Source organism: Oreochromis aureus, linkage group 3 (genome assembly GCF_013358895.1).
Source record: "Oreochromis aureus strain Israel breed Guangdong linkage group 3, ZZ_aureus, whole genome shotgun sequence".
Classification (NCBI taxonomy): domain Eukaryota; kingdom Metazoa; phylum Chordata; class Actinopteri; order Cichliformes; family Cichlidae; genus Oreochromis; species Oreochromis aureus.
Window position 1 is genome coordinate 73,435,124 of NC_052944.1, and position 72,089 is coordinate 73,507,212.

The following is a 72,089-nucleotide window of genomic DNA, read 5'->3' on the forward strand; positions in this document are numbered from 1 at the left end:
TCCGCTATCTTAGTTTAATTGGTCACATGACTGCATCATATGACTAATATGCGTCATTGTTTTAGAAAGTCTCCGTTTTTACTGTCCACACTGCGAAGTGAAAGCACAGCTTTCAAATGTATGCATTTTCGAGTGCTTTTTGAAAATGCTGCGTTTTCCATCAGCGAAAACGCCGTCTCAGTGTGGACGGGAGGCCAAAACAAAGAGAAAACGATGTTTTCAAACGAAAACGCAGCAACGTAGCCTAAGTCCTCCAGGTGTCTGGAGATGTGTTACATCATAAATCTCTCTGGGTGTAGTCATAGCACAGTTTGTCTACCTCTGGCTTTAAGGACCACTTCTGAAAACTGCATTGAAACGCTGGTGTTTACAAGTCTTCTGTAAGAAAGACTGCAGCTACCTAAGAATTTGGGTAACTGTCTTTAAAAAGTCCCAGAGACACGTTAAACACTGTTTTAATCCAGTCTTAATCCAGCCATGACTGAACACATTATGTTGTAGCTTGTGAGTGTGGGTTCCTGGAAAAAATAAATATTGAATATTGAATGAAATATTATTGGATGGACAATAATATGACCTTCTGCTGGGGCATAACTGCACAAGCAATATTTCACAATCTGTCCACAAGAGGGCGCTGTAGACCATAAATTTACCTCCATTTTGTCAGGTTTGCAAGTTTTCCAATAGTAGTGCACAACTATGGCAAAACTACCAACAGCTATAGAGTAGAACAGCCATTTAACTTATTGTTTTTACAGCTTGATGCTATTAAAATAAACCACAAAAGCAATCTTACTGACATAATATCAGGAGTTCTATAAATAATCAATTAAAGAGATATTTAATCTTAACATTTGCAACCAGTTATAACCAGCATCATGATACTTAAACTGGCAAACATATAATTATTTATTAACATGCAACTCAATCACAAAAACCTTTGTTACAGCGGTGACACTGTGACCGCTCCATTAAGATACCAGCTCTGCTACAGAGTGCTGCTGACCACCGGCATAAAGTTCCTTTGGGCATGCTTGGCATTGTGTTTAGACATCACAAGGCTAAGTCAGAGCAGGGACATTTACACAGTGTGTGTCAGTGTGATGTGTTGTAGTGTCAGGAGTCAGTATACAGCTACAAAGCTTTTTGTTCAGTGTATACAAACAGCTGTAGCTCCATAAAGGCAGCATGCAGAGACTCACAGTGTCTTATAATGAGAGGCTGCTTTCTCTCACACATTATGTTCACTTATTGTCAGCACATGTGTTTCTATCGCTCTGTGATAAGTGAAACATCTGTGATTTTGATCTGGTTAGTTAGGTAACAGGGTTGGTCAATCAGTTTTAGCTGCATTGTGTTAATTTGCAGCTCTGACACTTGGCCCCTGTCAATGCACGTGAGACGGATGTGAAAGGGTCTGCAGAATCTGTAGAGAATGTTATTCATTGTTCAGCATGGCTGGTTTGGTGGTGTGTGAGTGATGGTCATGGAGATCATATCCACTGACGGATGCACAGACCTCTGCAGGTTAGTCAGCAGCACCCTGACTGGCGTTAGGTATCAAGAGGAATTCTTGGACTCACTGTCAGACCCTACACTGGTGCAGCGGGTCCTGGGATCGTCCTGGTGCACAACAATGCCCGGCCTCATGTGGTGAGAGTATGCAGGCAGCTGCTGGAGGAGGATGAAAGAATTTATACTGGCCCCACGCCTTCCTGCTTAATCCAACAGAACAGCTCTGGGACATTATCTTTCACTCCATCTGACTTTGCAGGAGCTCAGTGTTGGATATGGGAAATCGAGTGTTTCTTGTTTAGTGCCTTTCTACTCTGAGGACTCAAGCCATTTTATACAACGTGCCTCATTCACCCATTCATATTTGGCATGCACACTAGAGCAGCCAGGGATTGAACTAACAACCTTCCAATAAGATGACAAGCTTCATCCCCTGACCTATAACAACCCATATGGAAAGAATTTCACCAGGACACAATCATTAGAAGCATGCCCCGATGTTGTCAGAGATCGATACAAACATGTGGAGGTCGTACAAACTACTGAGTACCATTTTGAGTTCATACAATTAATTCTGGGGGTCTTTTTTTAACTTCAGACTTCTGCAGGTTAACAACTTCCCATCATTTTGTTTTTAACACTTTACCCAAAGCATATCAGTGTAGATGTCAGCTTTGTTTATTTCCTCACTGAGATCTGATGTGTTTTAAAAGATTTTTTAATATCTTTGAGCAGTATATTTAAAACAGCTGCTGTTATACATAATGAGCTCTTTGGTTGTTACAAACAGCACTGCTTTAACCCTCTGAGGTTTCTACTGAAAGCGATAAGTAAATCTAACTCTGTGCTATGGAAATAGGAGATTCTGGCTTTTTGAAAAATGCTCCAAACTATAAAAATGAGAGCAAAAAAAACTAAATCAGAAAATACACTTTGGTGTCAGCAGGAATAGAATTAAAGTTAGATCTGCTGAGGGTGGGTGTGCAGTGGCACTGAATGCGCTAGCAGCATTTTTCACTTTAATGATAGCTGGAACAAACAGTTTATTTTTCCTTCTCTAAGATTTCACTTACTGTTGCTCTGCAGCACCTTTATCTTCTCATCCTGTCAATGATAACAGCTCTCATTTTGTTCAGTATCACTGAACACAGCACTCTCAGTGTGAACAATGTGTAATATAACCTCTCTGCTCTGTGTTGTTTCCTTTTTCAGACCAGAAAACCATCACAGCTGAGTCTGGACAGGATGTCACTCTGACATGTCGAGCTTCAAACAACAACATCATCTTAGGTGTAGAGTGGAGCAGAGCTGACCTGAGAGATGAATATGTGCTTTCGTACAGAGACAAGCAGTTTGATCCTGATGGTCAGCATCCATCTTTTAAGAACCGGGTGGATCTGCAGGATAAACAGATGAAGGATGGAGACGTGTCTTTGATTCTGAAGAATGTGACGATTAATGACACTGGAACATACGAGTGTTGTATCTTCAGTGGAGGGACAAGGTCATGGGAGTGCATCAACACTGTCAGCCTGACTGTTACTGGTGAGTGAGTAGAGTTGAGTGTGTGTGTGATCAGAGGTGAAGCTGCTTCCTGGTTGTTGATGTTTGTTTCTAAAGATGTTGTTGATGAGACTTTGTAGAAAGCAGCTGGTCTGAGTGATGTGATCAGAGTGCAGTAGATAATGTCTGACAGCAGTTTGAAGAGGAAATGGATTCTGTTCTGTTCTTCACTCATCACCTACCTGACAGCTGACACCTCACACCTGTTTCTCACCTGCAGCTCAGACAGGAGGAAACACAGAGGATGGAGGGAAGGAGGCAGGAGGGAAGGAGGCTGGAGCTAAGGAGGATGGAGACACAGAGGATGGATCTGTTGGACTGATCATCGGTCTGATAGTTCTTGCTTTGCTTCTTGTTGCTGCTGTTGTTGGTTATATGTTCTACAGAAAAAGAAAAGAACAACAGAAGCAGGATTCATACCAGCCTCCTGATGAACTGGAGCATGGAAATGGCTCAGCTATTCACACAGAATCAGAGAAGCCTGCATTGCTAAATCAAATATAAGGATAATGTGTGACTGTAGAAACTAAAACAATAACATCCAAGTAAAAAACCAGAAGAGTCCAGTGTTTCCAAAGAGTTTTTCCAGGATGGACGACGGTTTGATAAATACTTGGGCTGAAATAACAGAGCGGTGAACATCATGTCTGCAATACTTTCACTTTGCCTGAAGTAAGACTGATAAAAACACAAGAACACAAGCTGAGGTCACCAAAACTGTCCAAGTCAGCTGATCATCTCAGTGTAACATGTTACGTTCTTTTTATTTAGATCTTGTTTGTATGTGGAACTGTTTGTTCATGTTTTCAAGAAAAGAAAAGTTACATATATATTTTAAGATTTTCTATTTATTTTTCACAGAAGGTTTTCAGTTTGACTCTGTTTCTCAAAGCTCAACTTCGACTGATGTTTAGAAAAAATAACTGTTTGCTCCCCTCTGTATTAATGAATTCAGTGTCTTGTATGTTATGGAATCAGAATCATTGAATGAGTGTCATCTTCAGGTTCAGCAGCTGTTTGTAAGATCAAACGGATCCTCATGTATTGATCAGGTGTTACAGTATACTTTACGTACTATATGATGGGGCTGGGTTTGTTGTTGATGCCCTGGAGCAGATAAACAAATGAAACAGAGGCTGTTCCCTTTAACAGGAAACAATAAATTGGTGGGTGGAAAGTTGTTTTGATGTGCTCAAACAAATTTAAGCAAATTTAATGATGTTACTCGTGAACTAAAATGGGATTTTAATGGAGAACAGAGAACAGATTTTTCAGGGGTTTTTAAATAATGGAGGTGAGATTGAAGTTGTAATTCTATTTCTAGAAACAAGTTAAAATTCAATTTTGAGAAAAAAGGATGAGATATTTCTGCCACAGCTGCTATACTCTCTACAAAACTTTATGTAGGTGACTTAGTGAAACAAATTGATCAGTCATCTTGTGATACAACATACATCCTCTTTATCGCACAAGGGTGTAACCATCGATAACCCTTTATCTGTCTACTGCCAGCCATTTCATTTTATACAAATCTCCATCTGACCACATGCATCTCTTAACACAATCTTTTCAAAGTTCTTATACCGATCACCACACTGTGTTTGTGCACTAAAAAAGAGACCAGTTCCATCCCTATGACTAAATCTGATTCTGAAATCACTAACTCAGAGGTTCTAACAATCGTGGCAGTTTGTCTGAAAACACAACTATAATCTTCACATATTGAATGTATTCTCAAAATGATTAATATTTTTTTAATGTGGTCCATAATACTTCATCATAGGTTGGACCAAGAAAGCACTGCATCTGCATACAATGGTTTTCACTTTTATGTTTGTTGTACATATTCAGAGTAGTTCCTGTTGGATGGAAACCTAAGCAAAGAGAGGATTTGTCAGTCTCTCTGACATAATCAAATCCCTGATTTTCACTGATGACGTGTTCCAGGAGGCTGTCCCCCAAAAGGGACATCCGAGCTCTTAGGACTCAGTGGAAAGATTATCTCTCTCTCCCCAAAAACTTATTCCAGATCATTGAGCATGCACCAAGACTCTGTTGGCCTGGGAGCAACTGTTCCCCCATTAACTGTCCTACTGTTATGTTGTTTAGGAGAGTAAAGGAAACAGAACAGAAATTACTTCTTACTCTTGAATCTGTTTATAAACACATGCACTCCACTCAGGAATAAATTAATTCTTTAGGTCCTTACTACAGTAATTATTCATTACTCTCAAATGCACAGTCTCAACATCAGTCACTAACAGCAACCAGAACAAATATTTAAGTCAAGGTAAGTTTATCGCTCAATGTGATCCTTCTTTTGTTCATTTTTATAAGCTATCGTCATTGAACTCCATGTTAGTACATAAAGTCCAACATCTCCCTCTAGTGGCCATATATAAACGTGTGAGGATGGTGTTAATGTAAAATGTGAATCATAGTGTTCCAGTCAGTCATCAGTGTGTCTCTGCACAGCTGTAATTAAAATGTGTTCAGAGGGCCTCAGTGTCTGAATGGTTCCAGTTCAGCTCCATAACAGCAGCGTCCCTGGTTTGATTCCTGTGTTTCAGCTCATATCTGCCTCTCTCACTGAGGGGGACGTCCACTACATGGACATGGATTTGTTCATCAACCAAACTACAGATCACTGAGAGCAGAGGAGATTTAAATTATTGATTGTGTTTCAGAGAAATCTGCTGTAGTGTGGCTCTAAGTAAAACTCTAGTCCCGACCTCTGTGTTTGAACCAATAGAAAGCTGGTGCTCAGAGGAAGAGGGCGGGCTTTACTTGGTGTCAGTGAGAGAAATGAAAAAAAGCTCAAATGAGTGAGAAGGACGATGAAGGAAACATCTGTGCTGTGTCTGCTCTGTAAGTAGAATCTCTGTGTTTGTTTGAATTCTTGTACTTTGACTGTCTGCTCTCCTGATAACTGATGATGGAGGAGAAGACATGAAAAACAAATCAGGCTGAATTCAAGTTCAAAACACCACGAGGACCAACTGCAGGTCTGAACTGACTCTTTATCTTTGCTCAGGAGTCGAGGAAACACAGCAGGCAGTGAAAAGCTCAAATCATTCACTCATTATATCAACACAGCTGCACAGTGGACACATGACTTTACTGTGTTATTTAAAAGTAGAGGATATTTTGTAAATTTTCTACACTGTCATTTCATATCAAGAAGGACTTTCATCTGACTTTTGTGGCTAGAGTTGCTGTGTGGACATTGTATAGTCTCATGTTTTACATACAACATACTCTTCTATACCCATGAACCAATTTTTATGAGGAGCACAAAGGGTTGAAAGTGTGTGCATACTATTATACCAACAGAATTAGTCCAGAAATTGTTGGATGCGGTGTTTAAGCACCTGATAGAGGCGCAGATGTTAAAGCTGTTTGTGTGGAGTTGTTCTTTATGTTCACCTCAAATCAACCTGAGTGTCATTTCTCTTTAGTTCTGATCTCACTGCTGAGCTGCACAACAAACCAAGGTCAGTAACCTTCTTCTGTCACAGTTTAAACCTGATAAACTCTGACAGGTTTTTAAACATTTGGAATAAATAAATAAAATCTAAAGGATGTGATCATCAGTTTTTCATTTTAACCCTGACAGCTCGTCTGAGTGTGAGTCCCAGCAACTCTCAGTTCTTTAAAGGAGACTTTGTGTCTCTGAGCTGTGAGGAGGACGACAGCTCTGCTGGATGGACTCTGAGGAGAAACACAAGCAAACGACAGAGGACTCAGTGTGGAGATGGGTGGGGAGAGGTAGTTGGTTCTTCCTGTAACATCAGTATAACAAAACCTCATGACAGTGGAGTTTACTGGTGTGAGTCCAGAGAGGGTCCCATCAGTAACATGGTTAACCTGACAGTCACTGGTAAGCTGAGTGTGTGGAGTTAGTGTTGATGAAGCTGTGTGTAAATGGATGAAATGCTGTAGTTTGTCTCTGTGTTGAGGTGGATCAGTGATCCTGCAGAGTCCTGTCCTCCCTGTGATGGAGGGAGATGACGTCACTCTGCTCTGTAAAACAAAGACCACTCCCTCCAACCTCCCAGCTGCTTTCTATAAAGATGGCTCCCTCATCAGGAAGCAGCCTACAGGTCACATGACCATCCAGCATGTTTCCAGGTCTGATGAAGGCCTCTACAAGTGTGACATCAGCGGTCATGGAGAGTCTCCATCCAGCTGGATCACTGTCACAGGTGACACACTCACCTGTCTGTGTTTCTGCAGCTTTCAACATTCACAATGTGACGACAACTTAATGACTGTGTTTGCTTTATTTTAGACAAACACACCACCACACCTCCACCTACATCCACACCTCCACCTACATCCACCTCTCCTCCTGTTCTCTCTGTGTTGTCATGTGTTGGATCAATCTCTGTTGTGGTTCTACTGGTGTTACTGGTTCTGCTGGTGAGACGATGTGTTCTCAGCAAAGCTGAAGGTGAGACTTTTGAATTTTATACGTGGTTATGTAAATCTGTATGTTATACTATTTATGTGTATTATTATTTGATGATTTATTTAATTGTAATTTCACATTATAAATGTAAAACCGTTTATTTTTTCTTTTTTATTTGGACTCTTCACTGTGAAAAATTGTGATTTTAAATATTTTTTAAATTTGAATAATTTCACTAGATCGAGATGAACCTGTGGAAGGTGACATGTTGTACAGTGATGTCAAAATATCAAATCATCAACAGCCAAAAAAACAAAACAAAGGTAATCTGGGGGTTTTGGGGTTTGCAAGATTTATTTGTGATTGTTCGATTCTACTTTTAAGAAATATGAAGTTCTGATTATATTCATAGAGATTTTATGTCCCATGAAAAAATTTTATGAGGTTATTATGAAGCATGTGAGGGACAATCAGAAGCGTACAACTGGGCATTGTAATAGAAAAACAAACATTCTATTAAATTGATACTAAAGTTTAACCTTGTAATAATTTCGCCAGAGTCCATCTTTGTATGTCACGGCTTTAATGTCACATTTTTTTCATTTGATTTGTTTCCTTTATTCAAATTTATTAAACTCACTGATTTTGATTACGCTTTTTTAAAGTCTGTAAAATTTCACTCTGTGCTCATTGAGTATTGTTCTTTACATGCTGCCCTCTGTGTTTGTTGTCTGTGGTTAACAGAAGCTAACACCTCTGCAGTCGTTCAGTTTCCTGTTTATGAATGTTTTTAAAGTCACCTGCAGGTGTTTCTCTATAAGGCGTTAGAAATAAATAATTCATACTCACATTAAGTAAACTTACTATAGTTTTATTCATAATTTCTTTTTATAATTAGCTTAACGTAGTTTAACATATGTAGCTTTACTCAAAGTTTAAATGACTTTACTGCTTCATATTTATGTTAGACCAACGTTTTGTGTGTTTTATTGTGCAGAGAGTGATGCAGCAGTAATCTACTCAGCAGTGAGAACAGAAGACATCAGTTATGGTCGAATCATAATCAAAGACAAGAAAACCAGATCACAGATGAGAGGTACAGCTGCTCTTCTTTGTCTCCTGTCTACGATGATATGAGTCTGTCTGTGTGACAGCATTTTAAATAACCTGCAGGTGATTCAGGAGAGATTTACTGAGTGGAGAAATTCAAGAATTACAGATGTTGGTACATGAACGAGCATCTGATGCTCCTGTTTAAAAACTTCAGACTTCAGTTTTCTGATATTTCTCAGTTTGACATAACAATGCAAATAAAAATCAAACTGGATTTAGAGAGATGTGTAACATGGTATTAAAGCAGAATGAGTGACTGAAGATTGTAAGCTTATAGGAACATTAGATACAAAGCCCCAAGTAGATACTGTAAAAAGCTGTCGCTAAAATTACCACCAAGCACCTTTTAGTCAGGATTTGGTGGTCAGCTGTGTAACATGCAGACCTGAGGTTTAGTAACGCTAACATTGATATACGTTTGACTAAGTCTATAATATACAGTCAGAGATTTTTGTCTTTGCAACATAAATACGGATCATCATCACTGAGTTTTCCTGAACAACAAAGCGTACATAAACAACCTGCATATTCAAAACTGTGAAACCTGCCCAAAGCTCCTAAACTGTTCACTGGTTAATTGTTTGTGCAGGTCTCATCACCTTGACCTTTATTTTTTGCTCCTATTGTCTTTTCTTTCTTTTTTTTTACCCAGAATCCCTGTCCTCATATTTACATTAAATAATATAGTAGTAGGTTAAGGACTTTCCTTTATGCACAGGTTACTTTAATAAGATATTTTAATGCAAGAGGCGATCGTGGCTCAAGAGTTGGGAGTTCGCGTTGTAATTGGAAAGTTGCTGGTTCACGCCCTGGCTTGGACAGTCTTGTCTCCTTGGGCAAGACACTTCACCCGTTGCCTACTGGTGGTGGTCAGAGGGCCTGGTGGCGCCATTGTCTGGCAGCCTCGCCTCTCTCAGTGCTCTCCCAGGGTGGCTGTGGCTACAATGTAGCTTTCCATCACCTGTGTGTGAATGGGTGGATGACTGAATGTGTAAAGCGTTTGGGGTCCTTAGGGACTAGTAAAGCGCGATACAAATACAGGCCATTTACCATAAAACAAATTCCACAAATATTGAGACATAACAACTTATCTCATTGTTAACACTGACTATCATGACAATTAATTAGTCTCTGAGCAAACACACACACACACACACATCTTTGAAACAGTTCAATCATTTTGACTCCACCTTTGTCACAAACCAGTCAGTGAGCTACTGAAAAACATACACACACACCTGGTACAACAGATATCTTTTTCCATGATGTTTCTATAGACTGAGACAGTCTGTGGTGAGACTACATCTCACACAGTCCACTCAGCAGATGGTCATCCCTCCCTGAGCCTGGCTCTGCTGGAGGTTTCTTCCTGTTAAAAGGGAGTTTGTCCTTCCCACTGTCACCAAGTGTTTGTCAAATCGAGTTGATTTCTGTGTTTTTTCCATGTATTATTGTAGGGTCCTTATTTTAGAAGATAAAGCTTACTGAGGCAGCATGTTGTGATTTGGCAGTATAAAAATAAAAGTCAACTGAATTGAATTCAATTACACTGCTATCTTAATGGCGCACACATCTCTTAGCAGGATGAATGTTAATATGAAGTTTAAAAAGAGACAACTGTTATACGATGAATCTTTATAACTACTTAAAAAGTTCTGCATGTAAAACCACAGCAGCTCCTTCCTGTAGTCTGAAGCTGATGACACTTCTCTGTTCTGGTTTGGCCAAGCACAGAGTTCATATCGTGAGAACTTGCTCTGTGGTTCCTTGTGTCAGTTTGCACTGAAAAAGGTGCCAGCTCTGTGGTTGTGCACCTTCAACTAGTTACAACAGCTGTTGTTTCTCAGCAGAAGTGTTGAGAAATGTAAAGACCATGAAAAGCTTCAGCTATTTACAAAAGTTACATACATGTGTTAATCTTCACACAGTCTTTTTAGCTGCGGTCTAACTGCTCTGTACTGTCTCTAAAGCTTTGTACCCCAGTTTTGATCAAACTAGGTGGGGTGTTGGGTTCGATGTAAAGTAGATGCCAAAGGATTCTAACGTTTGCAGAGATCAAATATTAACCTAAGTATTAGGCACACTTTTAAAGATTGACCCAGACAACTCAGGAACTAAACATTTCGTGAAATGTAACTCATATTAAAATATAGAAAAAAACATCCTGTTTAATGATATACACAAAAATTTAAAAAGCCTTTCCAATTAATATTACATAAATCAAAGTTATATTTTCACCAGTTGTTCATTAACTCAGACAGCCATGTCCTAAAGAGACTGATTTTACACCAGTGTACAGGCTACAAGGTTAATTAAATCAAATATCTATGTGACTTAATACTTAAATCTAGTATTTTAAATATATCACGCAAACGACAAAATAAATAAACCCACATGTGAGCCCACTTTCACCCTCACACTTGCTCAAAATGTTGTGAGCCTGTTAGTTGCTCACTGTGGCACGGCTGTGAAGCACCTCGCTTCACACAGGTGCTGCACCACTGCTCACTGTTACTGCTTCACTGTTTCATATGGGAGCTTGAGCTGTTCATGGTGAGAGGTCGTCTACACCAGTTTATCACAGGACATTTAGAAATGCGGCTAAATCTTTCAACAAAGTCACCAAGAACTACAAAGCTTGTAATCATGTTTCCTGTTGTTTGAACTGTGTGTGTTTGTGTTTAGACTTTAAACCAGAGCCAGACGCCATCTACTCTTTACTGAAGTAGTCCACCAGTCCAACCACTGCTGTCCAGCTGCAGGTCTCTAACTGGTCCCCCCAGCACCTGAGACAAGAGGACATCCACATGTTAATTTTTCACTGATTTAGATTAAAATGATTGAAAACTTCAAAAAACATATGAGGATTTTATCTAAGTAAGTTTTAAATGTATTTTCCTGCAGTGAAAAACAATATAAATATGTAGGTTTACTTTTTATATTTAAAGTATGATTCAAGCACCTTGTTCTTGTTCCCTCAGCTACTATTTAATTTCTCTGCGTGAATAATAAACCTTTGCTCTCACTTATTTTCCTCGTGTGGTTCTGTGGGTTTCACCGAGATGTCAGATGGAAAATCTGACTTGGTCGTGGCTAACCGACCCACATATATTTTCATTGCAGAAAAGAAAACAAGCATTAAACCACAGCAGCAGAAACAATTCAACGGCTTTGAATAATGCAGCAAAGCTTCATCTCAGACAGAAAGATTTTACTTTGATGTTTTACAGTAAGTCACACTGAAACCAGCAGCAGTTGACATGGCATTTTTTAAAATTAATTATTTAAACTGGTCAAATAAAAACAGATCATCTTGAAAAGTCTTTGATAATAATTAATATAAAATAATTTTATTTTGTTAACCTTACCGAGTGTTCATTTATTGTTACTCCACCTGGGAAACATTCACAGTGTAACACTCAGAGCCTTAACATGAACCCAGAGAGCTGAAGTGTTTAGAGATGAACTAATAACTGATGAACATGTGACTCAGACTGGATAAGCTCATCTGCTGAACCAGGATGAGACCCTGTTACACCTCAGTGAGTGTTACAGCAGAAATGATTGATGCCAAGGCTGTTATTGATATTAGATTGATACTAGAGTGATAGCATAGTGCTAATCCATAAGTTCAGTATATAGCACACTTAAAAGTGTTAAGTAAATATGTTTTAATGAAAAAAACATATATAACTCAAACATGCATGAGGAAAAATGTCTGAACTTGTTGTGTTTCGACCCTCGTCTGTACTGTAGACATCGCCACATTTACATTCCAGCTCTCCAAAGCATTTACTTGATATCAGAATATCTGCAGTCTGGCAAAACACTAAGCAAAGCAGCTGCTTTTCACGTGGCAACACTTTTTACAGTGTCACATATTTCAGTTGACTGCTGAATAGTGATGGTTATCGTTTAGGTTTTATCCGATACCGGTGCCAAATCGGTACTTTTGAAACGGTGCCGGTGCTTAAACGGTGCTCGAACCGGTGCTTAAAGAATGGAGAACACAAACTTCGTCCAAAAACCTCTCATGTTTTTATTTTTAGCGGTCTCTTTTTTCCTGCAAAATGATAAGAACCGTAGCAACATATAAAGATCATCTGTGCAAAGATTTATGTTTTTAAAGTGAAACAGTGAAAAACTACAGCCCTGTCAATACATGAATATCCAGACGTTGTACAAAAATGTCCAATTCTTGCACACAATTGGACACCATGCCAGTTGATTTTTTTAGGTATTTAAGAGCAGTCATTAATTAATTTTATTAACCTGCCTAAAAATGCTTTTTTTTAAAAAAAAAAAAATGCGTTTTTGAAGAATTAACCACACATTTACATGGTAATGGGCCTTTTCTGCCATGGAGCGCTTAATTGGCCTCTGGTCCTTTAAACTCTGAGGGGCTGTAACTTTGGTTTCTTTTGGTCAATTTGCATGATTGACACCTCTTTTTAATTGTTTGAGCCAATAAAGTCACAGTAACGATGCCACGTTCACGTTACGTCGACCAATCAGACGTTGTAATGCCAAAACCCACGTGGGCCCAAATTTACTGCATGTGACGTCTGTCCAGTCACGTGTCTATAGGTGGGTCTAAAATGGAGGTTGTTGACGGAAAACGACTCTGATGCGGCTAGGTAGGCGTGGTAACTGCTGATAATCACATGGCTACCGACTACCGGCGAAAATAACGGAGGAAATCTGGACGGTAAGCCAATTTCTGTCTTAGCGCATTTGCGCCGCTGTGTGTTTTTGTGGTCTTCTTTTGAGGCTCATTCAGTGAATTTTGGTCAGAGTGTGGTGAAACTTGGTGTTTGGAATTGGTGATAGCTCTGGAAGATAACCAGCCAATCTTTAGCCGGTTACATGAAGTCTGGAGAATTTCTGGTTCGCCTTGTTTGTTTAGCAGACTTGTGCGCATTTACATAACTGCTCGTTTAATCATGGCTTGTTTTCGTTGAGTTTGGTGGTTGTAGAAATGGTTTATATGACATTTTAGCTGAGATTCAGAGGTTTCTGTGGATACCACACATGTCTGGACTTATATTCCTCACCCCGTGTTATAACCGATTAAACGTGATCTCCTCCTTTTTGCTCGCGGTACCGGGGGCGTGGGGCTTAAAGCATTTGTTGCAGGCTGCTGAGTTTGCATCTTTTGCTGTGAAGTACAGCCAGACTTTTGACCGCTTTGCCTTAGGCATTTTTAATCTGTAGCTCTGCTCTAAAAGAATGTACGTACCTGGGCCCGCCTACTATCCTTGTAAAGGTAAAATGATTGGCTAGAATCCAAAGTGTATGACATCTCAAGAAAAAAAAAGCACCGAAATAAAGCACCGAAATGCGCGCTGCTTTTCGGTCTGGTTACTACCGTTTATGTCAGAACCGGTGCCATCATGGCACCGGAAACCGGTACCCATCCCTACTGCTGAAGTATTTAGTGTTTAACTTCCTCTTACCAAAATAATGGTTCCTGATGTGGCAGCAGGGGCGTCTAACAAAGTAAGGAAGGTGGTAAAGGGCTTTCTCCTAATTATAAAGCATGTCTATAGGTATGTGTAGATTATTGGAGCTACACATTCTCTCTGTGTCAGTAGAGAAGTCCGAACTTTAGTTATTGCCGGTGTAATGAAGGGAATCATCGAGCTAAAAAGACTGACAGGGAAGGAGAAGCAGTTACTTAATGGCAAATTAGAGCAGGAAATGGGGTTTATCACTACTGTGTTGGACTATTGTTGGACTGTATTACTAAAGAGAGTCTGGGCCTGAGTCCATTCAGTTTGTCATATCCCAGCTGTTGATCAGCACCATGGACAGCACTCACACACATTGATATTCAAGCTTATGTTTTAAACTCACGCCATCTTCTTCAACCAGACCAGCACTGGCCTAAAATAGATTGTGAGTTGCCAAAGTAGCAAAAAGAGAGCTGCAAGTAACTTTTAAATATGTAATATGATTAGCAAAGAGTATTTTACAACTTAAATGTTTCCATACATAGATTGTATTCGAGCCCTGGAACAGACTGGAGACCTGTTCAGGGTGTACCCTGCCTCTCGCCCTAAGACAGTTGGGATAGGCTCCAGCGCCCCCCACGACCCTGAAAATGGATGGATGGATGATTGGATTGTATATGCCATCTTCAACATGGCAAAAATTGGATATGTGGAAGAAAATGCATGGAATTTCTTCATGGAATCACTTTATGTTATAAAAACACCTCCAGCATCCAGCGCACTGCTGAGCACACTGCTCATATGTTATTACAGCAGATACATGAGGCACATGTCTAAACATGACCATCTCTATTATGTGTGACAGAAAGTCAAAGACATTTTTGTCACGTCCAACAGTTTTAGGTGAACTGTGTGTTTCATCAAACATGATGCAATTATTCTCTGTTATAAATTTCATTACTCAACCAAGAATTCTTTTTACACTCACAACTCCACAACTTATTTAATTACCATCCAAAACACATATTTAAATGAAGGGAATCTTTATCAACAGTGACATCAATACAGTATGTTTATACTTAATTTTAAAAGTTATTATCTTAATGTCTTTTAATCAAACTATGAAAGCATCACTGATGATCTGCCTGTATCCATGTTAGTGTTTAAAGTCCAACATCTCCCTCTAGTGGCCATATATAAACCATGTTTGAGGATGGTGTTAATGTAAAACGTGAATATGTCACCAAGTTCCTCAAACTCAAACGTGTTCAAGACTTCAATGGCTTGAGGACCAGGTACCGTGAGCAGCAATGCAATTTTCCTGGCATCGGGTTTGGAGTCCAGTCCTATGGCCACCATATACAGCTCAAACTGCTGCTTAAAACACTGCCAGTTGCGGTCCACATTCCCCACCAGTTTCAGGCCTTCCGGTGGCTTCAAACTTTCCATCTCAAACATAACTTTGAACGCTTCCACTCTTTCACTTTTACTCCTGGTACCATGTGTTCTCTTCGTAGCGCTTGTTCAAAATAACACAGCATCCACTTATGCTTTGCGAGCTACTGCCCCAAACATTTTATTAACACCATTCTTATGTCACACCACAGACCAGTCTTCTTTTATGTGGAGGCATTCATGAGCTTTCTTAAATACAGCGCCGTCTGCTGGTAAGCCTTATCATTACATTAAGATCTACATATCAACACAGTGACCATCTATCATGACTGCATTTGGTCCAACATCTCCCTCTAGTGGTCATATATAAACCATGTGTGAGGATGGTGTTAATGTAAAATGTGAATCATAGTGTTCCAGTCAGTCACCAGTGTGTCTCTGCACAGCTGTAATTAAAATGTGTTCAGAGGGCCTCAGTGTCTGAATGGTTCCAGTTCAGCTCCATAACAGCAGCGTCCCTGGTTTGATTCCTGTGTTTCAGCTCATATCTGCCTCTCTCACTGAGGGGGATGTGCACACACACACACACACACACACACACACACACACAAACCACTCACTCTTATTGAACCAATAGAAAAGCTGGTGCTCAGAGGAAGAGGGCGGGCTTTACTTGGTGTCAGTGAGAGAAATGAAAAAAAGCTCAAATGAGTGAGAAGGACGATGAAGGAAACATCTGTGCTGTGTCTGCTCTGTAAGTAGAATCTCTGTGTTTGTTTGAATTCTTGTACTTTGACTGTCTGCTCTCCTGATAACTGATGATGGAGGAGAAGACATGAAAAACAAATCAGGCTGAATTCAAGTTCAAAACACCACGAGGACCAACTGCAGGTCTGAACTGACTCTTTATCTTTGCTCAGGAGTCGAGGAAACACAGCAGGCAGTGAAAAGCTCAAATCATTCACTCATTATATCAACACAGATTAAAGGTCAACACATGACTGTATGGAATTTACTTTTTTCAATCTTTTGTTGTCCAAACCTTATTGAAACATGTTACTGGCATTAAATAAAAAACGAGCTCATAAATATATAATACACACACGAGTTTGTGGGTCTGTCAGCTGTTTGTGTGGCGTTCTTCTTTATTGTAGTAAAAAAAAACAAAAAACAAAAGAAAACCCACAGAAAATGGGAAACTGCTGCAAATATCCAGTTCATAACACATTAATCCTACGAAATTAAAGAGAGTTAATAACATGCTTTGTTGTGTGATGACATTTTAAGTTCATGGTTAAAATATCAAGCATATAAGAGTGTATTTATTTAATTTTATTATTTATTTTGTAAAAAAAAAAATAAAGATGCTTAAAATAAACATGTTACTTGGAGTTTTGTCCCAGTAGAAGTGAACTAGACACAAGTTTAGAAGTTTTTGTCTCAGAGCAGTCAAAGGGAGACAATCAGAGGAGCTTACGCAAAAGAGAGTGGAATCCTGTAGCTGAACCATTAGACACTGCGAAGCAGCGAATGTCGACCTGAACGCTGCTGCACTGAAGTTTGCTGCTTGTTGATAAAGTGAGTGGCTATTTGGCAAAGTGAGCAGACTTTGAACAGCTAGTACCTAAACTAGCTTCAAGATAGTTGCTCTCTCTTGATATTTTCTTGGCCTGAATGGCCCGGGCACTACCCATGTATTCTGCAGTTGTTCCTGAGAGTTTCTGCTCTGCTTGGGAGTTGAGGCCAGGTTACTGGAGTCCCCTGTATTGGACACCAGACTTTCCAAAGTACCACCCTGTTTTATTTTGTTTACTCCAGATGGAGCAAAGCAACCATAATGTTTTGGGTCATAATGATCTCCAGCTCTCCAGCTCCTTTTCTGTTATATTGTTTTCTCAGCTTAAAATAAGTGGGAACATTTCAGTTGGTTGACAAGAGAGAAGTGGACTTTAATTTTGTATATTACCTGTAATACTGTAACGTGAGGGTTCACTATGTGGTTTGGAATACTTGACTGGCCTCTCAAAAGCAATACTCAGATCAATGCAGGGTAAACAACTAGGTAGATATAACACATACTTATTACTGCTTTGAACATGCAAATGTAAACATTCAGATGTGTTAACATGTAAATATCAAAGCATGTAACCACTAAAGGGGTACATAACCTGCTCTATAAACCTTGTAAACACCATTTTGTGCATCAAGTTACATTTAAATTTGCTTCTACACTATACAATACTTGTAATAATATTTATATTGTAATATCAGTTAACGGACAGATTTAAGTTTAAATACTGTATATTTATTGTGTTCATGGTGTATAGTATTTCCATAAAGTCAAGTAACCAGAACTCCAAAGCAGAATAGAAGATATCAGGAACAGCTGCAGAATATATGGGTTGTGCCTGGGCCACTCTGGCCCAGAAGCTATAAGTAGTTCATATATCGGTCTCATTATTGACCCTAGGGAATTTTGATTTTCTGGAGGTAATTTAAGTTGCACAATCTTGAGTTTAAATACATACTGTACTAAGAGAAAAGAACCTAGGGCCCCCGTCTCCATCAGCATAAATATATGATAGAATGGCTACATTATGTTCACCTCAAACCAACCTGAGTGTCATTTCTCTTTAGTTCTGATCTCACTGCTGAGCTGCACAACAAACCAAGGTCAGTAACCTTCTTCTGTCAAACATGAAACTCTAGGCTCTTGACAGATTCATTTGCATCTTTGCCCCCTCCCCTTCACCTTATCTTCCCTGTTTGTGCTACTCATGTCCTTGTCTTGTCTTGTCTGCTCTAACCCTCAGAGAGTCCCTCTCTTTTGTTCTCTAAACCCTAAAAAATATTAATTATATCAACTGGTCTCTGAACGCAATTGACACCTTTTTATGGACGACAAGCCTGAGTTCGGGAGAGCCCAATTGTCCTGGTGGGATGTTTTCTGACGGTTACACGATGGATGAGTGGCAGCACGTCGTGTGCCTGGTGGGACTGTCAATTTAGGACATAGAAGATCTATACTTATTCTGAACCGTGATAACAGGGTTCTTGCTGATTGGAGCTGGCTTGGCCCTGGCTTACTGAATATTAAAGAAAGCTCTTTTGGCTGTTCAAAACCTCACAAGGCTAGCTGCTATGATCGAAGCGATGGGAAGGGCCATGAGCACGTAGACGGTGCTTATTGAACATAAAATGGAAAAGATCTTGGAGAAGCTCACGACTGTCGTGACTGTGTGCAGGCAGGAAAGGGACCCAATATGCAGACTCATAGAGGCAGAACTTAAACTCAAGGTCCACTGCTTTATTGCAGGCATAAGTCAAAAACAGAACAAAACTAGGAGGGCTAGAAACTGAACTAGAGCTAAAACACACAGGCAAGTCTGAGGGCATGGAAGTTAACGACGTGACAACGAACAGAGGCAAGCACAGACAATAAATACAGAAGGTCAACAGGGCAAAGAGGAAACAGCTGGGAGACACGGCTGAGGATAATTACACATGACGAGAAAGGGAGGATGCAAAACTGAGTACACTGACTATTAATATTATCACAGTAAAACAGGAAGTGCACAGAGGAGCTGGGTGGGGGAACATGGCACAAGAACTCACACAACAATATACACACATGGCAAACACGGAGCCACAGCTTTAGAACTAGGACTCAATAAAAGCTAGGAATACTTAATATTACAGAAACCAAAACCAAGAGACCCACAATGACACATGAAACCAAGGAATGACACGACTCTTCAACTGGAAATTTACAGACCTGGTGACCAGTGACGGACATTAGATCAGCTGTAAAAATGTAATGCAGTTTGTTTGCACTAAACCCAAACAACCATAATTTCTCTCATGTCACTGCCAGAAGGCTAGCTGTGACAACAAATTCTTCTCCTTAATAACGGGACTGTGTTTAGACTCTGCGCCACATGTTTCAAGGCCACCTGCGTCAGCTGGAGGACTGTTTACTTTTGCTTAACCAGTTGAAAGGACACTTTCTCAGTTGAACACAGCATACACACAGACAGATATACACTCACCCGCCCTCCCCCCTCCAAATGCCTCTGACACTTACCCTCTCTCGACGGTGGGTTGACTGGACAAGTGCAGGTCTGCTGCAGGACTGGATGCTGCTGTCTACACCGGCTCACTCTCATCCCATTTACCCACCCCTACTGTTTGTCATGTGATTCTATGGTGTTAAGATGTGAAGATTCATTTGCTTTTCTGTGCTGAGGTAGGTTTTTTCTGTTCTCAAATAGTTTTCCTCTAGAAGCTCATTATGGGTGGAGTTTTTTATTCTCATTGTCTTCCATCAGGGTGTACTTTCACTGTTTTCTTTTTGGCTCGTCCACGTCTGCAGCCTGACCTCAAATATAAAACTGATTCAATTAAGCATTAATCACAGAATTATAGAAGTTTTAACAAAAATATTTGATATAAAAAATCAAATATTTTTCATTTTAACCCTCACAGCTCATCTGACTGTGAGTCCCAGCAGCTCTCAGATCTTTGAAGGAGACTTTGTGTCTCTGAGCTGTGAGGAGGACGACAGCTCTGCTGGATGGACTCTGAGGAGAAACACAAGCAAACAACAGAGGACTCAGTGTGGAGATGTGTGGGGAACGTCAGTTAACTCTTCCTGTGACATCAGTTACCTCGTTGAACGAGACAGTGGAGTTTACTGGTGTGAGTCCAGAGAGGGTCCCATCAGTAACATGGTTAACCTGACAGTCACTGGTAAGCTGAGTGTGTGGAGTTAGTGTTGATGAAGCTGTGTGTAAATGGATGAAATGCTGTAGTTTGTCTCTGTGTTGAGGTGGATCAGTGATCCTGCAGAGTCCTGTCCTCCCTGTGATGGAGGGAGATGACGTCACTCTGCTCTGTAAAACAAAGACCACTCCCTCCAACCTCCCAGCTGCTTTCTATAAAGATGGCTCCCTCATCAGGAAGCAGCCTACAGGTCACATGACCATCCAGCATGTTTCCAGGTCTGATGAAGGCCTCTACAAGTGTGACATCAGCGGTCATGGAGAGTCTCCATCCAGCTGGATCACTGTCACAGGTGACACACTCACCTGTCTGTGTTTCTGCAGCTTTCAACATTCACAATGTGACGACAACTTAATGACTGTGTTTGCTTTATTTTAGGGGAACACACCACCACACCTCCACCCACATCCACACCTCCACCCACATCCACACCTCCACCCACATCCACACCTCCACCAACATCCACACCGCCACCTACATCTACACCACCTACATCCACCTCTCCTCCGGCTTTCACCTCCATCACTCTTCTTCTTCTTCTCTCTGTGTTGTCATGTGTTGGGTCAGTCTGTGTTGTGGTTCTACTGGTGTTACTGGTTCTGCTGGTGAGACGATGTGTTAACAGGAAACCTGAAGGTGAGACTCAGACTTTTTGATTTTAGATTTGAAGTTTATGTTAATCTACATGTTAAAGTGTTTACATTCATAATCATTTGATGGTTTTGCATTGAAGTTTGATCCCCATGGAAGTAACTCAACATAGTACAAATCTACAAATATTTCTTTGTATATCGTGTTTTTAAAATTAAAATCCTAACTACAACTTTAGACAATTTAAGTAAAACATGTTGGTGTTGATCATTTCACCAGATCAAGATGAACCTGTAGAAGATGACATCACATATGGCGACATCCAAATATCAATCAAACGAACTCGAGGTAATTCTGGGTGTTTTTGTAACAAGATTCTTTAATGGTTGTACAGATGTTGTTGTTTTTTTAATGAAATGCTTTATCTCATACTTCAGAAAAGTTTGAGCTTTTGATTCTGTGCACAGACATTTTATTGCTTATTAAAAATAAAGTTATTTGAGGACACTGTGGAGCATGTAAGGGATGATCACAAGTGTAAAAATGTAGATGGTTGGATGGATCCCATTTTCTTTCAAGAGTTCTGGATAAAGTGATCTATATACAGTTGCAGGCCCACCTTGATTTTGATCTAAAAGGCTGAGCCCCCTCTTCCCAATTCGAGCTCCTATTTATTTATGCTCCAGAGAGAACCATGCGGTCCAGTTCCAAACTAATGTTATCTATTCCACGGTCTAAACTTAAAACTCACAGCAACAGAGCCTTCTGTGTGGCAGGTCCCACACTCTGTAATAGTCTGCCTCTAAATATTAGATCTGCACATTCGTTGGAACATTTAAAATCTTTACTAAAGACACATTTTTATGGACTGGCTTTCAGCACAAGGTAACCCACACACTGTCGTTTTAGTTCTTTCTATTGTCTTATTGTTTTATTGTCTTCTTTTTTATATTTAATTGCAACATTGTTGTACATTTTACTTTTTTAGTTGCATTTTAGTTTGCAAAGCACTTTGTGCAGCATGAGCTTTTGGAAATGTGCTATATAAATAAACTTGACCTTGACCTTGATTTAAGGTCATATGCTAATAGTTACTTTAGATACAAAGCCCCAAGTGGAGACAGTAAAAATTCTAAAGCTGTAGCTAAAATGACCACCAATCACATAGCCTCTGATCAGGATTTGATGGTCATCTGTGTAAAATGCAGACCTGAAGTTTAGTCATACAAACTTTGATATACATTAGACTCAATCTATAATATGTACAGACCGTTGATCCTCATCACTGAGTTTGCCTGAACAACAAAGTGTGCGTAAACAACTTGCATATTCAAAACTGTGAAACCATTTTCCTTGATAAAACCCCTGTCCTCAAATATAGATTCAATAATATGATTATAGGTTAAAGACTTGCCTTCATAAACTCATTGTTTTAATATGATCATTTAATATAAAACAAATTCCACAAATATTATGACCAAACAACTTCAGAGATCTCATTGATAAGACTGACCACACTTTAAGACTGGGATGGTACAGCAGGATGCCCACTAATCAGAAGGTTGGTTGGAAGGACTGGATCCCCAGTCTGGATGCCAAATATCCTTGGGCAAGATAATAACCCTGAGTTGCTCTCTGATGCATCCACTGGAGTATGAATGTGCATGAATGTTAGATAGAAGCACACAAATAGAAACATCCTAGAGAAAAAAGTGTTTGTGTGAGTGGGTGAAGGAAGTTGTGTCATCATCACAATAACCGTTGCCCCTCCCCTTTTTCTCCAAGCAAGCATCATCAGAGTCCGCTGTCCACTTTAATGGGATCCCAACATTTGCGCTTCCTCTTGGAGGGAGTACAAATATGAAACATCCGCAATTTTCTTTGGGCCACGCTGGACCTTAATAAATAACATAGACTCATCCAGAGGTCTGCATCAGTGTATTCATGTTTTTGTGAGTGGCCGCTATATAAACAAATATGAATTCAATTAAATTCAGTTATACTGCTCTCTGGCTTCAGTGCACACAGTTTGTTATCAGGGTGAAAGTGTTGTTAATATGAAGGACATAAAAAGAGTTCTAACACCACAGCAGCTACTTCCTGTAGTTGAGTTTGAAGCTGATGACACTTCTCTGTTCTGGTGTGGGCAATGACACTGTTTATATTTTGAGAACTTGCGCTGTGGTCAAGTCTCAGACTGCACTGAAAAAGGTGCCAGCTCTCTGGTTGGTCATCATCAGCTAGTCATTTGTTGTTTCTCAGCAGAAGCATTGAGAAATGGAAAAAGAAAGACCATAAAAAGCTTCAGCTATTTACAAACGTTACATACATAGGTCGATCTGCACACAGTCTTTTTAGCTGTGGTCTAACTGGTCTATACTGTGTCTAAAGCTTGGTACCCCAGTTTTGACTGAACTAGGTGGGGTGTTTGGTTCTATGAAAAGTAACTACGAAAAAAGTTCTAATGTTTGCAGAGGTCAAATACCAACATTAATATTAGGCACACTTGCTTGGCAGTTAAATTAAAACAGGTTTAAAGAGCTGACCGAACTCTTTAACACAATAACTGAACATTTTCTGAAATTTAAATCATATCAAAATGTATAGAAAATCAGTCTGTTAAATAATATATACAAACAAATAAAAAGTCCTTTAAAATCATTAAATGTATTAATTAATATTACATAAATCAAAGTTATATTTTCACCAGTTGTTCATTAACTCAGACAGCCATGTCCTAAAGAGACTGATTTTAAACCAGTGTACAGGCTACAAGGTTAATTAAATCAAATGTGTCATGATATCTATGTGACTTAAGACTTAAAAGCTACAATTTTTAATATGTCACACAAAGGTCACATTAAATAAACCCATATGTGAGCCCACTTTCACTCTCATACTTGCTGAAAATGTTGTGAGCCTGTTTGTTGCTCACTGTGGCACGGCTGTGAAGCACCTCACTTCACACAGGTGCTGAACCACTGCTCACTGTTACTTCTTCACTGTTTCACGTGGGAGCTGGAGCTGTTCATGGTGTGAGGTGGGCTACACCAGTTTATCACAGACATTTAGAAATGTGACTAAATCTTTCAAAAAAGTCACCAAGAGCTATGAAGTTTATAATGATGTTTCAGGTTGTTTGAAATGCGTGTGCTTGTGTTCAGACTTTAAACCACAGCCAGAGACCATCTACTCGTCAGTGAAGTAGTCCACCAGTCCAACCACAGACGTCCAGCTGCTGGTCTCTAACTGGCCCCCAGCACCTGAGACAAGAGGACATCCACATGTTAATTTTTCACTGATTTAGACTAAAATGATTCAAAACTTCAAAAACGATATGAGGATATATTTCTAACTGAAAATTTAAATGTGTATTTTGCTGAAGTGACAAAGAATATAAATATGTTAATGTGTTTCATGGCCAGAGTAGCTTCACTGTTTATGTTTAAAGTGTGACTCAAGCACCTTGTTCTTGTTCCATCAGCTACTACTTAATTTCTGTGCATGGATAATAAATCTTTGCTCTCACTTATTTTCCTCGTGTGGTTTAAAAGGAAATTAGTCATATAAAGTCTGCTGCCATCTACTGGTAAAACTGAGCAATACAATAGAGCTCGAGCCAGACATCACAATTATTAATGATATTGGTAGAGAGAAAGACACATTTACATTCCAGCTCCAAAAAAATCAGAATATTTGCAGTCTGGCACAGCACTAAGCAAAGCAGCTGCTTTTCACATGACAATACTTTGACATTGTGACATCTTTCAATTGACTCGTGAAGTCATTTGTGTTTAACTGCTTTTTATCAAAATAATGGTTCCCAGAGTGGCAGCAGGGGCGTCTAACAAAGTCATGACGGCAGTACGGGGCTTCAACCAAATTATACAGCATGTTGATAACTATATGTAGATTATCAGAGCTCCATTGTAGTTTTAGGTCATGATTCTGTCTTGTGACTCAAATACTATTTGTTTCTGAAGTGGTGTACTTTTTCTGAATAAGTTGAATTTTAGCTCTCCAAATTAATCTCCACTGAAGAAAATAGTATTTCCTGTTCTTGCTCTGCTAAGAATGACCAGGACCAGGAAAGTCATGCACATCAAAATAAAGTATTTCATGCATTTCAATTGTTAATTTTCAGTTTATTTGATTTATTTACACATTATTTTGGTATTTTTTTAATCATTTAATATGTAACAATAAGAGTAGTGATAATAAATATTTCCAAAATACGCCAAGAGCACCTCGTGGTTTTGTTTGAGAGTGGATGCTCTGCTGTGGTGACAACAGAACTGAGCATTGAAAGGTCACTCTCAATTCAATAATCCATCAACCAGGAAGGAGCTCCACCTGTCTCTACATGTTTTCTCTGTGTCTGTTTCTGCTGCTTCTTTGTCCTCACTGTAAACAGATGTACTGAGAGACTCCTGCACTGATGTTTCATAGGAAAGTCCAAACAGCCTCACTGGTTCTCCATAAAGAACAAAGATTTGCTCTCTGTGGCTCCAACTGTCAGCAAGCCAAAAGACAGGTACAAGTAGTGGGACGAAAAGCCAACAAAAGCCAGCAAAAAGCAAACTTAAGAGAAGGGCAACTTCATAATAATTCAAAGTTTTTTTTCATGTCTTAACCATCAATGTGTGACAGGAGTGAGAGTGTCATGCATGGGGTCCACTGCAATCAGAGGGTGGGGAGGGTAATTCCTGGGCAGAAAATGCTGGCAGAAAGGTGTGTAGGCTGACAAAATGTATGCTTACTTGAAAAGCAGGAAGCTAAGCGCGAGAGGAGCCAACCAAGTGAATGTACAGGGGAGTGGCAAAGGTAAGTGAGAAAAAATGTCTGACTTTTTTGCTCTTTGATTAGTGAAATGGAGGTAGGCGGGGAAGGGAGCACACGCAGGACAGCCCCCCTGGTCACCGCCTACCTCCATTGTAGTTCTAGAAAGAAAAACAAACAAGACAACAGAACAACCAAATTAAAGACTCACCTGTTGGTGTAATGAAGGGAATCATCGAGCTGAAAAGACTGACAGGTAAGGAGCAGCAGTTACTTAATGGCAAAGTAGAGCAGGGAATGGGGTTTATCACTACTGTGTTGGACTATTGTTGCACCAGGAGCTTGTAAATAAACCCACTGTATTACTAAAGAGAGTCTGGGCCAAAGTCCATTCAGCTTTGTGATATTCCAGCTGTTGATCAGCACCATGGACAGCACTCACACACTGGCATGTTTTAAACTCACACCATCTTCTATAACCAGACCAGCAGTGGTTTAAAGTGACTGAAAGTCAGAGATCTGTCTGTCACTTCCAACAGTTTTAGGTGAACTGTGTGTTTCGTCAAACATGGTGTAATTATTCACTGGTGAAAAGTGCACTACTTTCTTGAAGTCACATGGAAACAACACCTGCCTAAACATTTGCCAACACATAGTTTCCATGTTATGACCATAGAGATGGTAGCAAAAGGAGCAGAAAACAAGATGTCCTGAATTTCTGAAGAACAAATTAGTTTGAAAATCAAAAACGTACTTTAACACTGATACTCTGCACAACTTATTTAATTACCATCCGAAGCATATGTGTAAATGAAGGGAATCTTTATCCACAGTGACATAAAACACGAATTTTCAATAGATACAAACACATTTATTATCTTGATATGACAGCATCATTGATAATCTTCTTGTTTCCATATTAGTGTTTATATTCCAACATCTCCCTCTAGTGGCCACATTTAAACCATGTGTGAGGATGGTGTTAATGTAAAATGTGAATCATAGTGTTCCAGTCAGTCATCAGTGTGTCTCTGCACAGCTGTAATTAAAATGTGTTCAGAGGGCCTCAGTGTCTGAATGGTTCCAGTTCAGCTCCATAACAGCAGCGTCCCTGGTTTGATTCCTGTGTTTCAGCTCATATCTGCCTCTCTCACTGAGGGGGGCATGTCATGAGCTGTGTGCAAGCCGGATGTAGGATCCAATTGCAGGACTCATGGGTACAGAATGAAAACTAAAAACAGCAGTTTTAATGTTGAAAAACCTTTTACAAAATAAACTTCACAAAAACAACCCAAATCCTGAACATGGAAACAAGGAACTAAACTGGACTCAAGAAATTAGAAACACAAACTAGGGAAACTATGAGAAGTATGCAGGGAACACAGAGCAACATGAGGGTAAGGTTAAGTTAATGACACAATATACACAGAGGGTTAACGAGGATATGAGTCACAGGAGGAGAGCACAGCTGGGAGTTTTCAAACATAAGACAAGGGGAAGCAAATCAGAATGACAAAGGACAGGGACTATCAAAATAAAACAGGAAATATGACAGACTAAACCTACACTAAACATGAGGGGCACATGAACAAAGCCAAAGACCTATAAATCACAGAACAAAGGACTAGGGCTACACACAAAACAGAAACCACTGCTATTAACTGCTCTTCTTGTCTTGTAATCGGAAGATTGCTGGTTCGAGCCTCGACTCCAACAATCTCAGTCGTTGTGTCCTTGGGCAAGACACTTCACCCGTCCACCACCAGTAGTCGCCTACTCTACTGGGCAGAGGGTCACCTCTGTCAGTGCGCCCCAGGGCAGCTGTGGCTACAATGTAGCTTAGGGGAGAGCGGGGTAAGTAGTCACACTTTTCACACTGACTAACTTTTACTGATCACCATACATCACAACGTAATAAATGTTTCACCAAATGAAAGAAGGAAGTCTCGGACACATACAATGTATTCATTACATTTTCATATCTTATCTCATTACGGAGTTGTAGACTGTTGAATGGAGAATGTGCACTTGTGACAATTTGCCCCATTGGCAGGTAAGTTGTCACACTAGATTATCTTAAAATAAGAACACAAATACTTAATTGTGATTATTGATTTTAATTGTTAAATTCAAACCAAAACTGGAAATTTGAACAATTATGCCAAGAGAATTTGGAAAAAAACAATTATTTCAATCCAATACACATTTTAATCAAAACATTAAGTAGAAAGAAAACTTTAGTTTGAACTTTAAACTCAAATGTTCTCTGGCTTGCACATAAATCCATCATAACCGAATGGAATGCTGCAAATAACTTGCTTTACTTAACATGTTTATCCTCTGAACAAAACAGATGCCCTATTTCTGATTAATCAGACTCAACTTCAGAGTCACAATTCTGGCACACATAAATTGCCTGGCCTGAGGTGCAAGCATCATGGGCCCATTTGTTGCATTTTACGCATTTTACCCAGGTCTCTTTTGGACGACTGTTTGAAAATGGCTCCACACAGACAAGGCAGAAGCACTCTTCATCATCTGATGATGACTCTTGAATTATTTTTCTTCTTTTAGCTGCGTTGTTCTTCATAGGTCCAGATGTTTTCCCCCCTCGCGTCCCTCTCTTTTGAAACAGCTTTTTGCTAGATTCAGCCTTATTCTTTTCTTTTTCTAGTTGCTGCTTCACTGGCGTGTCGGTTAGAATTGCTGATTTGCGTCGTTTTCTTCCTTTGCTGGATGGTTTTCGTGACCAGCTTTTGGATATGGCCGGATGTCCTCTGGAGTTGGTAGTCCGCTGTCAGTAATTGCAGTGCTGGGTAAGGGTGAGCTCGTGATAGAGATGGTGCTGGAGCTTGGCAGTTCAGAGTTGGTGCTGGGGCCTAGCAGTGCAGAGTTGGTGCTGGGGCCTGGCAGTGCAGAGGTAGTGCTGGGGCCTGGCAGGTCAGAGTTGGTGCTGGGGCCTGGCAGTGCAGAGTTGGTGCTGGGGCCTGGCAGGGCAGGGTCCGGAACAGGGCGATCTGTGACGTAGGATGGTGCAAACTCGGCTTCCAGAAATACATTTCTGTTGTAAGGTTGAATCCCAGCCACCCTAAAACCAGCCTGAATGTTCAATGGAGTTGCAGCCAGAGGATATGCAATTGCCACAATCCCAGGAATGTCATAAATAGACATTGTCTTCCCAGGGTTGTTCCTCATCCAGGCATCACACGTGCTGTTGATGTGCCTCTTTAGTGGCCCGTAGACAGACCTGTCTAATGGTTGGAGCCGATGTGAGCAGTGGGGTGGGAATGACAGCATGATTATGCCATTTTCTTTGGCATAATTGAGTCCATCAATGAACAGATGAGACTCGTGGTTGTCCAAAAGGAGTAAACAGGGCTTCTCCTTTGAACACTTTGTATGTTCATTGAAATGTTGCAGGAAGTCAACAAAGTGTGTGTCTTTCATCCATCCAGAGGAATTTGCCCCTCCTTTGCTGCCGGGTGGCCCGTTGATCAGGAAATGGTCACGGAAGTGGACACGCGGGAAAATAAAGTATGGAGGTAAACTATTCCCTATGGCTGAGACAGCACAGGCCAGTGTGACAAGGGTTCCCCTTTCAGCAGAGGTCAATGACCCTACTTGTTTGAATCCACGTCTGGCCAACACTTTGTCTGGTTTATGTACAGTGGTGACCCCAGTTTCATCAACATTCCAAATGTCTCCTGGTCCAAACTCATATTTGCATAACACTTTCTCTAAGTTGTCAAAGAAAGCATTGACATTCTCTCTGTTGAAGCTACTTGCCCTGGCAAGGCTAGTTGCTTCTGGCTTTCTCAGTGACAATGTTGTATGCCGCTTTAAAAAGCCTGTAAATCACTCTTTGCTGGCCTTTTCTTTTTCTGCCCACAAAGGCACAAACTTCAGTTCATGTGCCACAGCAAACTGGTAGGCAAGCTTTCTGACCTCACTTGGTGACAGACCAAAATAAATGTCAGCTGACCTAGTAATATACTCAACAAGCTGCTTTTCCAAATCAGGGAAAAAATCTTCCTTGGCGTTGTATAACCAACCATTGTTGTTGGCATGGCTGTCTGACTTTCAATTTCTTCTCTGGTAATCTTTTGACAATACCGAGTTAGAGTACGGTAATTTATGTCAAAATCCTTTGCTGTACTTCTGATTGATTTGTTCTGCATCTTTACCTGCCTGACTGCCTTTAACATAATGTCAGGTGGTGTTCTGCCACGCTCTGTCTTTCGTTGATAATTTCGAACCATCTTACTTTCTTCCTTCCTTCATTCCTGCCTCTCCTTCCTTTCTTCAAAAACCTTATCACAAATACAAATGAATTAGCCTACAATATCACAATTTTTTGGAGCATTTATTTGTACTGGGGCAAGTCGTCACATGTGACGACTTGCCCCAGTACCAAAGTTAATGAGACAACTTGCCCCAAACTGACATTTATGCTAATTTTGGCTAAATGTCAGGGTTAGCTCAACATAGCACATCAGCTGAAGTATCAAAAGACACGTTAATGTCTCCTCTATTTTGTGTAAAATAATAATTTGTAACATCTATACCTAACAAAGTTGTACTGAAGATAATTTAAAGTGATTTATTTTTCCTTTTAGGTCAAAAAAATAAAAAAGATGTGCTCACCTCAGATTAGAGCAGTCTTGACCACATGTGAACAGGAGGTTGACTATAGAAGAAGAAGTCACACAAAGTGGCTATTTCATTTTTGAGATAGAGCCTCTAGTGTTGGAGTTATGAACAGTGTGACAACTTACCCGTGTGACAACTTACCCTGCTCTCCCCTACCATCACCAGTGTGTGGATGTAGTGTAAACCGTTTTGGGGTCCTTAGGGACTAAGTAAAACACTATACAAATACAGGCCATTTACATGCAAACAAATTTGTTCATGAACCAAACTACAGCTCAATGAAACCAGAAGAAATTTGAGTTTCGGGGGCAGGGTGGATAGATATTCAGTTACATAAGATGTAATGAGAATATATTTCCACAATTTTAGGTTTTTATTGGTCTGTTTCTGCAGTGCAGACATGCAGTGTGTCGTTAAGTGAAGGGTAGCTAACCTTTTCTCCAAGCAAATTGAAAAAGTCAGTCTCCCACTCACTACATTTGAACCAATAGAAAGCTGGTGCTCAGAGGAAGAGGGCGGGCTTTACTTGGTGTCAGTGAGAGAAATGAAAAAAAGCTCAAATGAGTGAGAAGGACGATGAAGGAAACATCTGTGCTGTGTCTGCTCTGTAAGTAGAATCTCTGTGTTTGTTTGAATTCTTGTACTTTGACTGTCTGCTCTCCTGATAACTGATGATGGAGGAGAAGACATGAAAAACAAATCAGGCTGAATTCAAGTTCAAAACACCACGAGGACCAACTGCAGGTCTGAACTGACTCTTTATCTTTGCTCAGGAGTCGAGGAAACACAGCAGGCAGTGAAAAGATCAAATCATTCACTCAGTATATCAACACAGCTGCACAGTGGACACATGACTGTACTGGGTTATTTAAAAGTATAAATTAGAATAAGTTTGTATTTACTCACAAGATAGTCATTACGTTGAATCATCACAGTGATCACTGTTTTAGGTAAAAACAGAGGAACAGGTGGAAAAAAGCTTGCAACCAAACTTTTATTGCAATAAAAAACATACATACAACATTTCCCAGGAAAAGTTCAGATGTGAGATTTTTTTTCATTAACAATAAAGAATTATAAATGATAATTAACAGTGCAGGTGTCACAGAGGTTCAGTGGTTAGTGTCTGTGTAGGTTTCTTCCCATAGTACAAATACATGTTAGGTTAACTGATGATTCTTTTTTTAAAGATATATTTATTAAGGGTGCACAGTCATTTAAACAGGTTTACATCTAGTTTGCTTTACAGCAGTAAATTCTATTTTAATGGGGGGAAGAAAACTACCATAAACCACCCTACTCTCTCGCTCTGTAAATATCAATGTATACAGTTAAATTCACTTTAACATTTCTGTTTAACAAAAACATTTACAATGCCACAAATATAAAATTAATAAATAAAAGCTGTAGACAAATACGAAAGGGGAGTATTGATCAGTCCCTCAAATCTAGTTCTGTTAGAATATTCAAAAACGTGGTCTATATCTGCTCAAATTCTCTTATTTTCCTCGGTACCGAATAAGGATTCTCTCGGGAGTGCAGTACGATAGCAACACGTTAATCCAGTGTTTCTGGCTTGGAGGCTCATTTTCGTTGCAGTTGATGCAAGAAAAACAAATTATGTCAGCCTATAGCGTAGTCTTAGAAACACAACATCTCCAAGTATCCAGATCTTAGGATCAGAGTCCAAATTAAATCGGCACACCTCGGAGTTTATTGTGATTACAATGTTCCAGTAGGACTGTAACTGTACACTTCTCCAAAGAATATTAAAAAATATTAAAAAGATCCCAAACAGACATTTGACACCAATAGTCAGAGATGTCATCTCTCAGTTTATTTAGTCTATATGAAGTGTAATATGTTCAGTGGATAATATTAAATTGGATTTGTCTGTGATGAGTAGATCCTGTCTGAGATGAATTTAGCAAACTCCAAAAGTTGAATCTGTTCATCTGGACGTAGCGTTTTGTGGGAGAAACGTTTCGTCACTCATCCAAGTAACTTCTTCAGTCTCAGCTGACTGCAGGTTTCCCCAAACCTTATAAACAGTACATTTGCATAATGACTGAAACCAGCCCACTGAAGGAACAATGGGCTGTGAGGTCAGTTCCTTAATCATAATTATGCAAATTCCCATGACCATTGATCAACAATCACTGACCAAAACCCACTGATCAAAGAACACTGATCAAAGAACACTGATCAATGGCCATGAGTACCATTCACAGAGAGTTGGGGAATGGCTGCAGTCACAGCATTGTAAGATGGTGACAGATGTACCCTTAGGCCCCCTCCTCGATTCAGAGATGGTCTTTCCCTCTTCACGTAAATGGCCTCCTTGACTCCGCGCTCAAACCAGCGTTCCTCTCTGTCCAGGATGTGTACATCCTCATCATTGAAAGAGTGTCCACTGGCCTGTAGGTGTAAATAAACTGCAGAGTCCTGGCCTGACGAGGTTGCTCTTCTGTGTTGTGCCATCCGCTTCGCTAGAGGTTGTTAGCAAACTGCTCCAATTATTGTCTTCATATGTGCAACTTGGGTCTAATTCCTACTTTGATTTTTTTTTAACAATTATCACAGGCTGGTATATTATAAACACAACAAGTAAGGCCTTTTGTGGAGTTGCATTTGGTATCTAACACGAGTGTTTCACGTATTGATTTCCTCTGGTTTATTTGGGAATGTCCCTAATGTTTGGCTCCTGACCCAATGTCTGCTCTGTAGATATTTAAAAAGATAATCTTTGTGTAGACCATAGAATTTGGATAGTTGACAGTAGCTAGCTGACATGTTATTTGTATTCAGGTCTTCAACTGATTTAATGCCTGTCCTCACCCAGGTTTGTAATATACTATCTGCTAAAGCTGCAGGCATATTGGGGTTGTCTTTAAGTGGTGTGTTAACTGCAAGCTGTACCAGCTGAAGCTAAAATAAGACGGTTTAAATTTAAAATGGAAACTTGCTTTTTCAAGCTGAGAAAGAGAATAAATGCTAACGGTATTAACTTCAGTTCCTGTTGCTCAGTTGAGTCCCACCTCACATCAATACCTTTTGTAAAGAACCACAACCACAGTACATGAAACCGGGAAGCTAAATAATAGATTCTAAAATATGGAAGATTTGAACCACCTTCACAGTAGGGAGTCTGTAAAGTAGGGAGTTTAACTCTTGAGGTTAAATGGTGATTCTAAACTGGGATAAGGTGTGAATGTGAGACTGGGTGGTTGTCTCTCTTTGATGGACTGATGGCCTGCACTCACCGAATAACAGCTGGAATAGACTCCAGCTCTCCATCAACCCTTATTTGGATAGGTAGTTAATAAAATGTATGGAAAGAGTTAAGATTTAGGAACTTTTTTTCTACCTTTTGTTGTCTCAAACTTTACTGAAACATGTTGCTGGAATCAAATATAAAAAGGAGAGATGAGTTTGTGTGTTTGTCAGCTGTTTGTGTGGAGTTGTTCTTTATGTTCACCTCACATCAACCTGAGTGTCATTTCTCTTTAGTTCTGATCTCACTGCTGAGCTGCACAACAAACCAAGGTCAGTAACCTTCTTCTGTCACAGTTTAAACCTGAGAAATGCTCACAGATATGACCTCATTGGGTTCATGTTTCAGAATATAAAGTCTAACAGATCATCAGTTTTTCATTTTAACCCTCACAGCTCGTCTGACTGTGAGTCCCAGCAGCTCTCAGTTCTTTGAATATGACTCTGTGTCTCTGAGCTGTGAGGAGGACGACAGCTCTGCTGGATGGACTCTGAGGAGAAACACAAGCAAACAGCAGAGGACTCAGTGTGGAGATGGGTGGGGGAAAGCAGCTGGAGCATCATGTAACATCAGTTACATTCAGCCCTGGCACAGTGGAGTTTACTGGTGTGAGTCCAGAGAGGGTCCCATCAGTAACATGGTTAACCTGACAGTCACTGGTAAGCTGAGTGTGTGGAGTTAGTGTTGATGAAGCTGTGTGTAAATGGATGAAATGCTGTAGTTTGTCTCTGTGTTGAGGTGGATCAGTGATCCTGCAGAGTCCTGTCCTCCCTGTGATGGAGGGAGATGACGTCACTCTGCTCTGTAAAACAAAGACCACTCCCTCCAACCTCCCAGCTGCTTTCTATAAAGATGGCTCCCTCATCAGGAAGCAGCCTACAGGTCACATGACCATCCAGCATGTTTCCAGGTCTGATGAAGGCCTCTACAAGTGTGACATCAGCGGTCATGGAGAGTCTCCATCCAGCTGGATCACTGTCACAGGTGACACACTCACCTGTCTGTGTTTCTGCAGCTTTCAACATTCACAATGTGACGACAACTTAATGACTGTGTTTGCTTTATTTTAGACAAACACACCACCTCTCCTGCTGTTCTCTCTGTGTTGTCATGTGTTGGATCAGTTTGTGTTGTGGTTCTACTGGTGTTACTGGTTCTGCTGGTGAGACGATGTGTTCACAGGAAACCTGAAGGTGAGACTCAGACTTCCTGATCTTTCATGTCTGAGTTTGTTTAGTAGAATAAACTTCACATTTATTATGATTAAAGTAACAACTTTCTTAAATCTATATTTAGATATCTAACGTATATTATTGATCATTTTGGATCATTTCTGCAGATCAAGAAGAAACTGGACAAGATGATATCATCACTCATGTCATGTATAACATCATCAAAGCATCAAATTGTAAAGAACAGAGAATCAAATGAAATACGGTAGTGTTGTGTATACTGTATAGCATAACAAAGATGTTAAATTTGCTTTTAAATTTGCAAAGACTCTGGTTCGGTTTTACAGTGTGGGAAGATATAAAGGAAAAGAAGTGAGGACATGATGTCATAGGTTCATGAGGAGTGTTTCTGACTTTGATGGATTATAAGGACATGATGGATGGGACATGTGAGGGATGATCAGAAGTGTGAAAATGTTTCATGTTCAAAACCTGAAATCACAATATTTAATATTTATTTTTTCAATGACCTAAAATTTGATCAGCTCAGTCAGATAAAATGTGTATGTCTAACTCTGTACTTACTGAGTGTTGTTCACTGTGAGCTGGACTGTGTGTTTGTGGTCTGTGGTTAACTGAAGCTAACAGCTCTGCAGTCGTCCAGCATCCTGTTTCTGATAGAAAGAAAACACTTCAGCTGCAGGTGGTTCAACACAGAGCTGTTCAATTTAAGAACAGGAAGGAACATGGAGACATAATTTGGAAAAGCATTTCAATAAACTTTTTCTGTTTCTGTAACATCCTGATATGTTGAACATTCATCTTCTTGATGATACCAGTTAACTGTATTTGTAGCCTGAAGCTGGTGAGACTTCTCACCGCAGGTTGTTCTGGTTTGACCAATAAAAGTGTTCATGCTGTGAGAACATATTTACTTTGTGCTCTGTGGTGAAGAGTGTCAGACTGCACTGAAAGAAGATGGCAGCTTTGTGGTCGTCCTCCTTTTTTTTTTCACATTAACTCCCCCTCAGTTGTTTGTACTCACTCTGCGTTCCACAACAGAGGTGTTAAAAAGTCTGTGAAAATGTGTTGTTGTTTGTAATGATCATAAGACATTGTCTTTATAATACAATGTTAAAAATATTAAACATATTTTGTCATAGCTGTTCTGTTGCACTTGCACCTGTGGCACTGTATTTCATTTTATTCTGCAGAGATGTGAAGCTGTCAGCTATGGACCAAAAACCATCAGAACAAAGAGCCTCGGGTACTGCTGCCCTTTACCTTTAACCGTGGACAGAGACAAGCTATCTGCTAATCAAACTGTATTAAACTACAGTAAGTTTAATACAGGTTGTTTGGTAAAAACAGTAACAAGTCCAAACAGCTCTGCTGCTGCTTCATTCACAGACTCGCCTCATTGTATTGATGTTATTTCTTCTCTCGCATTAATCATGCAGCCTATAAATAACATAGTCACTGCTTTCATACCTGCTATGGAAATACCACTATAAACTCTTGAGTTCCCCCACTGGCCAAAACCTGAAATGACAGCCTTCCTTTATTAGTACAGTCCCTCAAAAAGTAACTGCCCCTAGTGTCCAAATGTGTATTACGAAACCAAAAAAGGAGAGAAGGACTTTTTTTCATATGCTTTAACTGACTTTGTGCTATACAGTGATAATTGTTTTTGCTTGCTTGTTTGTTTTTCACCTTTAAGAGACTGAAGTTGTCTCTTTAACTGATTGTACCTGTGATTGCATCTAATTACTTTACTTTTTATGATGCTTTGATCTGAGCTTGAACCTCTGACCACTCGGGGTCTCAGTTTTGGGGTGTGGTGTTTAAGTGCTGTTAAAGTCTTTTTAATTTTTCTTTTTGTCTTTTGAAAGTATATAAGGATTTTATCTAAAATTGACACAGGAGGGGTATAAGGGACAGGACAGAGATGTGGATTTGAAAGGGCCCATCAGTATTAGAGAAAATATAAGTGACAGTACAAAAGCATCATTAATATCATCTTATCAATGTTATTTCACAGTAACTTTCTCATTGGTTTGAAAAATAGCAAAAATTTCCCACATTCTCTTCTTTAACAGCCAACTACAAACAACAAATAGCCTTCACTGTGACCCTGCCAACAGCAGCTTTTTAAGGTGGAATGCTTTCACTGTAGACACTGATGTTGTGAATCATTAAACACAAAGAGAAGGCAGAGGTCATCTACTGATTGGAAGGTTGGCAGTTTGATCCCTGGCCACTCCAGTCTGCATGCCAAAGTACCCTTAGTTAAGATACTGAACCCCAAGTTGCTCTTTGAAGCATTCATTGGAGGGTGAATGTTAGATCACTTAAGTGTAGAACAGGTGAATGAGGCTTGCGGCACAAAGTGCTCAAGTAGAACAGAAAAGGGATAAAGGGACTCGTCAATTCACCATTTACCTTAAAAACTCAGTTGCTGCACATTAACGTTGCTGAGTACAGACTGTAAGCAGAAAGTACTTTTTACTCCTGACTGTGATTATTACATGTTTTCACTTGACTCTGGAATACACGAGTTGTTCTTAACTTTATATCAGAAATATTACAGTCTGATCAGGAAGTACAGCTGAACCCCACAGTCACAGAGTACACAGAATATTTCAGGACTAAGAGCACACATTTAAGTGAAAGTAATCTTTATCCACAGTTAAGTAAAATCAAGCTTTGTATTAGGACCTGCACATGCTCAACATGCTATGTATTTATTTAAACAAGGTGAGGAAGCATCACTGATGATCTGCTTGTATCCATGTTAGTTTATAAAGTGGAACATCTCCCTCTAGTGGCCATATGTAAACCGAGTTCAATATTCCACTGTGACCTCATGGTGGCAGTGTTGTCTAACAGAGGGGTCAATGGGAATATTTATTTTCCCTCCATTCTTAGGACGTTATCATGTGTGGACCATGGAGGACTTTAGTAATCATGTTTTAGAAACAACATGTTTGACATTTGAAATTAATTTGCTTTAAACCACAAACATATCTGTAGGAACATGTTTCATGTTGGGGTGCTGAGGAAGTTACACTCTCAACACTAACATGTAAAATACTGACATGAGTCATATTTGATCTCAAATGTACTTTGGATAAACATGCTTTCATATATGACTGTGGTCCTGAAGACTCAGATATTTATATAATGAATATTTATATATTAATAATCTTTCACTATTATATAAGACAATAAACACAAAATATTCATCTTATAATTTGTCTTCATAGTTTCACGTGGCACATTGGTGTGGTGAATAATACCATGAACTGAGAGATGGGCCTGGGTTTGAAACCCCCAATCAGCTGGGGTCGTTCTGTGTGGGGTTAGGTTTTCTTGTGTCTGCGTGGGTTCTCTCAGGGCAGTCTGGTTTCCTCCCACAGTCTAAAGCAGGGGTGGGCAATCTCAGTCCACCAGGGCCAGTGTCCCTGCAGGTTTTAGATGTGTCCTCGAACCAACACAGCTGATTTAAATGGCTAAATTAGCTCCTCAACATGTCCTGAAGTTCTCCAGAGGCCTGGTAATGAACTAATCATGTGATTCAGGTGTGTTGACCCAGGGTGAGAACTAAAACCTGCAGGGACACCGGCCCTTGTGGACTGAGATTGCCCACCCCTGGTCTAAAGACATGTGTTAGGTTAACTAGTCAGTCTAAATTGGTCATAGGTATGAATGTGAGTGTGAATGGTCTCTTTCTGTTAGCCCTGCAATAGACTGGCAATCTACCAAATAGACAGATAATCTTTATGGTGGATGGAATATGATAGTTTGCATAACCACTAGGTGCTTTGGTCCGCTTGGTGATACTTTGCTCCACCTCTTCTCTGTTCTGTCACATCAAATCATCTCTTGACGTTTAACGTGAGTTTACACATGCTTAAATAGGTCTGTTTAAAATCTTGACTCATAAGATTATCTAAATAGTTTTGTTGTGAAATATGAACAACCCAAAGACTTATGATTCATGAGATCTTCACATGTTTAGGGAATGCACTTAAATATATACAGCAGTGCATGAGGAAGTGGCTGACATCCAGAAATCCTACCAGTAGCTGGACAAAGCGGGACTGAAAAACAGCACAGAGGCATTAATCATGGCAGCACGGGAAGCTCTGAGGACAAGATCCATACAGGCTGGGGTCTAACACACCAGGCAAGACCCCAGGTGCAGGCTGTGTAAAGATGCCCCTGAGACAATCCAACACATAACAGCAGGGTGCAAGATGCTAGCAGGCAAGGCATACATGGAACACCATAACCAAGTGGCCGGGGTTTCTCCACACAAAATCTTCAGTTTCTGAATGAACTCTTTTCAAGCTAAATATTTCTTTTAATTTCACCAAATAACTTTGTTTATAGTTTTCTTCCACTCCGTATTCATGACTTCAGTGGGCTGCATGTTGGAGTATTAGACTCAGTGTGTACTTGTTGAATCTTCAGGTTTAGCCGCTGTTTGCAAGATTAAACTTCTTGTGTGAGATACGAGCTACACAAACTGATCCTGATTAAGATCAGTTGTTACAGTATAATTACAGACACAGACTGAACCGACTGACAACTGAAAAACTGTATGTGGTGAACAGATGAATTACTGTGATTTATAGATGATAACTATGTTCACTGTACTCTGAAACAAATGAGCCTGATCAGAAAATACAAATTCAAACACTTACATTCTACACATGCTTATTTAGATACACATACTTTTATAATTGAGAAAGTATAAAAAGCTACAGTGTATTACATTGCATGTATTATCCTACATTGTGTTATTGTAGGGTCTAACCTTACAATATAAAGTGCCTTGAGTCGACTATTGTTGTGATTCGTTGCTGTATAAATAAAATTGAATTGAATTGAATTGTATTGTATAATTTATATAGCACAATTTAATTACAACAGCAGTGTTGATCCAAGTGCTAAACAGAAATACAAAATAACAGAAAACTTAGACTATTAGTACCAAACACTAAATACCAAATAATCTCATGCTGTATTAAAAGCCAGTGAATACAAATGTGTTTTTAGATGAGATTTGAAGAGATTGACAGTAGGAGCCTGTCTTATGTGTAGGGTTAGGTTATTCCACAGTTTAAGCACTACGACCCCAAACGCTCGATTGCCTCTGTGAACCAGCCTCGACCTTGGTATGGCTAAAAGCAAAAGATCATTTGATCTAAGAGATTGAGAGGGCACATAAAGCTGCAAGAGATCAAACAAATACCCAGGAGCCTGCATATTCAGGGCTTTGTAAGTTAGCAATAACATTTTAAAATCAATTCTCAAGTGAACAGGGAGCCAGTGAAGAGAGGCAATCACCGGGGAAATATGTTCACACCTTTAGTTCGTGTCAGAAGACGAGCAGCAGCATGTTGGAACTACTGCAGTCTTGCAAGGCAGGTCTGACTAACTCCAACATATAAGAAGTTATTATAGTCCGGCTGGGATGTAATAAGAGTATGGATCCCCAAAAGTTGATTCTGTTCATCTGGACGTAACGTTTTCAGTTGGAGAAATGTTTCGTCACTCATCCAAGTGACTTCTTCAGTCTCAGCTTTCTGCAGGTTTCCCCAAACCTTATAAACAGTGCAATTGCATAATGACTGAAACTAGTGCACTGAAGGAACAATGGGCTGGGAGGTCAGTTCCTTGATCATTAATATGCAAAAGCATGGATCGCTCTTTCAAAGTTTTTATGAGATAAAAATAATTTCACCTAAGATAAAAGCCTCAGTTGGGAAAAAAAAAAAAGGCCGCTGTACAACTGAGATAATCAGTTTTCAAAGGTAAAATTATTGTAAAATATAACCTTAGGCGAACATTGTATGTTCATTCTAGCATTAAAAGCCAAACATCTCCCTCTAGTGGTCACATGTATCACATCTGAGAGGATGGTGTTAAACTTCAAAAACCCAAGAGGGGGGACATTTGATTTCACAGGATGTGAAGCCAGGTCTGTTATTTACATATACACATGTGTGGTATCCACCTGTACTAAAAAGAAATATGACCACCAAAGAAATAAAAAAGAGCAGGTAAATAAATTCCACAAAAAGATGTAAAGACAAAGTGAGGCATGTACAACTTCAAGGGCTCTTGTAGATTCCAAAACTAAATTTCATCACGCTCCAACAGAAATTTACTGTATCAACAGCAAAAGACCAAAATAACGCCTCGTGCTTGAAAAAACTATCATGAATTCTGTCCTCCTTTTGCTGTCATGCTTACAAAATTTAAATCCACCATGAAAAAATGCATTTCCTGAACAACCCCATGTCCGAGTGTACATCCAGATCACAGATGGTTCCAAAATGTACCATGTATATACACGCTCTAACCACAAATGGAAAACACATATAGGCAGATTAGTGATTTCCATCTCTGGGACTGTATTAAACATATAATCTTTTACAAACCAGTAGTTTGTTATGCACTGTGATCTTTGTACAAATTAAAAGGCTCGTATTCAGAGGAAGAAGGCAGGCTTTACTTACTTGTTAGTGACAGAAAAGCTCAAATGACTGAGAAGAACGATGAAGGAAACATCAACTCAGCTCATATCTGCCTGTCTCACGGAGGGGTTGTCCACTAAGTGCAAATGGATGCAAATTGTGTGTCTATACTTGTGTTTTATAGTAAAAGTAAATAGTTCTCACCGTGGTTTTTGTACATATAGAAAAACCACAGACTCAGAGGAAGAGGGCGGGCTTTACTTGGTGTCAGTGAGAGAAATGAAAAAAAGCTCAAATGAGTGAGAAGGACGATGAAGGAAACATCTGTGCTGTGTCTGCTCTGTAAGTAGAATCTCTGTGTTTGTTTGAATTCTTGTACTTTGACTGTCTGCTCTCCTGATAACTGATGATGGAGGAGAAGACATGAAAAACAAATCAGGCTGAATTCAAGTTCAAAACACCACGAGGACCAACTGCAGGTCTGAACTGACTCTTTATCTTTGCTCAGGAGTCGAGGAAACACTGGGTAAGAAAATTAATGCATGGATGGATGGATGGATGACATATGCTAGAAGCTATCCTTTAGCTTTAGGTATGTTTTATTCAGTTTTATTCACTTTTGTTATGCAAACTTTATTGAAAAATTATTGCTGGTGTCAAATTGAAAATGAGCGGATATACAAGAGAGACCAGTTTCTGGATTTGTTTGTCATGATTTGGTTCTTGCTTAACATTAGCTGACACGAACTTGGAAACTAGAATTGGCTGGGTCGTGCTATGAATTCTGGGATAGGTTGTCGCCTCATTTGGAGGAGTCTTCGAATTTGGACGGCCTTGGTCACATCGCGGTGATGTAATTGCCTACAAATGTAATTGCCAGGATTTATAGATCGGGGCCCCTATCTCCCTTGCTAACACTGACCTCAAGCCAGAGGGTCTCTGCAACTGGCCTCCCAACCAGCACCCACAACTGTTTGGCCAGATGGCCTGTGGCAGGGACTAATCTCCTAAATTGAATTTATATACTGATCAGCTTTCAAAATAAAGTTACAAAATGCTTCACAACACAAGACAGATGTGGTGAAAGAGACAATAAAATAACTGAAGAAAGGTTTTAATGTCATGGAGAAGGAGAGGAAGATCAGGAGATTAAAATACCAAGAATACATAAGTTAAAAATGAAAATATTTTAATTAAACACGTGAAATAATAACATGCAATCAAGATGATAAAACAATAAATGATACATAAAACAACATAAAAGTAACCATAACACTTAAAGTCTGCTTATAAAATCCTGGCCACCCTTGATCCTCAGCCGGTATTGTGGGAGGGCCATTGGAGCTTTGGCTGAAGACCTCAGCTAATGACAAGGCACATACAGGAGCTGGAGTTTGAAGTATACTTTGATGTGACACAGTGAGGGTCTTAAAAAGCTATTAGTCGGGTGTGTGGCCACAGCAATGTAAGCAAGCTGTAGCTAATGGAAACTTTATTGGCTTTGACATGAATATAAAGGGTTACAATAATCTAACCACATGGAAAGAAGCAATGATTGACTGTCTTGAAATTTCCTTGAAATGAAGCTGAACTCTGACATGTTGTGGTATGTGGTTTAGCTGCAATAGGTGATGGTGTTTGACGTAGTTTGTATCTATGTTTAACCAAGTTCCTTTCTTTTCAGTTACAAGGGTTTAGCTATTGGAAAGAAGGTGCTTACTGTGTTTGTCAGCTGTTTGTGTGGAGTTGTTCTTTATGTTCACCTCAAATCAACCTGAGTGTCATTTCTCTTTAGTTCTGATCTCACTGCTGAGCTGCACAACAAACCAAGGTCGGTAACCTTCTTCTGTCACAGTTTAAACCTGAGAAATGCTCACTGATATGACCTGATTGGGTTCATGTTTCAGAATATAAAGTCTTACAGATCATCAGTTTTTCATTTTAACCCTCACAGCTCGTCTGACTGTGAGTCCCAGCAGCTCTCAGTTCTTTGAAGGAGACTTTGTGTCTCTGAGCTGTGAGGAGGACGACAGCTCTGCTGGATGGACTTTGAGGAGAAACACAAGCAAAGGACAGAGGACTCAGTGTGGAGATGGGTGGGGAACACCAACTAATTCTTCCTGTAATATCAGTGTAATGGCACCTCATGACAGTGGAGTTTACTGGTGTGAGTCCAGAGAGGGTCCCATCAGTAACATGGTTAACCTGACAGTCACTGGTAAGCTGAGTGTGTGGAGTTAGTGTTGATGAAGCTGTGTGTAAATGGATGAAATGCTGTAGTTTGTCTCTGTGTTGAGGTGGATCAGTGATCCTGCAGAGTCCTGTCCTCCCTGTGATGGAGGGAGATGACGTCACTCTGCTCTGTAAAACAAAGACCACTCCCTCCAACCTCCCAGCTGCTTTTTTCAAAGATGGTGTCTTTATTGGGAATGAGTCTACAGGTCACATGACCATCCAGCATGTTTCCAGGTCTGATGAAGGCCTCTACAAGTGTGACATCAGCGGTCATGGAGAGTCTCCATCCAGCTGGATCACTGTCACAGGTGACACACTCACCTGTCTGTGTTTCTGCAGCTTTCAACATTCACAATGTGACGACAACTTAATGACTGTGTTTGCTTTATTTTAGACAAACACACCACCACACCTCCACCTACATCCACACCTCCACCTACATCCAGCTTTCTTCCTGTTCTCCTTGTGTTGTCATGTGTTGGATCAGTCTGTGTTTTGGTTCTACTGGTGTTACTGGTTCTGCTGGTGAGACAATGTGTTCACAGGAAACCTGACGGTGAGACTCAGACTTAAATTTTATTTTACATGTGTTGGTTTATTTACACATGTATTATGATTAATTTTGTTTGGTGTTTACATTGCATGCAAAAGAAAGTCACTTCAAGTTGTTACATCTTACATATATAAAATTGTTTTCTCGCATTAAAGGTTCAGTTATATTCATTGTGATTACAGAATTATGAAGCATTTCACATTTTACTTAAATTAATTCACACTTTTGCTAACATGTTATTTTTAATTGATTTGTTTTTTTGTCAAAAATTTAGGAATAAAATAGAATAATCTTGATAAAATATGAGGTTTTGTCTTAAAACTGTATTATTATGTGTTGCTTGATGTTCATTGTGTTTGTGGTCTGTGGTTAACTGAAGCTAACAGCTCTGCAGTCGTCCAGCATCCTGTTTCTGATAGAAAGAAAACACTTCAGCTGCAGCTGTTTCAACACAGAGCTGTTCATTTAAAAATATGAATTAATTCCTCATATTAGAGGAACTTACTTAATATTGTTTGCAGATTGATTTTTGACAGACTTCACTGCTTTTTGTGATAGGACACCAACATTTTAAAACCCATTTAAATTCTAAATATACCTTTTATTAACATCATTATTTAGTAGTTTTTTGATATTTTCACTGCTACAGTCATCACAATGATGGGAAGTAATGTTGTCAGTGCATGTTTTGACTCTAATTTATCTTTATACATAAAATATAAACAATATTTTATTTTTTAAAAACTCTGGATAAAAAACGAAAAGACTCAGCAGTCCAAATCTTGTGATATATCAGGTGCTCTATAACTGAAATTTTATGTATTCTCAGAAAGTTTTCGATAGTAGCAGAAACTTCTGTGTGAGCCGCTCTCTTATTAGCTAATGATCCTCTGTGTGTCTTTTATTGTGCAGTGAGAGATTCAGCTGCAGTGTACTCATCAGTGACATCTGAAGACACCAGTTATGCAGAAATCATCATCAAAGAGAAGCAAAACAATTCAAAGATGAGAGGTACAGCTGCTCGTCTTGTCTCCATCATAGTTCACTTCTACAGACAAAAACTAGTCCTTTGCTTTAAGCTAAATGCCAACATTAAAACAGACAGAAGACAATTTAGCATTGTTTCTTTAGCAAAGAAATGAAAATGTGAGGGAACGAGACAATATCACCAGCATATTCATAAAATGTTGTTGTCTTCTTCCTCCTCACCTCAAGTTTCACTGAAGTCAGGGCTCTAAGACACAAAAACATACAAAAAGATTCTTATTTGGGCCTGATAGTCAACCCATTATTTATTGTCAGCAGATAAGACTTTCTGTCTCCGGAGATCAGACAAGACCGGACTGAACAAAAATAACAGCTGGTTAAAAGCTAACATTATGTCAGCTAATGTTAGGCTTGAGAATCTTAAATATCACACTTTTCCACCTGATAAACTGTTTGATAGCATTCTCATATCATATGACAGTTTATTCATTAAGCATCAGAGCCCATCAATCTGAGATCTACTTCAAAGTTGACAAAATGTAGATACTCAAGAGGTTAAAACTGAAAATATGAACCATAAGATAGGCCTATATGCTGACAATATATTACTTCTCCTCTAGAAGTTATTCACAAACATCACTTATAAAGATGATCACACTCAACACACAAGTTCTCATCCAAAGAGGACTACTCCATTAACTGCAATAAATTAACAGTTCTGCCTCTGAATTGTAATTTTTGAAACACCACCATTAAGCATTCTGATAATAATTCTGATCACAAAAGCTGCCAGACAGGACAAGATAGAAAGAAAAGAAAGCGTCAATAGCACAACAGCTAACGGTGGCAAAAACGGGTCCTCCAGACCAAATAAACTTGGATGCTTCTCAACCAGCGTTGACAGCTGAGGTAAACAGCTGTCAGCGCTGGGTGGACCGACAACTAGTGGTGCAACGGATCACGGTTTATCCGAAATCCGAACCGATCCCACTCCACGGTTCGGTACGCACGTGATCCGAAGATTCGAAAAAGAAAAAAAAGTATGTGTATGGTGCGCGTCGTCAGTCTGTCAAGCGGTAGCGCTAGCGGTCCAAGTAGCGGAGCAGAGGAGTTTGCGGCATTTAAGCAGCCCTTTGCTGCCCAGTCTGACCGGGCTAAAGCTAAAAGCTAATGGGGTGTTTAGCTGCAGACGGGAGGCCGTCGTCTGTTGTGCAAAACAAGGTTTAAACTGTGATGAACGTGCTTGAGCCACGCTATGATATCCCGTTGCGCGTCCACTTCAGTGACAAGATCGTTCCAAGCATGTATGAGCAGGAGAAGTTTAAAGTTATGGCTGAACTGTCCCAGGCATCTTCTGTTGCTCCAACTACAAATGGGTGGAGCTCCAGGGCAACGGAAAGCCACGTGACCGTGACCGCCCGTTATATCACAGCGGAGAGGTAGATACAAAGCCCTGCACTGCCCTATAGATTACATTAGATTAGATGAAACTTTATTTATTTCTCGGGTGGGTTCCTCCGGGAAATTCAGTTTCCAGTAGCACAGCACGAACAGAAGTTGCAGAATGTGAGCAGAAATATACAATGTTTACACATATATAAATACAGAGAATACAAAAGGGATAAATAGAATAAATAGGAATAAGGATACAAGGGAACGGCACATTTCAAGTATTGTGAGTCTATTGCACCGTTGGATAATAACAAAAACTATTGCACAGTGAAAAGGCACTACAGCTTACTTGTCCCCCCCTCCTCTGTCCCCGTTTCCCCTCCAGCGAGGAGTTAAACAGTTTGATGGCGTGTGGGACAAAGGACTTTTTAAGTCTGCTGGTCCTTGACTTTGGGAGAAGCAACCTGTCACTGAACAGACTCCTCTGGTTGTTTATGGCCGTGTGCAGAGGATGCAGAGGCTGCCCAGCATGGTCCATAATGTCCATATTGCACCTTAATTTGTTTTTATATAAGTGCGTGGAATCAGTCTTCAGTTGAATGTTTTTAATAGGCAAAAAATACTTAAATAAGTAAGCGGCGAGTAGAATTTTGTCTTTTTTTTCTATTTTGCTGATCCGAAAATTGATCCGATCCGTGACTTTAAAACCGTGATCCGATCCGAACCGTGAGATTTTTGATCCGTTGCACCCCTACCGACAACCCACACAATTTTTTTTTAAAAAACAACAACAGGGAAAAAACTCTGGATCTGCCTTTGTCTCTATCTCATCCTCTTCTGTCACACCAGCCCTCTGCATGCCGAATAGAAAAACAGAATACAAACTGAATAGAAAGAAATAAGCAATCGTCTCAGAGAGGCCAGGCTGTGTTGGAGAATAACTTCAGTCATACTGATTATTGATTTTTTGTTACTCTGATCAGTTAAAGGTAAAGAAACACAGCTAATAAAACATTTATTAAAAACACACAAACCATCTCTATCCAAAATTGAGACCAGGGGACAGTTGACTCTTGCATGCATCTTTGACAGTGTGGTAGCTCCAACTCCACCTAAAATAAATAAATGAAAATGAGGAATTTGAGTATTGGTGGTTTTCTTTGTGCCACATTTGATTTGGTGTGTTTTGACATTTGGCAATGCCATATCTGGGGAAAAAATCCATTAGCAGCCCAAATGAGTCTGGTTTTGACACCCATAAGTTGTTAGCAGTGTGAATGTGCACACTGAAGAGACCAAATATCCCTTAATGCAATGAAACAAGTCCTGCATGTTTAACCACAGCAGTTACTTCCTGTTGTTGATTCTAGTCTGAAGCTCAAGAGACTTTTTCACCACAGAGAGATCTGTTTTGGCCAATGGCAGTGTTCATTTTGTGAGAACTTGTTTTCTTGGTGCTCTGCGGTGAAATGTGTCGCACTGCAGTAAAAAAAGAAAAGGGGGCCATGACTGTGGTTGTGCAATTTCATCATACAAACGCCTACAAGTTTTATGCAATCAGTTCCTGTTTCTCAGCAGAGGTGGAAAAAAGTGGACAAAACTGTGAAAACCTGCTGCTAAGTGCAAACGCTAAAAATAAAAAAATAATTTCCACAGATGTATTTCAGTAGTACATCAGTGCTGTTAGTGTACCTATAGTAATTTTGTGTGTTTGTTTCTGCAGAGACTGACACACATGTCGTGTACTCAGCAGTGAGAACTGAAGCTGTCAGTTATGGACAAACAGCTGTCACACCAAACAGGCAAAGAGGTACAGCTGCTCTTTATCTTTAACATTGGGCAGAAATGCATTTTTAAGCTAAATTAACCACATCATGACTTTGTCACGGTGTGCTGTGTGGCAGGCAGGACAAAGGACCCAAGTGCAAGACTCAAAAACCAAGCTGTGAACAAAAGGAGGCAGCTCTGTTGCGCTGTAGCAAAAAACATACTAGAAACAAAAATCCAAAAGCAGAAAAATGAAAAAGACTGGAGACTAAAAACGAGGAAAACAAACCAACTGGGAACTAGAATTTGTTCAGGAATACGGCAGGAGAAAAAACACAGCAAGATGAGGGTATGACACAACACTGACAGAGAGAAATAAATTCACAGAGGGATAACGAGGGAATGAGACACAGGAGGAGAGCACAGCTGCAAGTAATCAAACATGATGAGACCAAGGGGAAGCAAAACTAGAAACACTGAACGCAGGACTATCAAACTAAAACAGGAAACACGAGACAATTCACAAAGATGCAGAGTTGACACCGAAACCGACTGAGTGAGTATGACACATGGAACACAGGGAAGACACAGTAACTTAAACTAGAACAATGTTACACATTCCCTCAGAAGTATAAAACAGAAGGTAAAGTCAGTTTTAAATGTGTCTTAAGAAATTTTTTGCACTGACGTAAATCAGATTTCCATTCATAAGGGCCAAAATTATCTCCTGTTCCAGTGGAGAGTCCTAGAGGTTCATATCAGTCATGACTAAAATTTCAAACAATGAGGTTGTGCACAGTACAACCGTGTGCGCCAAAAGCTCAGACTGTTGTAAAACTTAGTTTATCACTTCTTTTCTTCTCCCTTAAGGAGTCGCCACAGCAAATCACCTGTGTGCATCTCACCCCAGTATGCATTTGTTGGATCGAGATGCTGTCATAGAGGGGATATCCGTAACATGCTCATCTCAGGCACAATGGCCACGCCCACCTAAGGGCAGACAATCACATGAATGTTTGACGAATGTTAAAGGTCAAATCAGACAGAGAATGAGGACAGAGGCTACAGCAAGGTTCAGTATAAGATAGATAAGGTTTATTTATAACTGTGAATCATGCAAAGCTACTATAAATAGAGAGAATTCATGTTAAATGTGGGTTGTATCTATTATCCTGTCCTGCAGCGTGGAAGCAGACAGTTTCCCATGTAAGTATAGCACAAATTACAACTAAACTCAAATAAAGCCAATATCAATGTGTTTCAACCCAGTTACTTCCTGTCTTCCTACGCAGTTCATTTTTTCCTATACACATGGGTCAAACTGGGTCATGGTTTGCACACCCACACCGCTTTACTGCTACAACACAACTGAGCACCACTATGAGGGGCCGTACAAGCCAAAATTCATTCTTTCACTCTCACACACATACATTCTTCTTTCACACACATATATTTTCACTCTCACATACATATATTTTCACTCTCACATACATATATTTTCACTCTCACACACATACATTCTTCTTTCACACACATATATTTTCACTCTCACACACATATATTTTCACTCTCACACACATACATTCTTCTTTCACACACATATATTTTCACTCTCACATACATATATTTTCACTCTCACATACATATATTTTCACTCTCACACACATACATTCTTCTTTCACACACATATATATTTTCACTCTCACATACATACATTTTCATTTATGCATTCCTACATTTTGCTCTCATTTACATGCATTCAATATGCATTTAATCTCACAAATAATATATGTATGTAAGAAGAGAATGCATACATGTCAGAAGAAAATATATGTATGTGAATGAAAGAGTATAGTGGAAACGGAAGGAGTTTAATGGAAACGGAAGGCTGGGTGTCTGTACCGCTGTGATTGGCTGAGAAGCACGCGCGGGTCACTTTCAAGTGTCTGACAGCATGGAGGGGGGAGAAGAAACTCGAGTTCTTCAGCAAGCTATCGGGGTGTTAAGAAATATTTTATCATCTCCTGAAACGGTCACATCGTTGTCCTCGTCACTTGATCGAGATGGGACGGGCTCAACTTTTTTTTTACGTGCGCTCAGAATAGTGGCACAAAAATAACGCCACAGTAACCCAGAAAGAGTAATATTTCAAACTCTGCCACTCTGTGCTTCTCTGCCACTGCCTCGTTTGAGTTTTGGACGAAATGGATTCTGAGATATTGCATTTCGTCATTTCGAGCTGATTGGAGACCAGAACAGCCAATCAGATATTTTTGCATCCAAGTCTGTGATTGGCTGGTTTTGTGGCACAAAAATAACGCCATAGGTCACAAAATAAACTTTTAAGATATTTTCATGCGAGAATGGTGCTGTGTAAACTTCAAATATCTGCTTGATTCATCAAGACATCACATATTTCCATAAGTGCTCTAACATTTTCGGAGATGCCTGTTACCTATGGCCTTATTTTTGTCCCACTATTCTGAGCGCACGTAAAAAAAATTTGAGCGCACGTAAAAAAAAAAGTTGAGCCCGTCCCATCTCGATCAAGTGACGAGGACAACGATGTGACCGTTTCAGGAGATGATAAAATATTTCTTAACACCCCGATAGCTTGCTGAAGAACTCGAGTTTCTTCTCCCCCCTCCATGCTGTCAGACACTTGAAAGTGACCCGCGCGTGCTTCTCAGCCAATCACAGCGGTACAGACACCCAGCCTTCCGTTTCCATTAAACTCCTTCCGTTTCCACTATACTCTTTCATTCACATACATATATTTTCTTCTGACATGTATGCATTCTCTTCTTACATACATATATTATTTGTGAGATTAAATGCATATTGAATGCATGTAAATGAGAGCAAAATGTAGGAATGCATAAATGAAAATGTATGTATGTGAGAGTGAAAATATATGTGTGTGAAAGAAGAATGTATGTGTGTGAGAGTGAAAATATATGTATGTGAGTGAAAATATATGTATGTGAGTGAAAATATATGTGTGAAAGAAGAAAGTATGTGTGTGAGAGTGAAAATATATGTATGTGAGAGTGAAAATATATGTGTGTGAAAGAAGAATGTATGTGTGTGAGAGTGAAAATATATGTGTGTGAGAGTGAAAATATATGTGTGTGAAAGAAGAATGTATGTGTGTGAGAGTGAAAGAATGAATTTTGGCTTGTACGGCCCCTCATACACCACTGATCACTTTTACTCTCTGAAGCCTCACTGCTCATCCAGCCTGTGAAAGTAGAGAACGACAGAGAGACCACTTGTTTGTGTCAGCAAAACATTCTTACCAATTAGTACGATATCCTCCTTAAATCTTTTGATAGACCCATTAATCCATTCATTTTGTCAGCTGCTTATCCAGTTCAGTCATGAACTATTGTTTATTAGCTGTCAGGACGAGAGGTGAGGTTACCCTGGACAGGTTGGTAGTTTTTCACTGAATGTTTTGCTGTTCATGAAGTGTGGCTCCATCTTGCAACAAAATCTCTCCAGAGGAGGTTGTCAGACAAAACAAAAAATAAATATTGACCCAGAGAACAGTTGGAAAACTAGTTGGAAACTGTGGGTACGGTCTTACTTACAAGAATCATGTCTAGTAGTGTACAGAATGGAAACTTCAAGGTTTGTGTTTTTAAGTTTTGCCGTCTGTCTGAGAAATCTTCTGTGAGAAGTTGAAAACAACGTATGTTTGACTTTTAATGTCACTGGATGGAGTTGATGCAATTGTTTCAGCTCTGTGGGTTCGAGGTTTGACTCTTGTAAACATCAACAAGATGCTAAAGTGTGGGCGGTACAGGAGGGTTGAGGTGTCTCGGTCTCAGTAACATCTAAACTGTGTGATGCAGAGAGGTGGAGTTCTTGAAGGTCTTGATCAAACTATAGAGATTGTAATTATGTTTCCTGTTGTTTGAACTGTGTATGTTCAAACAACAGGAAACATGATTACATGATTACTTAATTTACGTTATAGAAAAAAAAATGAAGAAGTGTAAAAACATACATCTATTTCAAAGATATGTTAAAAAGATGAAATCTCACCTATCAGATCATGTTTGTGTTCAGACTTTAAACCAGAGCCAGATGTCGTCTACTCTTCACTGAAGTAGTCCACCAGTCCAACCAGTGACGTCCAGCTGCTGGTCTATAATTGGTCCCCCCAGCACCTCAGACCAGAGGACATCCACATTTTATACATATTTTTATGTTTTATGTATTTTTTCACTTATTTAAACAAATATGAATAATAATTCAGATCCTACTTCTGGAGTTTTAAATGTCTATTTTATTGTTATCTTAACAATATGAGTTAAGCACCTTGTTTTTGTTTGCACAGAAACACTTTAGTTTCTCTGAAGGATTAATAAACGTTTGTTCTCATGCGTTTCTCACATGGTTCTGGGAGTTTCACCATTATGTCAGAGGGAAAATTTGACTTCTTCCAGTTCGGTTGTGTGCTTTATTTTACTGCAGAAAACCATATCAATCATTTATTTATATAGCACTTTAAAAACAACATAAGACTGACCAACATAAGACTGACCATATTTACATATATATATATATATATATATATATATATATATATATATATATATATATATATATATATATATATATATATATATATATATATATATATATATATGTGTATATGTGTATATATATATATATATATATATATACATATATATATATATATATATATATATATATATACATATATACATATATACATACATATATACATACATATATATATATATATATATATGTGTGGATCTGCTGGAGCCACTCGCCTAGCTTGGGAGTCACCGCACCTAGTGCTCCGATTACCACGGGGACCACCGTTACCTTCACCCTCCACATCCTCTCGAGCTCTTCTCTGAGCCCTTGGTATTTCTCCAGCTTCTCGTGTTCCTTCTTCCTGATGTTCCTGATGATCACTACAGCCGTCTTCTGCTGTTTGTCTACCACCACTATGTCCGGTTGGTTAGCCACCACACATATATATATATATATATATATATGTATCAAACAAAAATTAAAACAAGCACACAAAAAAATCAAGCATAAAACCACAGCAGCAGAAACTTCCCAGTGGCTGTAAACTTCACAGATAAGCTTTATTACATATGGAGGACTTTACCTTGATGTTTTAAGTCACAACGAAACCAGCTAACAGCAGCTGACATGGTAAAAATAAATACCAATTTTTTATTAACTCTTTAATGTTAAGAAAACAAAATAATAACCAGAAGATTCTTTGGTAACCTTTCTTAAATATAACTGTTCAATTTTTATTATTATTATAATTATAACCCTACAACTGGAAATTTAATCTGCTGAACAAAAACAAAGTAATTTCACTACATTAACTTGGATTAGAAAGTTAGTGGTTATAGACTTATCCAGAGGCATGTCAGTGTATTCACGTTTTTGTGATTGGGTGCTATATAAATAAATCTGAACTGAATTAAATTCAATAACACTGCTCTCTGTTAGGGTGAATGTGTTGTTACTATGATGTGCATAAAGAGACAATGGTAATACAATGAACCTTTTTAACTACTTAAAAAGTTCTAAAACCACAGCAGCTGCTTCCTGTAATCTGAAGCTGATGACACTTATCAGTTCTGGTTTGGACAATGACACTGTTTATATTTTGAGCACTTGCTCTATGGTGAAGTGTCGGTTTGCACTGAAAAAGACACCAGTCTGTGGTTGTGCACCTTCAGCTAGTCAATTGTTGTTTCTCAGCAGAAGCGTTGAGAATTGCAAAAAGAAAGACCATGAAAAGCTGCAGCTACTTACAAAAGTTACATATATTTGTGAATCTTCGCACAGTCTTTTTAGCTGTGGTCTAAAGTCACAGGACAAAAACCATCCGCACCACACCGTTCATTCCCAGCTTATTTAACCTCAGAGAGGTGATTGCTGACTGGGCCCAGGTGTCAAACGAGGCCAATGAACAGCAGCTGTGTTCACTAAGATATACTGCGATGCAGTTCTTAAATTCCTCTATGAGGATTAATTCACGCACCGCAGCCAGATCAGTAGCCTCACAGACCATACGCCACTGATCAAAAAGAACAATTTTCGCCCTTGCAAAATCTCAGTAGGACTGGCCCTGTACTCTTTTTAACTCCCGAAAATGCTGCCTATAAGCCTCTGGGACCAGCTCATAAGCCAGCAGGATGGCACTTTTCTACTTGTCTTAATCCGGGCTATTCTCAGCTGACAATGAGGAACAAACATCCTGAGCCTGGGCGTGCAGCAGGATGGCCCACGCATTCCATGGCCAGCGCAAGGCTGTAGCTATCCACTCAAATGAGTCAAAATAACTGTCTACTTCAGTGTCACGAAACACCGGAACCAGACGACTGTTTTTCCCCACATCAAACGATGCCTCTGCCTGCAGAATGGAGGCAGTCGCAGGAGGGGAAGCCTGTTGGAGTCAGCTTCTGGAGTGTACCAGGTTCGAGGCAACTTTAAAGGCAAACCATCAAGTGCTCAAAGCACTGAAAAGCCTACCCCCGACAGGGAACTCATCCCCACCTGGGATTACTGAAAAAATTAAAAATGTGTGACAGGAGTGAGAGTGTCAGGTGTGGGGAGGGTTATTCCTGGGCAGAGAAAGCTGGAAGGAAGGTGTATGTTGACAAAATTTATGCTTACTTGAAAAGCAGGAGGCCAAGTGCTTTGAGAGGATCCAACCAATTTAATGTGCAGATGAGTGGCGAAGGTAAGTGAGGCAAGATGTCAAGCCTTTTTGCTCTTTGATTAGTGATATAGAGGTAGATGGTGAGCAGGAGGGCAGGCATGACAGTCCAAACATTAGCTACTGCTGGTGTAATGAAGGGAATCATCGAGCTGAAAAGACTGACAGATGAGGTGCAGCAGTTATGTGATGGCAAAGTAGACCTAAAATTTCACCATGAACTTGTAAATAAACTCACAGCATTATTAAAGAGAATCTGGGCCCGAGTCCATTCGGCTTTGTGAGAATTCCAGCTGTTGATCAGCACCATGGACAGTACTCACACTGGCACACTGATATTCAAGCTTATGTTTTAAACAGCCCGTTCTCACTCCCGAAGCATAATATACTGACGATATGTCACGTCCCGCAGCGTTCCTCTGCGTGGGACACTTTATGTTATAAAATCACTTATAGCATCCAGCACACTGCTGAGCGCCGTGTTCATATGTTATTACAGCAGATGCATGAAGCACATGTCTAAATATAACCATTTCTATCACAAGTGACTGAAAGTCAAAGATCTTTCTGTCACTTCCAACACTTTTAGGTGAACTGTGTGTTTCGTCAAACATGGTGTAATTATTATGTCTTATAAATTTCACTACTTTCTTGAAATCACATGGAAACAACACCTAAACATTTAACTGAGTGTCATCAGCTTGCCGTAGTTAGTTTCTACGTTATGACCGTAGTAGTGGGAGCAGGGAGGGGCACAAAACAATGTTTCCTGAATTCCAGAGGAACACTTAAGTTTGAAAACCCAGAAATTCTTTAACACTCACAGTCGCCAAAACTTATTTAATTACCATGAGAAACACATATTTGAATGAAGGCAAACTTTATCCACAGTGAAATATGAATTTTCATTAGATACAAACATACTTTTTATCTTAATGCCTTTCAATCAAACTATGACAGCATCATTGATCATCTGCTAGTATCCATGTTAGTGTTTAAAGTCCAACATCTCCCTCTAGTGGTCATATATAAACCATGTGTGAGGATGGTGTTAATGTAAAATGTGAATAGTGTTCCAGTCAGTCATCAGTGTGTCTCTGCACAGCTGTAATTAAAATGTGTTCAGAGGGCCTCAGTGTCTGAATGGTTCCAGTTCAGCTCCATAACAGCAGCGTCCCTGGTTTGATTCCTGTGTTTCAGCTCATATCTGCCTCTCTCACTGAGGGGGATGTAACTACATGGACATGGATTTGTTCATCAACCAAACTACAGATCACTGAGAGCAGAGGACATTTTTGTTCTAGGGGCAGGGTGGATAGATATTCAATTATATAAGATGTAATGAGATTATGTTTTTACAAAAGTTTTTTTTTTCATTGTTATTGTTAGTTTTAATTTATTTTCAACTGTTTGTGTATGTTAGTGTTTTACTGGTCTGTTTCTTTGATATAATTATAAGCGTTTAGAAGGGGGAAAAGAAATCCAGACAAAAATGCCTTTTAGTCACTTGGTAAGTGACCGCTAACCTTTTCTCCAAGCAAATCAAAAAATTCAGCCTCCCACTCACTGCCTTTGAACCAATAGAAAGCTGGTACTCAGAGGAAGAGGGCGGGCTTTACTTGGTGTCAGTGACAGAAATGAAAAAAAGCTGAAATGAGTGAGAAGGACGATGAAGGAAACATCTGTGCTGTGTCTGCTCTGTAAGTAGAATCTCTGTGTTTGTTTGAATTCTTGTACTTTGACTGTCTGCTCTCCTGATAACTGATGATGGAGGAGAAGACATGAAAAACAAATCAGGCTGAATTCAAGTTCAAAACACCACGAGGACCAACTGCAGGTCTGAACTGACTCTTTATCTTTGCTCAGGAGTCGAGGAAACACAGCAGGCAGTGAAAAGCTCAAATCATTCACTCATTATATCAACACAGCTGCACAGTGGACACATTTTTTTTTTAAATATATTTAATAAGAATGTTCAGTCATTATGTTTACATCTAGTTTGCGTCAGAGCAGTAAATTCTATTTTAATAAAAAAAAAAAAAAACAACCATAGCCCACCCATCCCGACCTCTCTCTTTCTAAATATCAATGTATACAGTTAAATTCACTTTAACAGTTGTGCTTAACAAAAACATTTACAATGCAAAAACAGGAAAAGGTAGTATTGATCAGTCCCTCAAATCCAGTTCTGTTAGAAAAGTCAAACGGATGGTCCATGTCTGCTCAAACTGTTATTTTCCCCCATACTGAATGAGGATTTTTTCAGGAGTGCAATATGATTACAGCTCATTAATCCAATGTTTCTGACTTGGAGGGTCTTTTGATTTCCAGTTTTTACATTTACATGATTTTGTTGCAGTGGATGCAAAAAAAAACCAAACTATCTCAGACTATAGAGTAGTCTCAGAGACACAACATCTCCATGTATCCAGATCTTAGGATATCCGCACACCTCTGAGTTTATGGTGATCACAACGTTCCAGATGGACTGTAACTGTACACAACTCCAAAGCATATGAACAAGATCCCAAACAGGCATTTGACACCTTTGGCAATAGTAAGAGATGTCATCTCTCAGTTCTACATAGAGTGTAATATGTTTGGTGAATAATATTAAATTGGATTTGTCCATGATGAGCAGATACTAATCCTGTCTTAGATGAATTTAGCAAACTGCTCCAATTATTGTCTTCGTATGTGCAACTCTAATTCCCACTTTGATTTTTTCAATTAATTAAACAATTATCACAGGCTGGTAAATTGTCAGTGACAATTTTACAAACACGAGAAGTAAGGCCTTTTGTGGAGTTGCCTTTGGTATCTAACAAGAGTGTTTCACGTATTGATTTCCTCTGGTTTATTCGCGAATGTCCCTAATGTCTGGCTCCTGACTCAATGTCTGCTCTGTAGATATTTAAAAAGATAATCACTGTGTAGACCATAGAATTCGGATAGTTGACTGAAGCTTGCGGACATATTACATGTATATAGGTCTCCAACTGATCTAATGCCTTTCCTCACCCAGGTTTGTAATGTAAATGGTAAAAAAAAAATGGCCTGTATTTGTATAGCGCTTTACATATCTAGTCATCCACCCATTCACACACACATTCACACACTGGTGATGGCAAGCTACATTGTAGCCACAGCCACCCTGGGGCGCACTGACAGAGGCGAGGCTGCCGGACACTGGCGCCACCGGGCCCTCTGACCACCACCAGTAGGCAACGGGTGAAGTGTCCATCTGCTAAAGCTGCAGGGATATTGGGGTTGTCTTTAAGTGGTGTGTTAACTAACAGCTGCACACCTAGGCCCAAGGCGGAGTGTGACTGCTATCGTAAGAAGTTAAAATATGAGGGTTTAAGGTTAATGTGGAAACTTGCTTTTTCACAGCTGAGATAGAGAATAAATGCTGATGGTATTAACTTCAGTTCCTGTTGCTCAGTTGAGTCCCACCTCATATCAATACCTTTTGTAAAGATCCACAGCCACAGTACGTGAAACTGGGGAGCTAAATAATAGATTCTAAAATTTGAAAGATTTAAACCACCTTTAAAGTAGGGAACCTGTAAGTAGGGAGTTTAACCCTTGAGTTTAACTGCTGTAGGTATGAAGGTGAGACTGGGTGGTTGTCTCTCTTTGATGGACTGATGGCCTGTACTCACCTTATAACAGCTGAAATAGACTGCAGGTCTCTGTCAACCCTTATTTGGACAGGTAGTTATAAAAATACATGGACAGAGTTAAGATTTAGGAACTTTTTTTTTTCTTTTCCACCTTTTGTTTTCCCAAATTTTTTTTAAACATGTTGCTGGCATCAAATAGAAAATGAGAGACGAGTTTGTATGTTTGTCAGCTGTTTGTGTGGAGTTGTTCTTTATGTTCACCTCAAATCAACCTGAGTGTCATTTCTCTTTAGTTCTGATCTCACTGCTGAGCTGCACAACAAACCAAGGTCAGTAACCTTCTTCTGTCACAGTTTAAACCTGAGAAATGCTCACTGATATGACCTGATTGGGTTCATGTTTCACAATGGAGCTCATATATAAAACTGATGAATTGAAGGATTAGTCAAACAAATCTCTCTGTCTCAGTTTCACCTAAAGAAAAACTGATTAGCAGTTTATTTCTTTTCATCCTCACCTCGTCTGACTGTGAGTCCCAGCAGCTTTCAGTTCTTTGAATATGACTCTGTGTCTTTGAGCTGTGAGGAAGACGACAGATTTAGGTTTAGCTTTTTGAAAGGTGTTATTTTATAAATCTATGGGTTTGTCATTAGTTTAATTTTGATAACAATGAAAAGAATCATCAGTTTTTCATTGTAACCCTCACAGCTCGTCTGACTGTGAGTCCCAGCAGCTCTCAGTTCTTTAAAGAAGGCTTTGTGTCTCTGAGCTGTGAGGAGGACGACAGCTCTGCTGGATGGACTCTGAGGAGAAACACAAGCACAGAACAGAGAACTCAATGTAGAGGTGGGTGGGGAGAAGTAGCTGGTTCTTCCTGTAACATAAGCTACATGTTCACGTGGGACAGTGGAGTTTACTGGTGTGAGTCCAGAGAGGGTCCCATCAGTAACATGGTTAACCTGACAGTCACTGGTAAGCTGAGTGTGTGGAGTTAGTGTTGATGAAGCTGTGTGTAAATGGATGAAATGCTGTAGTTTGTCTCTGTGTTGAGGTGGATCAGTGATCCTGCAGAGTCCTGTCCTCCCTGTGATGGAGGAGATGACGTCACTCTGCTCTGTAAAACAAAGACCACTCCTCCAACCTCCCAGCTGCTTTCTATAAAGATGGCTCCCTCATCAGGAAGCAGCCTACAGGTCACATGACCATCCAGCATGTTTCCAGGTCTGATGAAGGCCTCTACAAGTGTGACATCAGCGGTCATGGAGAGTCTCCATCCAGCTGGATCACTGTCACAGGTGACACACTCGCCTGTCTGTGTTTCTGCAGCTTTCAACATTCACAATGTGACGACAACTTAATGACTGTGTTTGCTTTATTTTAGACAAACACACCACCACACCTCCACCTACATCCACACCTCCACCTACATCCACACCTCCACCTAAGACCACACCTCCTCCTGGTTCCACCTCCATCCCTCTTCCTCCATCACTCTCTCCTCCTGTTCTCTCTGTGTTGTCATGTGTTGGATCAGTCTGTGTTGTGGTTCTACTGGTGTTACTGGTTCTGCTGGGGAGACGATGTGTTCACAGGAAACTTGAAGGTGAGACTCAGACTTCCTGATCTTTCATGTCTGAGTTTGTTTATTAATGAAATAAGTTCACATTCATTATTATCACAGTGACAACTTTCTTAAATGTAATCTCTGTTTAGATATTTAATTTATGTTATTGCTCATTTTGGATCATTTCAGTAGATCAAGATGAAACTGGAGAAGATAACATCATCACTCATGTCATGTACAACATCATCAAAGTATCAGATTGTAAAGAAGAGACAATCAGACTATGCAGAGGTAAAACTGTGTATCGTTAATAGGATAACCAGAATGTTAAATTTGTTTCCAGAAGGACCTTGGTGGATTTTTACAGTGAGGGAACATATAAAGAAAATAAAAATGAACGAAATAAGGTCATAGGTTCATGATGACTGTTGCTGAAATTGATGGCTTATGTGGACATTAAATTAAACATGTGAGGGATGATCAGAAGTGTAAAAATGTTGTCACGATCAGATCCTGGAATCACAATATTTAATGTTTATATCTACTTTTTAAATACATTTTTGTCCTTGATCTAAAATGTGATCAGCTCAGTCAGATGCAACGTATCTGTTTCACACTGTACTTACTGAGTGTTGTTCACTGTGAGCTGGACTGTGTGTTTGTGGTCTGTGGTTAACTGAAGCTAACAGCTCTGCAGTCGTCCAGCATCCTGTTTCTGATAGAAAGAAAACACTTCAGCTGCAGGTGTTTCAACACAGGACTGTTTATTTTAAACACAGGAAGGAACATGGAGACATCATCTGGAAAAGCATTTCAATAAACTTTAATTTTGTAGTTTCTGTAACATCCCGATATGTTGAACTTTCATCTTGTTGATGATACCAGTTATCTGTATTTGTAGCCTGAAGCTGGTGAGACTTCTCACCGCAGGCTGTTCTGGTTTGACCAATAAAAGTGTTCATGCTGTGAGAACATGTTTACTTTGTGCTCTGTGGTGAAGAGTGTCAGACTGCACTGAAAGAAGATGGCAGCACTGTGGTCGTCCACCTTTTTTTTCACATTAACTCCCCCTCAGTCGTTTGTGCTCACTCTGCGTTTCACAACAGAGGTGTTAAAAAGTCTGTGAAAATGTGTTGTTGTTTATAATGATCATAAGACCTTCTCTTTATAATACAATGTTAAAAATAATAAACATGTTTTGCTACAGCTGTGCTGTTGCACTTGCACCTGTGGTACTGTATTTCATTTTATTCTGCAGAGACATGAAGATGTCAGCTATGGACCAAAAACCATCAGAACAAAGAGGCCCAGGTACAAGCTAGCTGCTAATCAGTGTAACAGCTTTCCTACACTATGTTTAATACAGGTTGTTTGCTAAAAACAGTAACAAGTCCAAACAGCCCCTCTGCTGCTTCATTCACAGTCCAGCTTTGTCCAGCCACTGGTAGGATTTCTGGATATCAGCCACCTCCTCTATCTGCCGGTGGTACATACCATGCAGGGGCCTGTCCTTCCATGATGGTTCCACGTTTCCCTCCTCTTTCTTGGGTTTCTGCTGCCTGAGGTATTCACTGAGCACTCAGTCAGTTGGGGCCATCTTCCCAATGTATTCTTGGATGTTCCTTGTCTCATCATGGACTGTGGTGCTGACACTCACCAGTCCCCGGCCTCCTTCCTTCCGCTTAGCGTACAGCCTCAGGGTGCTGGACTTGGGGTGAAACCCTCCATGCATGGTAAGGAGCTTTCTTGTCTTGATGTCAGTGGCTTCTATCTCCTCCTTTGGCCAACTTATTATACCAGCAGGGTACCTGATCACGGGCAGGGCGTAGGTGTTGATAGCCCGGATCTTGTTCTTACCGTTCAGCTGACTCCTCAGGACTTGCCTGACCCTCTGCAAGTACTTGGTGGTTGCAGCTTTCCTAGCGGCCTCTTCATGGTTCCCCAGGTACTTGTAACTGTCCTCTATGACTGCAATGTTGCCTTCTGGTAGCTCGATCCCCTCAGTTCTGACTGCCTTCCCTCTCTTTGTTATCATCCGACTACACTTCTCCAGTCCGAATGACATTCCAATGTCATTGCTGTATATCCTGTTAGTGTGGATCAGTGAATCGATGTCTCGTTCACTCATGGCATACAGCTTGATGTCATCCATGTACAGGAGGTGGCTGACAACCGCTCCGTTCCGTAGTCGGTATCCGTAGCCAGTCTTGTTAATGATCTCACTGAGGGGGTTCAGGCCTATGCAGAACAGCAGTGGGGACAGAGCATCTCCTTGGTAGATCCCGCACTTGATGGTGACTTGTGCTATGGGCTTGGAGTTGGCCTCTAGTGTTGTACGCCACATCCCCATTGAGTTCCTGATGAAGGCTCTTAGGGTCCTGTTGATCTTGTACAATTCTAGGCATTCCAGTATCCAGCTGTGGGGCACTGAGTCATAGGCCTTCTTGTAATCAATCCAGGCAGTGCACAGGTTGGTCAGTCTGGTCTTGCAGTCTCGGCTGACTGTTCTGTCTACCAGTAGCTGGTGTTTTGCGCCTCTGGTATTCTTGCCAATCCCTTTCTGTGCCCCGCTCATGTATTGACCCATGTGCCTGTTCATCTTAGCCGATATGATGCCTGACAGGAGCTTCCATGTAGTACTGAGGCAGGTTATTGGTCGGTAGTTGGATGGGACCGGTCCCTTCTTGGGGTCCTTGGGGATCAGGACCGTCCGACCTTCGGTTATTCCGGGTGTCTCTCGTCAACTAGCAGCTGGTTCATTTGTGCTGCCAGACGCTCGTGGAGTGCAGTCAGCTTCTTCAGCCAGTAGGCGTGAACCATGTCGGGGCCTAGTGCTGTCCAACTCTTCATACTAGAGGCCCTTGCTTGGATGTCTGCCACTGTGATGATTACTGGACCCTGTTCAGGGAGGTTGCTATAGCATTGCTGTTATGGGTTGCGTCCTTCTCCCATATGCTCTTCCAGTATTGCTCCGTCTCCAGCCTTGGTGGTGCTGTTCTCTTATTGTTCCCCTGCCACTGAGAGTACACCTTTGCTGGTTCTGTGGCGAACAGCTGGTTTATTCTCCTGCCTTCTATCTCTCTGGTGTACCTCCTCAAGGGGCTGGCCAAGGCTGCGAGTCTTTGCTTGGCAGTTTCTAAGGCCTCAGGTATGGTTTTTATGCACCTTCTTTGTCGCACCTTTGTGCAACTCCGTTAGTTGGTTAACCTCCCTCCGTGCTACTTTGATCTTGCCCTCTAGCCTCCTTCTCCATGGAGGGTACTGCTCCTTGTGGCTGTTCAACTTATAGCCAAGCATCTCACTGATCACTGCTGCCGTAGTGTAGATCAGCTTGTTAGTGTCGGTAATCGTGGTTGTAGGTATCATCCGTAGTGCTGCATTAACATCATCTAGCAGACCTTCTGAGGGTACTTCACGTAATCTTGGTAACCGGCTACGGGGATCCAGCTTTCAAGCTTGGCCATGATCCTATCTTTCAGGTCAGTTCCTCTCGCACTCAACGATCCTTTTCCTATCACACTTGGGGCTTTGGGGTGATGATATCTCCCCCATAACCTGGCGTCCTGGCTCCCCCTTGCCGTAGCATTTATGTTGTCAATCTCTAGCTGTGAGAGCAGGCCCTTCTTTCGAATGTTGGAACACTGATCTACTAGTTGTTTTGCCGTCATTGTGGATGTTGGGTATCGAAGAATCCACAGTTCCCTCATCCTATTAATGTAACCCCTTCCGCCAGGGTTACTTGCGTAGTAGCATTCCAACAACACCCTGTTTTCGTCTCTTGTCCACCGATGCCTTCTTGTTCCAGTAGCCCACTTCTCATCAGGGTGCCCTGGTTCCTCAACACCTTACACAGACCTTGTTGATCCAGGCGACGTCCACGCCGGCATGCCTTCATATTTGTCTGTGTCGCTCATGTCTGCGGTAGGCTCGCTTAGCATAGGGGGTCTAGCCTTACAGACGCCCCAGGTGGGAATCGAACTTGGGATCCTCTGCTCCAAAGGCGTGTATGTACACTACGCGTACATATAGAGAAATATATATATTTATGTATATGTAAATATATATATATATACATATGTGTGTATATATATATACATATATATATATATATATATATACGTATATCTATATATATATATATATATATATATATATACGTATATTTATATGTGTATCAAACAAAACATTAAAACAAGCAAACAAAAAAATCAAGCATGAAACCACAGCAGCAGAAACTTCCCAGTGGCTGTAAACTTCACAGATAAGCTTTATTATATATGGAGGACTTTACCTTGATGTTTTAAGTCACAACGAAACCAGCTAACAGCAGCTGACATGGTAAAAATAAATAAATAAATAATCACCAATTTTTCATTAACTCTTTAATAACCAAGAAGATTCTTTGGTAACCTTTCTTAAATATAACTGTTCAATTTTTATTATTATCATAATTATAACCCTGCAACTGGAAATTTAATCTGCTGAACAAAAGCAAAGTAATTTCACTACGTTAACTTGGATTAGAAGGTTAGTGGTTATGTATTGTCTGCTGCCATCTAGTGTTAAAACAAAGCATTACAGCAGTGCAGTTTTTTTTTTTCTTGTTTAATGAATAAAAACACTGGATTTATCTGAGGAGCTGGGATATTACAACATTATGCAGGATTGGTTCCACTTCATTTGACATAATGTGTGTGTACTAGTTGGACACAATTTAAGCATTCCCTTATGTCGTGGTCATGGGTTAGCTCATGCTTTTACCTTGTAAAACTAAGCTTAACTTTTTTATGCAATATATATTTTCCTTATTAATGAAATTTGAAGTGAAAACATTTGTCATTTTACACTTTTTTACACAGCATTTAAGTGATATTTAAAAAGCAAAGCAAGAAAAAGTGATGCTCAATGGAGCAGAGGCCTGAAAGATGAAGCTCTGATGGGTGAGTAGTTTGTGTTGTCATATGATGATAGTACACACTAAGGTATGGAATGCCAGGACTGCCAAAATGAATCAATGAAATACACCGTTAAATAATTAATTAAATATGTCAATAATTAATTAATTAAATATAATAATTAATTAAATAATAAATATGTATTTAATAAAATAATTCCAATATTAGTACATTTTTACACATTTAATTAATTATTTCATTTAATTAATTCATTTTGGCAGTCCTGAGCTCTAAGCCCAGGACTGCCAAAATAAAATAAATAAATACACCAATAAATAATTAATTAAATGTGTCAATAATTAATGAATTATGTCATAAATATGTATTAAATAAATTAATTGCAATTTTAATTAATTAATGACACATTTAATTAATTATTTAACAGCGTATTTAATTAATTCATTTTGGCAGTCCTGGCATTCCAAACTGATGCTGTATGTGTATGTGTGATATACAGAACCTTGTTCATTGGAAACGATTGTTGAATGAGGAATTCTTTAAATGAGCGAGCCCAAATTCAGGGTTCGACTGAGCACATATTTAAGTGAAGCTGATCTTTATCAACAGTTAATTAAAGCTTTGATATTTATTTTCTTTTTAAACTGCTAATGTTCAACTGAATTTTATTCAATAATGTATGGTCTGATGTAGCCATGTAGTGTGTATGTAGTGGTCAAACATCTCCCTCTAGTAGCCATATAAACAAATATCAGGGTTGATTATGTTCAAGTCAATTTTCCAGTTTGCCCTGATGATGGCAGGGCCTGAGACGACAGAGGAATGTAATAAATCATGTTGGAGTTTTAAAGTGAATGTGTTTAAAATACTCATTGATTACTTTGTTCCTTCTCTTCTGATGAAGCTCCATCCAGAGGCTTTTCATAGTTTCTGATTTCAGTCTTATGAGTTCTGGAAACTGACCCACTGAGCACTGAAACCACAACACACAAAACCTGTTTTTTTTATTATTATTACGTTTTTTTTTTAGACCTGATTCACAACAAGTCTGTTTTACATGGTCACTAACCGTGTCAGGTGTTTGTGAGTCAGTAAACTTAGTACTGTCAGTTTCACTCTCAACTCTGACATAAAAATAAGATCTAAATATGTGAAGCTTGCTGTTACATTTTTTTGTTCATATTTGAAACATGTTTGGTGACCAAATGTTATCAGGGACCACACCAAAGATAAGACATCTTAGTTAAACACTCAGAAGAGGTAGGGTGTGGTTTGTCTCTCACCTAGGCGTGGAGCTGTGCCAGGTGAGGTTTGCAACAGCTAATTATACCTCTCATGAAAAGCAGGGCTGAATGTTGCTGGTGTTCCTTGTACGTAAGCAGACATGCTTGTGTGCAGGGCCGTTGCTAGCCATTTGGGTGCCCTAAGCACAAATGCTTTATGGTGCCCCCCCCCCCCGCCACTTAAAAAAAAAACAAAAAAACATTAATACTTTTGAATTTCTCAGTGGAATTTGTTTAATTAAATAACAACAAACATGACAGTTAAACAAATAAATAAGGTTAAAGGAGGTTAAAAATACTGTTACAAATAAATACTCAGGCCCCTTTGGAAAATTAAAATCAGAGCTGACATTAAAAGGACCTCTCCGCACAATTTCAACACGATCAGCATCTACAATGTGAGCTGGCCAAAGAGCAGGATCGGTTGAAGGGGGCACACATGTCTCCACAGTGTCACTTTCTGATAGTCTCTCAGTGACAGGACTCTCAGTGGTACTTGTGTATGGAACTGTACCTGAACTGGTGGTTGATGGTTCTTGTTCTTCTTGGCTAGGGATTGTTGCAGGGTCTACAATGGCTGGTGGTTGATGTCCAGGGATGGCACTACTACTGGATGGTTCATCCTGTCCTTGAGATCCTCCTTGAACATATTTAAGCATTGACCCTGCATACAAGAGAAAATATTCAGGGATTTTACAGAAATACAATTTTGAATCTACAGTAGGCCTACGAAAAATTGCATTATAAGACTAATAAATTAAGTAAGTCACTGGTACATTTAAAAATTACTAACTATATTTTACATGTATAGATTTTCATAATGGCAAATGGCAATATAAACATGCTGTACATAATTTGATATAAATGCTTAAGTAGGAAATCTATATTACTGGAAGATATAGGTTTCATATTACACTGTAATATGAAACCTATATCTTATTTATGCCGCATAAATAAGATATGCGTCTTTATAGATATCCTGAAATGCAGCAACATACAAAGTAATCTTGTCTAATCTGATAATAATACTTGACTGCATCACTGACCTATCCCAAAGTTAAGGTTAATCAGTAGCATGCATGGCGTTAGCCAGCTAGCAACCTGAGGAGGAAATGCTAGTCTCACGATTGCTAACGTTATCTGAAAACCGTCAATTGAGTGACCATGATGAGTTGCTTTTAGTAGTCCATTCTATATTCATATCCACAACGTAAACAAACTACCCAACATCAATCATTTGCAACATTTGTTAACACAGTATGAACACTGCTAACAGGAGCTATCACAGAGTTGACGGACATGAGCGTGCAAGCAAGGGCTACAATAATGAACTTTTTATTGTTATTATTTAAACATTGCCTTACCGGCAAGCGACGCCTGAGTTTCATCACGCTTCCTCTTCTTCTTTCTTTTCTCCGCTCCCGACTCCTGTTGCCGTTTCGAGGCCATGTTCAAACAGGTGTTTACCAATACCGAATTGAGGCATTATAGAACAGACCACTGGGAGTGGGGGGCACCAGGAGGAGACTGGAGACAGGGCACAAAGCAGATTCACCCCTTTTCTCGGGAAAATTGTTTTATGTTGCTTTTGTATTGTTTAACCATATTAATGCATATGATATTTATAGTATTAATATGGTTACTTTTTTTTTTTTTTTTTACGACCCTGATTTTTTTGGTGCCCTACCGGCCATTTGGTGCCCTACGCAGTGTGCGTTATGTGCGTTTGCGGAGCTACGGCGCTGCTTGTGTGGTGGGAAACAGTCTGCGCCAATCAAAATGACCTGCTGAGTGTCCTGATACTGAACTCCACTGAAAACAAGTCTCACCTTTTAAACAGTTTGACACTTCAATCATTCTGACTCCACCTTTGTCTCCACCCGGTCAGAGCAAACTGCTGAAAACACCACACACACGCATACCCAGTATAACAGTCAGTTACTTTCATTTTATTTGATAACATGCTGTCAAACAGGTTGTTATCTCTGGTGTCCTCAAATAATCGCACCATCGTTGGACATCTGTGTGAAATGTCTGCTGTAGTTTCTGCGTCTCTCTGCTGGACTTTACTGTCTGTCGGCCTCCTGCTCGTCTCTGCAGGTGATATTCAGCTCGTTTTAAATCAAACAAGATTTTTTTTCTTTTTTTTTTGCATACAATTGAATTTAGGTTCATTTTTTTATCCTCCTGTCTGCACACATGTAAAGGATTTGTTAATGTCAAAAATATTCAAAGGTTTTGTGTAGGCTACTGAGGACACGTTAGCCATTAAAGTACTTTGATTGTATTTTCATGCTATTGTTTAAGTGAAATGCAATTTATAATTCTACTACTATATGCTGACTTTAGTCAGGGATAAATATAATTGTAAACTTTAACTATTTACACGTACGGTATATAACAATTATAAAAGCTTTAAGGCAATAAACAAGGAAACATACCTGTATTTCTGTGTTACGCAAATGCGAAACTGGGCTTCCAATCAACACGATGAACAAGTCACACACACACACACACACACCTGGTACAACACTCTGTTACTTTAACATTATTTAAAAACATCTTGTCTACTCTCATGTTTATCTCCTGCATGCACAAACACCATTGCTGCACCATTGTTGGAGATCTATGAAAAATGTCTTCTCCAACTGAACTCTTTTTAAACCACACAAACTAGAATCAACATCTTCCTGTTGTTGATTCTAATTATAGCCGAAGACACTTTTCAGGTGATTTATGGTTTGGCCAGTGGCAGTGTTCGTTTTTCTTCTTTTGGTGTTCTGCAGTGAGGTGTGTCAGAAAGCACTGACAAAAGGGACCATCGCTGTGATTGTCCAATTTCATCATCATACAAACACTTACAGCTTCTAAGCAATCACTGAGTAAAACACTCACTTAGTTTCACATTATTTAAAAAGATGTTATCTACTCAGATTTTTATCTCCCGCATGCTCAAACTATCGCACCATTGTTGGACACGGTACGATAGTGTTGATAGTGATGGTGTTGGAAGTGTACACTCATTTCTGTGCATGAGTGGGAATATATTTATTCCTAAGATCCTGCACATTTTCTACTTTTATATTTATATGAATTACATTGAATTGGATGACATATTATGTGCTTACACCTTGAAAAGAAAGTCAGCCTCATCTACACTCCTTTATTAACTGTGTGGACAATAAATCAGCTGTCAGGCTCTCAGCTTAATCAAGGCCATTGTCTTGGATACTAAATACAGGAAGCAGACATGCTGTCAGCAGATATATATTCAATTAGCTTCCCACATTGACACACAATCATTAAATACTTCTGAGCAACATTTCAACATGTATCCGGAAGTTTTGAACCCAGACATCTTAAATGCTGGATGAAACTCCAACTCTTACAGGTGCTGGTCAAATAATCAGAATATCATCAAAAAGATGATTAATTTCGCTAATTCCATTCAAAGAATGAAACTTGTGTAATGTATACATTCAGTTCACACAGACTAATATATTTCAAGTGTTTATTTCTTTCAATTTTGATGATTATAACTGACAACTAGTGAAAACTCCAAATTCAGTATCTCAGAACAGTAGAATATTACTCAAGTCCAATAAAACGAAAGGATTTTTAGAAATCTTGGCCAACTGAAAAGTATGGACATGAAAAGGATGAGTATGTACAGCACTCAATACTTAGTTGGGGCTCTTTTTGCCCGAATTACTGCAGCAATGCGGCGTGGGATGGATCCTATCAGTCTGTGGCACTGCTCAGGTATTATGAGAGCCCAGGTTGCTATGATAGTAGCCTTTAGCTCTTCTGCATTGTTGGATCTTGCATATCGCATCTTCCTCTTCACAATACGCCATAGATTTTCTATGGGGTTAAGGTCAGGCAAGTTCGCTGCCCAATCAAGAACAGGGATGCCATGGTCCTTTAACCAGATACTGGTAGCTTTGGGACTGTGTACAGGAGCCAAGTCCTGTTGGAAAATGAAATCTACATCTCCATAAAGTTGGTCAGAAGCAGGAAGCATAAAGTGGTCTAAAACTTCCTGGTATATGGCTGTGTTGAACTTGGACCTCAGAAAACACAGTGGAGCCTCTCCAGGGTGCAGTTACTCCTGCTTTTTTCGACCACATCGTTTCCTTCCCCTCCCCTGTCTACGTATGTGCCTGGACACAGAGCTCTGTGAACACCCAGCCTCTTTTGCAATGACCTTTTGCGTCTTGCACTCCCCGTGAAAGGTGTCAATGGTCGTCTTTTGGACAACAGTCAACTCACTCAGTCTTCCCCATGATTGAGTAGCCTACATAACTAGACTGAGAGACCATATAAAGGCCTTTGCAGGTGTTTTGAGTTAATTAGCTGATTAAAGTGTGGCACCAGGTGGCTTCATCATTGAACCTTTTCTTTTCTGAGATACTGAATTTGGGCTTTTCATTTGTTACCAGTTATAATCATCAAAATTAAAATAAATAAACACTTTAAATGTATATCAGTCTGTGTGGAAGGAATGTATACATTATACAACTTTCACTTTTTGAATGGAATTAGTGAAATAAATCAACTTGTTGATGATATTCTAATTATATGACCAGCACCTGTAAATGGGCTAGATATAAAACATACTGATGTTTCACCCAAACAGAAACAGTCCTAAAATAAGCTGATGGTAAAACTGCTCAGGTCATGTGTTCAGTTTAATTTACCAATCATGATCACAGCAGATGAAAAGAGAGCCACCTTTGTGATAATGAAAACTGTGAATTTCAGCACAGGTCACTAACCCCAATAAATGTCATGTCCTCGTACTCCCCTATGGTCTCGTTGAGCTCAGCGATCTCTGTCTGACTGGCTGCTGCTGCAGTTACTTTAACCTCTCTGCTCTATGTCAGACCAGAAAATCATCACAGCGGAGCCGGGACAGACGGTCATTCTGCCATGTCGAGCTCCAAACAACGACATCATCGGTGTAGAGTGGAGCAGAGCTGATCTGCAACCAGAACACATCTTTCTTCACCACGATGACACGTTTGATCCAGTAAACGAGCGTCCGTATTTTGACAACCGGATGGACCTGCAGGACAGACAGATGGAGGACGGAGACGTGTCTTTGGTCCTGCAGAAAGTGACGTCTGCTGACACTGGAGTGTACGAGTGTCACGTCTTCATGAGAGGAACAGACCCCAGGAAGAGAGCTAATCCGGACGGTGACCCCATCTGCATCATCCAGCTGAGGGTCAATGATGCAGAAAACTGAATAAACGTTTGAGTGAAATACAACTTAGTCAAAGCCAAATGTGAATTAGCTGACTTAACAGCACACTTAGAAAGACTGTGAACCACTGAGATATAGATATTTACGCGTGATTGACTCGGACCCACCACCTCAACTCCACGTTTGAATAGTGAAACAGTCTTATTGACTTACACAAACACATTAATGTTACAACAGCTTCCACTTGCCAGTTATCCTTAACCTGTTCATTTATTTCTTAATCTTTATTTTGATCATATGAGGACTTTGGGGTCTGCTTCAGAGACTACAGGAAAAGAAAGGAACCAGTTCAAACTGAAAAATCTAATCTGATCACAGTCAGTCAACAGTGAGGCGGTGTGGTGTTTGTTAGTGCCTCACACCACAAGCTTTGTTAAAAAGAAAATACTTTAAAAATAAATTGTATTTTTCTCTTCACTTAACGTTTACTAGTAAGTCCAACATATTTAATTCGCACGAGACTGCATGAAAAAAATCAAGTTAAATAAACAGGACTTTTTTAATTTTAGTGTGTACATCCGTCCCACATGATCTGCATGTGGTGATCTAACAAAGTTAGCAATAACCAAGTGACACACCTGCAC

General features: G+C 39.8%; 1 protein-coding gene and 3 long non-coding RNA genes across 4 annotated transcripts; 3 read left to right on the forward strand and 1 right to left on the reverse strand.

Annotated features, from left to right (window-relative positions):
* Window positions 1-6,167: 6,167 nt before the first annotated feature.
* Window positions 6,168-33,844, reverse strand: LOC120437583. The gene is made up of 3 exons (XR_005611259.1): window positions 33,808-33,844; window positions 18,067-18,132; window positions 6,168-6,515 (listed from the first exon to the last, which is right to left on the reverse strand). It is a non-coding gene; the product is annotated as an uncharacterized LOC120437583 (long non-coding RNA).
* Window positions 7,399-11,627, forward strand: LOC120437581. Its single transcript, XR_005611257.1, has 4 exons — window positions 7,399-7,531; window positions 7,729-7,812; window positions 8,487-8,585; window positions 11,288-11,627. It is a non-coding gene; the product is annotated as an uncharacterized LOC120437581 (long non-coding RNA).
* LOC120437589 lies at window positions 20,832-24,648 on the forward strand. The gene is made up of 3 exons (XR_005611265.1): window positions 20,832-20,868; window positions 21,103-21,171; window positions 23,988-24,648. It is a non-coding gene; the product is annotated as an uncharacterized LOC120437589 (long non-coding RNA).
* Window positions 33,845-33,989: 145 nt separating the features above from the next.
* LOC120437560 (Fc receptor-like B) lies at window positions 33,990-34,491 on the forward strand (the record flags this gene model as incomplete). The annotated part of the gene is made up of 2 exons (XM_039608133.1): window positions 33,990-34,185; window positions 34,265-34,491. Coding segments are annotated over 2 exons (423 nt in total), but the record flags the coding sequence as incomplete, so codon positions are not given.
* Between the last annotated feature and the right edge of the window lie 37,598 nt (window positions 34,492-72,089).